This window comes from Protopterus annectens, chromosome 2.part1, assembly GCF_019279795.1.
Source record: "Protopterus annectens isolate FY-2018-M chromosome 2.part1, PAN1.0, whole genome shotgun sequence".
NCBI lineage: Eukaryota > Metazoa > Chordata > Ceratodontiformes > Protopteridae > Protopterus > Protopterus annectens.
Window position 1 is genome coordinate 1,578,295,564 of NC_056729.1, and position 72,089 is coordinate 1,578,367,652.

Below are 72,089 nucleotides of genomic sequence, written 5' to 3' on the forward strand. Positions count from 1 at the left end.
TTATAATGACTCCCATGTGGCCCAGGCAACTGTGGTTCTCCCGTTATTTGGAGTTAGCCAGGGGCAATTACTACAAGCTTCCTCACAGACTGAATATATTCACACCCTAACATCAATTATCTTCAATTGATTGCCTGGATGATAGGGTCTAAATTTCTTTTAGACACCTGTTTTCTCAGGATGTGCAGCAGGTACTAATGGAGGCAAGGAAGCCTGCTACTAGAAAATAAATAAGTTATGTCCTCACCATAAGATTCCATGTGTGTTGTCCATTTCACCCTCATTCTTTACTGGTTGAGTTGCCTGTTCCTTTTGATTGGGTGGAATATCTGGGATGTTTTTTATGTTTGAGACAGGGAAAGGTAAGGGTATGGAGTAACATCTGGATACAATGCTTTGTACCCACTTGTCTTTTGTTATTTTTAGCCAGTCTTCTGGGTACAAAGATAAGCAATCCCCAACTGCCTCCAGAGATGGACAAACACGCCTCCTTTCAGGAGTGCTGAAAGGGCTTACCAAGGAAAGATTCCCTGTCACCCTGATTTCGCGGACCCCCTCTGTGGTGTGGCTGGCATCTTCTATTACTGCTTCTCCCTCTGCCTCTGGGAGAAGAATCACCATGTGTGACCTGAAAAGCTCTCTGGGATTTTTGGAACCACATTTTTCCTCCCATTTGACCTTTTGGATAAGGTCTAGAAGGTAGGGAAAAACGGACACCTATGGCAAAGAGAGTCTTTCCTCCTTGTTCACACCTGGTTAGTGTGTCTTTGAATTTTGGCCCGAACAAGGATGAGCCATTGAAGGGGATGTTAACAAAGGAAGATTTAAAGGGCTCCGCAAAATCACACAAGTGCATCTAGGAATGTCTCCTTAGGGAAAGTCCTGAACCCGCTGCCCTACTTGCTCTATCGGTTGTATAAGAAATGAGTCTCATGGAGGAGTTTACCACTGAATTTAAGGTGGAGAGCTGAGAAGAAACTTTTTCTGCTACCCCTTCAGCTACTGAACCCTGGAGAGTATCTCCTAGCTCCTTCAGGAGATCTTTCTGAAGTCTGGTAAAGTGGGTGAGATAATTCAGCGATCTGAGTGTAAAAGTCACTGAAGAAAAGCTGCACTTTCCATATCTGTCCATCGTACAAGACTCTTTGTTCAGCAGATGGACAGAAGAGGACATTTATGATAGTTACTTTTTGGTGGCCACCGCCACCACCATAGCATCTATTGGGACACCCTTTGTAAGGAAGTTTTTATCAGTAGGGGATGTTATGAACTTATTTGGCCCCAGAGAACAGTCTCCACTGAGTTTGGAGACTCCCACTCCTTTTGACAAACTAGGTCCATCAGTTCATCGAAAGATGGAGACATCCAAGTGGTGGAAGGGCGAGACCCAAAAGCCTTCAGGTATGCAGACTCCTCCTCAGAAGGGTTGAAAGCCTTCCAATCTCCTCTCTACTTAAGTATTTCCAGGATGTCTGTGAAGGAGGCATCCTTAGAGGGTGACTGTGGGGGCCCTTCTGACTCCTCAAGGTCTGCATCGGATGTGATGGACTCCTCTGGGGAGTCTAAATGCTTCCTCTTGCATAGTCTCGTACAAAGGACCTCTTCAGAATGGTATTCTGGAAAGGTTTTAGAAGAGAGGAGTTCACCCAATGGGGCATTCTGAGGCCCAGGGTCTCTGCGTCCCTGTGGATGCAGTGGTGCCGAGACAGACACTAGTGCCTTTGGGGGAAGGATGACTGTACCTGAGAGTGGAGCTGCCTGTGGAGACAGCACTCTCCTCATCACCTTGAAGGTCCCCTGCCCTTGATGCGAGGAAGCTCCCGGTTTCAACAAATCGGAAGACATTCCCAGAACCAAGAGGGGTGGCTCCGAGGTCAATATAGGAGCCAAGCTCACCTTCACCAAAGCCCCGTGAGGCAAGTTTGGATCCAACAACTGTCCGATCCAACTATCCTCCCCAGACCCAACTTGAGAGCATCAGCTCCTAGACTCCTCGAGTTCAGATGGAACCAAGGGTGTCAAAGCAGTAGTTGGCCGCAAAGATCCTGGAATAGGTCTCAGTTCCGACATTTCCACTACGACCGGTTCCAGACATTCCGGCTCCAAAGTCCCAAGTTGGATTGGAGGAGGAATTAATGGTGACAGGGTAGGCTTGGTCAGTTCTGAAACCCTCTGGGTTGGATCCGACAAAAGTTTGGCAAGTGCCGGTGTCTTCAATAGCCTCCACACCATACGATCCACATCATCATCAGAAAGGCTCCTGGAGAATCGAGTGGAGGGAGCAGGGGATCTAGATGCTTGAAGTAAAGGGGATCTCAAATTAGGAGAAACCAGTTCCAGTTCTGGGACCGGCTCCATACATGAAACACCAATGTCTCCGAAACTGAAGAAGCCGGGGTGGAAGGCTTGTTGGGCCTGACAGTTTTTGGGTAAGAAGATGAAATTTTTGGTAATTTTTTTTGTCTGCTCTGAGTGAGCCTCCAGTGAAGAAGATCTTTTCCTCAATTTATCAGATTTGGATGAAGGGGAATGGCTAGATTTAGAAGGACCTTGACCTTTTCCAATGGCATCTGAAAATGGGGTCTTTAGTAATCCCTTAAGGATTAATTTGTTCTTCCTTTCTAGTAAAACTCTATGGCTGAAAGAGTGGCATATAGCACACGATTCTTGAACCGCTCTGAGGCAGTACACACATACAGTATGCCCATCTGTAAGGGACATTTTTTGGCTGCACTTTATGCATTTTTTAAAACATGAGGGTTTAGTATCCTTAGCTTGTCTGGACATGTCTACAGTCTACAACAACAAAGACTAGCAGAAAAAGGCACAGCAAATATCAAACACTACAACAATATATATATAAATATATATATATATATATATATATATATATATATATATATATATATTTTTTTTTTTTTAACACAGTATAAGGGAAAAAAAGCCCTCTAATTTAAAGGGGCAAGCAGCCCTCTAACTTAAATGAGCAAGCCTAATCCAAAAGGCAGGATAACCAGAGATAAATAACTCAAATTAACAGCTCTCTAATTTAAACGAGCTTGACTAAACAAATAAAAGCCAGGATAGGGTATGGAAAAAACACCTTGAGGATAAAAACAATGGCCAACAGCAAAAAACAAGAGCAGTGAACACACCAAAATTGCTTAAAGAGTTAACTAACTGTATAAACTACAAACTATCCTAAAACAACATAATATAACACTATCAGAAAAAAGAAATAATTTCACTTAGCCAGAGTCAGTGCAAAACACTTGATCTTGTTTCAGCAGCAAACAAGATCTGGGGAGCTTTCCTAAGGCATGATGGGATAGGGTTTTCAGCCACGAGCTAGTAGAAGACCTCAAGCTTTTGGTATAAGGCCGAGTTGGAACTGAGGGTCGGTTCTGAACCCAACTAGTAAAAAATGAAGGTGAGATAGGACAACATCACAGCATATATTAGCAAATGGAAAATGTTTTCTAGTTGGAGATGACAACATAACCAGCACTCATTCAGGGCTAGTTGTTCTCTGGTTTTACAATATGTGTGTGAGTTATTATCCTATGGCCTTTCTTATTCCACTATCAAGGTGCATTTATCAGCCATTTCAGTATGTCTGCTCATGGATCCTCCTCTTTCAAAGCAGTCTCATGTCAAAATGTTCTTGAAAGGCATTTGTATAAGAGGTCTCTTAGAAAACCAGTGTCCCCTCTATAAGATCTTAACTTTGTGTTACAGAAGCTAACACTTGCCCCATCTGAACCAGTTAATCTGGCTGACTTGAAGTTCCTAACATGGAAAACAGTTTTAATGATTGCTCTGACCTCTGCAAGAAGGGTATCAGAGTTGCATGCTCTTAATGTGAGCCAACTCTACCTCATGTTCAACAGGGTGAGGGTTTCTTTGAGAACTAATCATCCTTTTATGCCTAAAATGGTGTCCACGTTTACTTTAAGGCAAACTATCCATCTCCCCATTTTCTTTCCTGAATCTAAAAATGAGGGAGAAAGGACACTCCATACCTTGGATGTCCACAGACAACTCAGGTACTATCTTGACAGAGCTAAATCATTCAGGTCTTTGGATCAATTTGTTTATTTCTTGTAAAGCTAAGAAGGGAAACCTGTGTCAAAACAGACTATTTCCAAATGGTTGTCTAAGGCTATTACCTTCTTTTACACTCACCATAACAAATTTATTCTAGACAGGGTCACGCCCCACTCTACCAGGGCCTTGGCTTCATCTATGGCTTTTTGGAAAGGGTTGGATTCTAGAAGTATTCCAGAAGCTGCTACTTGGTCCACTGTACATACTTTTACAAAGTAGTATAAGCTTGATTACTTCTCTAGGTCTAGAGTAAACGTTGCTAGGACCATTCTCCAGGTGCTCCTGGGCCCTTTTCCTTCTACCTCCTAAATGTAGTACGCTATGATAATCTACCCATATAGCTAAGGCTACTGCAGGAGATCAATATCAAGAACATAGTACAGTTTAACTTACAATAACAGTAGATGTTTGAGTAATCACTACTGCAGTAGCCACTTCTACCCTCTACCTCCTTTGTTTTTTGGTGTGTTTTTTTATACCAGGGTGTGGACATTCATTTTTTTTGTTGTTCCTCGCATTGTCTTTTCAGGACTCAGCCTCCCTCCCTCTCTCTACTGGCAGGAAAGCTCTATTGGGCTTCCCACCCAAAATTATCTTCTGGTCAGCTCAGCTTGAGCTGCATGACAGTTTGGGCATGTGAAGGGTGCCCTGAAGCTTTGGTAGCTGACCTATTATATCCTTGACAGGATATAACCCAAAAGAGCTAAGGCTACTGCAGCAGTGATCATTTGAAGCTGTACACTTTATCTTCCCAAATAAAATTTACTCAAGTCACTAAATGTAAACATTTTAGGTTGGGGAGTCAGTTGCCAGCACATAATCAGATGCAGCAGTGTACACAGGCAGTTGTTAGAAAAAAAATAATAACAAAATGTTCCTTAAGTACACTAGATGTGTATGTAGAGTGATGTATTAAAGAAGATGTTGTCCTACTATATATATAACATTTAGACATTTAGAAATTTTCCAAATGCTCCAGCGAAGCGATGTATTGACACCTACAACCAAATTATAGTTTGGTTTTCTCAAGTCTAGAAAACAGAAGTACCATTGTTAAATTCTACATTTTTGTAATGAAACCAGTCACTGCAACTTACATTGTAGTTCTGGAATGTCACACCTCTAGCAACCTAAAAAGATTCCTAGATTCCTAAGTATTTTCAGAAGACCAAGTTATGACAGAAGCTAAACAAACATGAATATCTTGTGAACAGTAAATGCTATTTAAATATGCAAAAAGCAGTACTGTTCAGTAAAGGTTCTAGTCAATACAAAGAATGTCTTGCTTCAAAAAACTGCAATGTAATGAAAAAATGTGTAGGCTTACATTTTTTTCCCTGAAGTTTCTAAATGTTTCATACAACTTAAACACGGATGATCAGTAGCACTTTTTAGACAGACTTGAGCAGTTCCTTTCCAGGTGCCTGCTTTGAAATGTACACAGAAACATAAAACAATTATGGCTAGATTGTATGATTAATGATACAAACAATCAGTATCCCATAAACTATAAACCTGCAGAGAAAGACTACTTTCTTTAGAATTATATAAGCTTTCAGTTGATACCATGCAACAGATTGTAAATCATTTGATCTTGGCAGTATTTCAAAGCACATGTCAACAATACCCATATAATATTTAAAGTGCAATAAATATAAGCATAAAAATAAAATAAAAACAAACTTAACAAACTACACCCAGATGAAGCACTGTATGTAGATAATTCTATGAGAAAAGTTAAGACACAGTTACTTAAATTTTATAGATACTTGATGTATCTTTCGGCTTTTCCCGGTTAGGGGTCGCCACAGCGGAACTCCGGTCCGCTAATGATTGGCAGTAGATTTTTATGTACCAAGTTGCCAGCCCTGATGCACAACCTTCAATGAAGGTACGCCCATTCACACATGTCTCCACACAGAAGACGCTTTAGCTGAGAATCAAACAGGACAGCATCTTACTGTGAGGCGACAACGCTACCGCAGCACCACCACCGCAGTCTAAATTTTATAGATACTGATTTTTTGTAATCACCCTTATTACTCTCCTTCATATGCCTCCCCCATATTAAATTTTTCATACATCTACAATAACTTCTATAATATATACTCATGAACCAGTGCATGCAGGCAGTTCTGGTAGAAAAAAATGAAGACACAATTTTTCTTAAACTTATTAGATGCACAAGTTTTTGTAATTCCCTCCTCCCATTAACTTCTTCCTTGTCCTGTCCCATATTAAATCTCTGTTCTATATCCACATTAACCTCCACAGTCTATACACTGACATACACAACCACTCTAAGGACACTATTGTTCTTTTACACAGAATCTGATTTGTTTACTTATTGGCATTTGTTTACTGGGAAAGTCTGACTGAGCAGTGCCCCTTTTCAGCAGAAGTAAGGTTACATTACACAGCCATCATGGATATCATTTGCATTGTTTCATCATTTATAATCATTTTCATTCATATATTCATAGATTGTTACTAGGCTAACGACACAGAGGGCCTTTCTAAGCCTAGCCAAGTTTTCTCAAAAGAATAATGATGTCCTGTATCCAAATAGGACATTGAGGGTCAGGCATTTATAAGCTACCTCCATCCATAAGGGACATGGGTGCCAGGCCCACTGTAAATTTCCTATTACCCATCCACTAGTCCAGATTGCACTTAAACTGGGTAACAGACAAACTCAGCTTCACATAGATGAGAAGCCTGTTCCACAGGAGGGGCAGTCTTTGTGACACATATCTGTCTCTCCATCATGTTCTGTTTAAATCACAGACAAAATTCAGGTCCCTAGACTTTGTATTTCTGGTAATGCTTGACTTATGAATATGCAGGAGATTCATAAGTGTGGAGTTTGTAGATGCCTTTTAAGCCAGTCATAGATCACCCCTCAGCAATCTATAGGAGACTGAATACAGAAAAAGGGCCTTAAGGCAAACTCCATAGAGCAGATTTGTTCCGCCTTGTATTCTTTTTGTAAGGAACCTCTGAAGTCACTCTAGTTGCTGCATATACCAGTTGTTGCATATGCCTGGTCAGGTACATACTGAAGGGAGCATTGTACTCTATGATTGATCTGATAAGGGTGGAGTACAGTGGGATAATAACCTCACTGGACCTAGACACCATGCACTTACTTACAAGATGCACAACATAAAAGGATTTCCTCACCACTGTGGCCACATGGTAGTCAAAGGTAAGGCTACTGTCTATGTGCGTACCCAGATCCCTGACCACTGGATTGAGTCTTAGGGGCATATTATCAACATGGTAATTAGCTAGAATGGTTGACTTCATAAAAGGTACAATAATGCATTTCTTAGCATTGAGTTTAAAACCACGGCTTTGGCACCATTTGTAACTCAGAGATGGGCCTTCTTGAAGATTGCTAGTATCTGCATGGGAGTCGATGATAACCCCCAGCCAGTATGTATGGCATTGTTCCACCTACACTTGGCCATGATTTTTTTTCTTCTTTTGTTGTATAACCAATAGATATTGTGATTTCACTAGGGTGGCTTGTCTTTTGAGTTTGTTTAATTCTTAATATGAGTTGGCATAGCTCATTCTATGTACTGTACAGAGATATTGTAAATAGCTCAGCATATGTTATGGTGTTTACTGGGTTTGCTGGTGCTTAGAATTTAGCCAAAGTGTTGCTTAGTAGAGAGAAGTTTGCCTTGGAAGAGTTCCTAAAAGTTTTTGGTTTCGCTGGTAGGAGAATGGACCAACTGTTCCAGGACATTGGTGTTAACAAAGTTTAGGAATCACTGGGCTTGTGTATTAGGGGGTGGAAAAGGTCTTTCCCAATATCAGAAAGCCTAAAGGGAGTAAGTGCAGACCATCCCTGGCAAAGCAGCATGGTCTGTCAACCATATCCTCTGAGGCTGTCACATATTATACCTCCTTGGATTAACATCAGAAGCTAAGCCAATTGTTAAAATCTATTTTCTGTTGGTAACATGGCATCATCCATGGAGAAGATAGCATGTTGCTCAGTGCTAGGCTCATGCCTGCCTGAGACACATAATCAGCAAGCTCGATCATATCTCATTTCATGTAGTCAAGGAAGTTACAGCTCAGGTTATTAACACCCACATGGACTATGACAGAGTCATACTGGTACCTGTGCTTTAATGACCTGAGTGCCTGTGTGACTTGACAGATCCTAACCTCAGAAAGGCAGCTAACCATGAAACTCTCCTTACTTAGTCTCGTGAGGGGGACATTGGTGTGAATTACTATATAGAATCACCAGTGACCAGCAAATTTGGCTGTGCACTGGTTTGCCTTAAGGGCTTAGCAGTAGAGGCACTGGATACAGTGTTACTATGTGTATCTGGGTGGTGTTTTAATCGAGTGTTTATGTGATGGCTGAGGACCCTATTTTTGATTGTGATGTGCAGGAGGTCTTAGTGTTTTAGCAAGGTTACCTGTAAGTGCATCGGCATGAGTACTTTTATGTGTAGGGTCTTTACTCTGTGCAGTAAGCATGGTGCAAGTATCATCGACAACCTCTATAACCTCTCTATAGGATTAGTTTTGGTTGAATGAGAGAGTATTGACTCCAGCATTAAAGTATATTTACACTTCTTGCATACTTTATCTATTTTATTATGAATAAGTGGATTGTCAGTGTACATCAGGCAATTGCTACAATGTCTCAGAATGCACATCTCGACCAACATCACAGAGACAGTCAGGAAGTGCACATTCATAGCTACTGATCAAGCAGAGAGGAGTGAGGGAAACTTAAATATTGAATAGGTCAATAAGACAAGGAACTTGATGAGCAATGCTCAGCTATCCTCAAACTAGATGCTCTAGTAGTTAAAATCCAGAACTAAGACACTTTTAGAATAACAAACAGAATAAGCTTTCAACTAGCAATGCCCAGCTCAGAAGGATGTGGGCTATCCTCTCCACCCACAACAGTGTAGACCAAAAACCTTCCTAATGTAAAATAACTGGGTTGGAACCCAAGTGCGTTAACCAAAACAAAGACACTTAGAACAACAGGCACACTACACCTTCACCAGCAATTCCCAGCTCAGAATGGTGGGGGCTACTCTCTACTCTAACAAGGGGGTAGACCGCAAACGTTAAAATAAAATAACTGGTTTAGATCCCAGGTACTTAAACCAGAACTAAGACACTGTTAGAATAACAGACACAATAAGCCTTCAACCAGCAATTCCCATCTAAGAAGAGTTTAGGATATTCTTTCCTGCCACAAGAGTGTAGATCACAAACTCTCCTAATGTAAAATAATTGGTTTGGAGCCCAAGTGTGTAAACCAGAACAAAGGCACTTAGAATAACAGGCAGAATAAGCCTTTGCCAGCAATTCCCAGCTCAGAAGAGTGGGGGCTACCCTCTCCTACCCTAAGAGTGTAGGCCACAAACCTTCTTAATGCAAAATAACTGGTTTGGAGCCCAAGCACTTAAACCAGAATGAAGACACTTTTAGAATAACAGACATAATAAGCTTTAAACCAGCAATTTTTAACTCAGAAGGGTGTAAGCTACCTCTCCTGCCACAATAGTGTAGACCACAATTCTTCCTTATGTATGATAACTAGTTTGGAGCCCAAGTGCTTAAATCAGAACTAGGAGGCTTAGAATAACAGTTACAATGTAATCAGGCTACTGGCAAGCATTAATAAATGCAGCACATTAAATGCAACTGAACAGTTTAAGAACACAAATACAGTACAATCAGCTAAATAAAGTGCAATTTTTTTATTAAGTGGGAAGTTATGAAACAGAAAAGAATTCAAGTTTAAGAGACTATGGAGGAGGGCCTTCCCAGCTGATCTCAATTCTCAGTAGAATAAGGTGATGAGATAAGACTGGGAGGAGTGTCCAAAATCAGATTTATAGTAGGGGCGGGCAACTCAAAAGCCACCAAGTTTAAAAGCACAATAGCAACAGGATGGCTGAGTAGAAAAAAATCAAATGCAGACAGAGATCAGTAATATTCAGGCAAAGAACAACAAGTCAAACAAGCTCTACAGCTAAATAAAGATGCCACTAAATATTTATAGTTAAATGAGGAAAGCTATCTCTCAGTTCTTCCCACTAATTAGATGGATATTATTCACTGTCTGCAAAACAATTATTTTCTAACTGACCCTTGAAACTCCAAAAAGCACAAAAAACTTAAAACAAAACAAAATGCAATATAGGAGAAAGATAAAAAAAAAATGAAGTAATTAAATCATAGTTTCAACCTCTTAGAGCAAGAAATCTGGACAAAACCTAAAATAGTCAAGGGGAGAACAAAGGCTCAAAGTAGGGATAGATTTTAAATATTGATCTTATAAACTTAGAAAGTTGCAAGAATAACATATGTATTAGCATGCATTTTCAGGGAGATATAAAGTCTGAAACTCAAATGTGTGTCATTATTTAGTGACTTCAGTCCTCAGTGATTTGCCAGAAATCCATACATTTTACAAGGAATGGACCAAAAATATGAGGCAAAAATTCTGGACAGTTGAGAGGTATAAACCAAACCATAAATCAATAACTCCAATCCAAAATCAAATGTAGACAGAGATCAGCAATAGTCAGGCAGAGAACAAGTCAAACAAGCAGTTATGAGAAACACTTCCATTACTCAGACATTCTTGACATCAGTTATATAGTTTACAATGTTGATTGAAAATAAGTTCTATTGGCTGTATATGACTATTTTAATACCGGAAGGTATATGCAGTGCAATATCATCAGTATGCATAGATTATCAGGTTTTACCTAAGGATATTTGTTACTATAAAAAATTGTTCAAAATCTAGGGGGTGGGAGGCTGGCATAATGGTTATGATACTTACCTTAGAAACGCAAGGTGCAGGGTTTGATTCTCACATGGGGTAATTGGCTAGGCTTAAAATGGCCCACAAGGACAGTTAGCCTAATACTAATCTATGAATCTATAACATAGGAAGATAAGATAAAGAGTTACAGCAGCCCAAGGAAAGAGAGGAGCAGGCCCAAGAAAGATAAAGGAGATACAATGATAGAGGAGAGTATAGTTGTGATAATAGTACATTAAATTTTGTGTCAGATAGTTATGGTTCAAATTCATATAGCTTTATTAGTACCAGTTTAACCATGGGAGGTGCAGAGCCATTTATCTATCAGGTGTTGCTTCAGTTGACATTTGAAGTCTTTTATGTCTGCTTGCTCTCTCCATTTCATCTCACGTTTTATATAAATATGATTATAACTCTCATCCAGAAGAATTGTTGAAAGGTGTGATGTCGATACATTGTGCGCATGGCATGCTTTCATTAATAGTATTATATACGTCTAACTGTTATTTTCTTCACTGGCATGTCTCCCAGGCTGACAATCAATAGATCCGAACAGATCACTGTTCTACCCTGGTTAACAAACTTAAACAAATAAATAAGCAAAACTGATTATTAATGAATTTATGGAAATACTGCATAACTTCATACTGATTAGCAAACGGGCAATGTCTTTAGCTTAGTCCATTACAGATGGGCAGTGAAAGTGTAGGTTTTAGTCTCCTACTAAGATATTCCGCAGCATGCCACTTGGTAACATGTAGATCACAAAGTTATTAAAATATGAATATGAATATGAAAATAGGCATACATGCAAAATGATGCTTCATATGAAAGTATATGAAATTTCAAAAAGTGCAACACAGGCAGCAGCTCACCAGCTTACCTTTATATCACCCCCCACACACACACACACACAAATGTTTTTCTAGACACACATGCCTAAACCACAGGTTAGTATTAAGGACATTAAAACAGTTGAACTTCCAAGAATGCTGTTAGCTATATAAGGCAAAACAAATGTTGGATTCTGCACCTAAATACATCTGCTGCAAACAATCCAGACTAATAACACTGGGAATATTAATGACTATTATTAAAAAAACTAATAAACGTTATACAAGTTGGTAGAATCAGCAAAACCTCTCACAGCAAAAACAATCAGGGTATTAGCAGCAGCGCATTGGTATGCCTCTGTTGTCCTTCCCACCCTAATACCAAGCCCTTTAAGCAGCTTACTGCTGGCCAAAGTTCTTAGCATGTTTTCTTGGCTTAAAATATACATGTTTTACAAACATCATGTATTAACTCAGCAAAACTATAATTAGAAAACATTGAACTATTTACATATTCCAACATCCTGGAATCCTATACCAAAAATGTGTAGTGCTTTTTCAGAATTTTAAGACTCATCAGTGCAAGTTAAGAAACTCTGATAAAGTAGAATACTCAGAACATAGCAGCAAAATCTGAAACTTGCTGTTGCACCTTAAAAAAAGCAATTTTTTTGAAGTGGCATGCTCCAACTGCACCCCCACACCTCTGCTACTTTTACTACTTATATATTAACTTTGAGATTGCTACACCTCGAAGGGCATACTCCAAGACACAGCTATTTGGAATTAGTATATACCTCTCTGTAATGATACTTAAAATTTCTATCACTGTTCTGAAGATCCCACTTAGAGTTCTAGAAAATGCAAAATTAATCCAGCACTAATAAGCTCTATAATAAAAGAAAAAAGCTAATTAAGTTGTAAAATAAATTAAAATCTGCTCACATTACTCTATCAAAAGTTCAGTAAAAAAATCTAAACGTTACCAAAAGGAAGATCAAGTGGAACAAGAATTAAAATCAGCATTTGAAGCCAAGAATAATCATAAATCCTTGACTAACTACATCAGACAATTAAGGAATAACACATAGAAATGTACTAAATTAATTATTAACCATTTGACCTTAATGATATTGTTGATAAACTTGCGGATAAATTTAGTGCCAACTTCACATATTCTAACTACCCTCTCTAAAACTAAAAATATAACCTCTACAATACCCAACAATATACCTGGTTGCTTAATTAACAACACTTTCCTAAAACTGTTCAATATAAGCATAGCCAGAAGGTATGTTCTTGAGCTATGAAAAAACAGTTATTGTTATACCATTCCTTAAAAGGAACCCCATCTCAGATCCCTGAAAACAAGCCTAATTTGAAAAGGCATGGAACATATGTCTTATTTATATATCCTTTGTTAAGTAGGTTTTTCCCACTAGGCTAATGTCTTCTTTTCAGAGGCGACACAAGGTGATATCTGTACCACTAGCGTAAATTTGGCCAGGACACTGGAGAACATCTCTTACTCTTCTTGACAGGTACCATGGGATCTTTTATTTTTCACTTGAGCTACCACCAACTCAAGCAGACAGGACTTCAATTTAATGTCTCATCTGAAGGATGGCAGAGCAGTGCAGCACCCCACCCCACCCCCAACTCTGAAGTGCAGTGTCAGCAACTTGAAAATGAATCTAATAATCTGGAATGACAATAAAACCCAAAGCCTTCTGATCTTCCAGCATGGAAGGCCAAACATGCTACTTGCTGAGTCACTGGCAGTATCTGATTTTGTAAGCTCCAGTATAAAAATTGTATTACTTGTGGCATGCAACAATATAATTTGACCACAACCACTTAATTTAGAAACTTTGTTGTGGAAAATCATTAAAGCTGTAGAGATTGGTCATGCAGTTCATACAGCATACCTGGATTTGGTCAAGACCTTTGAACTTATCATCAGTGCTGGAATTGCAAATAAGTTTAAAGGCCCAAATGTAGACCTATGTTGTATGATGGATAGCAGACAGAACCCACAAAGTTAAAATGGCAGGTGTCACCATAGAAAGAAAAAAGGTGACATGGCCTTTTTCAGTTCTCAGTACTGGGACCCCTTTCTGTTTGGCATCTGCTTCTTAGATCTCAAAACCACTAACCCACATATATAGCTAATTACATTTTCAAATGACTGCAAGTTAGGTGTTCTCATTCAGCTGGCATTCAAAGCTGTATTATTACAACAAGGGTTAAATAATACAGATCAGTTGTATATTAGAAACTGGATTAAATTAAATGCAAATACATGGCTGCAGAAGTCATAGCCTTTACTGTGTCCATAATAATTAATAAGTCTATAGCAGAATACGTCCCATCACTGTGGAAAAAATCCTGCATTATACCACTGGCAAAGACAGCACATCTACAGAGTTTAATAACTACAGACTGATAGCGATTCTCTACCCCCTCTGCAAAATATTATAGAAATGCCTTCATATGCAGCTGATGCAATACTAACCTCAAATAACCTGCTCTCAGAAACAAAACATGGCTTTAGATCCCAGCACAGCACCACTACCGCTCTACTACATTTTACCAATACAATAAACCAACATAGAAACAATGGTCTGCTTATGTTCACCATGTTCTTAGACTTGTCAAAGGCATCTGACACTGTCTCACACCAGCAACTACTCGTTTGACTCTTCTCAATAGGACTTTCACAATATTTCTTGTTGTGGTTTCTTAGTTACCTATCTGGAAGGCAACAAGCCATTAAAAGGCAACAAATCTACTCATCCTTTCAACCAGTTACTACAGGTGTCCCTCAGGGCTCTGTCCTTGGTAATCTCCTATTTAATATATTTATCAATGACCTCCACACCTCCACTCACCATGCTACTTTAGTTCCGCATGCAGTTGACTCAACATTAATATGTGCAGCCTCAACAATAAATAAGCTCCAAGACATTACCCAGAAATCTTTCTCCTCTGTAGAAACCTGACTCAAAGAATCAAACCTCCTGCTCCACTCCAAGATAACTAAGTTAATGGTTTTTACTTCAAAAAGTTGCCAAAATCAAAGGCAATTTTTTTACCATAAAGTAAGCAAATAATACTTGTCATTGTAACTGTAACTCACAGTAAACTTCTAGGCATTATAATAGATGACAGTCTCAAATATGACCAGCATATACTGCACACCATTAAATCTACTGACCAGAAACTATGCTCCCTTTACAGGATCAATGGATTCCTTACAGATACTGCAAGAAAAACTCTAGCCACCACCTTCTTATTGACGACTCTCTTATACACCACTCTTATCTAACAAACTTAAACAATACTTAAAGAAAGAAACTTCCCTCCTGCCACAATAAAATAAATAAAAATGCCACCAATCTCCTCATGGCACACACTATTGTCTAAACTTAAAGCAATTAAACTGGCTTGAACTACACAACTACCTAACATATTCACAACTAACTACAGCACACAAACTCTTTCATCATCCAGAAAGATGCCATGCACTACATAACTTATTACTGCCCTACTGTCCAGCAAAGGACCTCTGCTCTAGTAACAGATTCTTATTACTTACAAATAAGTCAAATAATGTTGCAGGAGACTCGCTCTACTCCCAGTACATTGCTAAACTCTGGAATAGTATCCCCATACAAATAAAACTCTCCGACAAACTCAATAGTTTTAAACCACTGCTTAAACAACATCTTAACCAGTCCTGGTCCTACACATGCTCATCTCAAGGGTGAAACTTTGTGTCTTCGTACAATACTCTCCAAATACTCTCCTTAAACAGACTACACTCAACCTCTCACTGAAATGACTAAACATTTTTTATACATAACTGCTGCATGTACACTCCACTAAATTGCACATGGGTTTTCTCTTTAGTAACTTCCACCTCTGTAAAATCTTAGAATGTATAAATGTAACTACTGTTTGTATATAAATGTAAATTGAAATGTAACTAATCTGTGTTTACTGGAACTTAGTATAATGCAATGTAAGCAAATGGAGTTTTTTTTCCAGGGCATTCACTGAAAATGGTTATTATCCAATCAGAATCTACCAGTAAACAGAGATAAATAAATAAGACATATAGTATTGTCATCTTGGCGATAATGGAGAATACTGGATTGAGAGTAACTAGCATCTGTGAATAAGAACATTACGATTGGTCCAGAGTTCTCCATTTTCAAAGAATAATCATACCCATCTCAAGTATCCTTAATTTGGCAGCATGTTCCTAATTTGCCTCATAGTTTTGTCCTGAGCCTAATAAAATTATTTATGTTATGTTATATAGCTGAGGATTATAGTCAGAATTGATATGTACTAAAGTTTTGTGCATTTTATTGTTCAGGAAAAAGCACTGTGATACAAACCCAGTTGTTTTTTTCACTCGCTCTGCCATCAGTGGAAAGGTTTGATTTTCTGATAAATGTTTAAGGATTACAGTCAGTAGAGTTCTGTTTTTCTTATTCCTCAGAAAATGCATGTGGATATAAAATTATGTTATTTAATCACTTTAAATAAATAAATAAATGGGAAACTGACAAGTTTTACAATCAGTTAGTAATGTCAATCATTAGAGTTTTGTGCTTCTTTATGTTCAGAAAATGCATGCTGATGCAATACCTAAAGGTCCAAGCAGGCCAACCAAAGTACAGGGTTTGATTCTGACCTGGGATGCATGGCTAGGCTTAAATAGGCCCCTGTGGTTGCTAGCCTAGTATATACCTATAAACCTATAAATGCAGTCCAAGTGCACCAAGCAGAACCAAACACCATGAAGTAGTAAATGTTAATCATATTTTTATATGCATTTATTTATCTGAGTGCTTGATTGGGTTAAATGGGTCAGGTGATTAATTAGTGTTTTTATTTAAATGTTTTTCATTTGCTTGTTTATTGAATCTGAAGAAGTATTTGGCTATAACCAGACGAAAGTGCTTATTCTGTTTGTATTAAAACCTTTTTGCTACTACTTCATGGTGCTTGGTTCTGGTTGGCACTTGGACTGCATTTATTCGTTATATGGTTAGTAACTAAAGGTATTTCATCCAGGTCAAAAGGCATCATCATTCCTCTATATTCTACCCTGATCAGGCCAATTATATAATATGATGCTCCGTTTACTAGTTTCTATCCAAACACAATCCACAGTTATAAAGACTCCAGAGATTCCTAACTAAAAAAATATTACTGCACTAAAGACCCTCATCTAACAAGACAGGCTTGAAATTCTGTCCCTATACTCTCTTTTATAAACTCCTGGAGCTGAATTATTCCATGCTGTCAAGGATTCAACCATTCATGATCTATTACACTTCAAAGAACTCAAATTAAAGGCAAATTTAATATCCATAAACAAATAAATGTATGCTGGAGGGACAGTTTTATTACTCAGCACTTCTTCATCTCTGGAATAATCTTCCTTTACATGTAAAATTGCATGATACACTCAGTTTTTCTAAGGAAAGCTTCCAGACTCAGTTTTTCTAAGAAAAGCCTTGATGATTGGATGGATGACCACAAATTCATCCTATCTCTGACTTGTTCTGCCCTCCTGCATGTAGGAAGTACCTATGAGGAAGGATATTGGCAAGGTGATTATGGTCCATGGACTGACTCTGCCTTTTAAACTCTATGAAACTACAAATCTATGAAAAATCATCTGTACATCTTAGCAGTGGGTTATAACTTCACCATGGTTTTAAAATATCACAGACACAAGAGTCATCCTCTTGTACCCACTTAAATATGCCCATTCCCATAGGGTGGACCTATTTTGACTGCGAAGACCTGACATAAAACACTCACAAACAAAAGCCATAGTGTTAATTTGTTGACTCCCACACATTCAACACACAGACACACACAATGTCTCTACCTCTGCTAAGCCAAACCAATGACTGTTTAACTGTGGGCCTGATTCCGTGGTGTAGAAGGATAAAGCCCTGACTACAATCCAAGTGACTTGAGTCTGAATAGTAGCTCAAGCTCTGGATGAGACAAGAAGGGTTGGATGGGAATTGAACACCTTGTGCCATCTCTGGGGAGGGAGGCAGAGAGGTTGTTCCAGGCAACCAGTTTTCTCCCATGCAAACAGAGGCTTGCAAATAAACAGGAGCTGTAGACTGAGAGGTGTGAGCTTGGATCTACCAAGTTGGTGGCAGTAGTCCTTGGTATTGCATGCATTAAAGAATGCAAAGCATAGGGGGATGGCATATGCAGCTCTGCAGAGATGTGGGTGCTCATACCAGCCAACAGGGGTGGAGTTAGGGCCATAACTCCAACAGGGGTGGAGTTAGGGCCATAACAAAATGCCATAATCTGCACTTGATATACTTTAATATGCTGCCAGGAGATGCTATGCAGTTCTGGATCTTGGGCAAAAGTGATGGTCTCTAGTGGGTCATAGTCTGGGAATAAACCAGACTCCCTCAGATCAGGGAATGAGGGTGCCTGACCAGCAGAGGGATCAACAGATGGCAGAGCACAGACAGAGGCAAAAACACCCCTCATGGTAGGCAGGATGATGGTCCCACTGGATGGCTCTCACCCTGATACTGAGATTCCCTGATCTGAGTACAGGGAATCAAATGAGTTAAAGTCCAGCTAAGTAGACTTGATGGCTGACAGGAATGACAGATAAAAGTAACAAGAAAAAATTACTCTTTAACTATGATCAAGTGAAATTACTGGTCAGTCACTTTCATCCATAGACTGCCTCAGTACCCATCAATTATAGCCACTTTATTGACTGTGTACCTTATCAGATATCTGATAAAATGGCTATAGTAATGTATTTTAACCTGGTCTACACACACTAGCCCTGCCAAGCTAGTCAATGTCTAACAACAGCAGGGGCTGATCACTTATATACATAGATTACATTCATATCCACCAATTTTAGTCAGTTTATTGACTGTGTCAACCACAGATTTTGATTGGAATTACATAAAAATAATGGCCATACTAATGTATTTTAACTTATTTTACAAAACAAAACACATTAGTCTTTTAAGCTGGGTCAATGACTGTCTAACTAAGATCAAACAACTGCGGTTTTAGTTACTTTCATCCATATACTGCCTTTGTACTCAGCAATTTTAGCTACATTATCGACATATACATCTCAGATGTTTGATTGCAATCAAATAAAACTGGCCACAGTAATATATTTTTGATATTTTTTCACACAGTCTTACATTAGCCCTGCCAAATCAGGTCAGTGACTGTCTTATCCTCGTCATCTTCACCATCATCAACCCCCTTTTTCCCATGAGGTCGGGGTGTCATGTCAACTTTCACCATTTCTTTCTGTTCATCACCACTGTCCTGCCTTCTTCAACACTCATGCCTGACTGTCTCAAGTCTTCTCTCACACAATCCATCCACCTCTTTGCTGAGACACTCTTGTTTCCTTTTGCCTTCATCCTGTCTGCCCCAAATCTTTGTCACCAGATTGTCTTCTGCTTTTCTGCACATGTGCCTGAATGACTATAATCTGTTCTCTTTGATCTTTTCTGAAATTGGAATGACTTTGGCTTCTGCTCTTATGTCCTCATTTCTTTGTCTGGCCCACAGTGTGCACCCTATGACTCATCTCAGGCACTTCATCTCCATCACCTCCAGCTTCCTCAACTGCTCTGCTTTTACTGCCCAGGTTTCCATACCATACAGTAGTACTCATCACACCACTGTTTTGTACACTTTACTTTTCAGCTTCTTTGGAATTCTTCTGTTGTATACTACACCTGACAGTCTGTGTCAGTTGGCTACAGCCCCTCTGATTCATGCTTTGATCTCCTCATTTAGACTTCCATTTTTCTTAACAACCCCTTACAGATAGAAGCTGTTAACACGTTCCACTTTTTTCCCTTCTGACACTCTTCTGAACTCCATTTATGACCATTACAACAGCCTTATCTGTAGTCAGTTTCATCCCATGGCCTTCAGTTTTGTATTCCATTCTCCTATCTTTTTCTGAAGTTTTTGCTCAGAGTCTACCTGGAATGCCACATTGTCTGCATACAGCAATTTTGTTGATTTGTCCTCATCTACCTTTTTTTGCTAATGTAGTCCATCACCAGTATTAACAGAAGTGGGCTCAAAACTGAACCCTAATGCACATCCACTCCCACTGGGAGCCCCTCTGTGAGATGGAACACTGCTTGTACATGAGTCATGGGGTCCTTGTACATAGCTTGCACTAATTCTGCCAATGTTTCTGAGATTTCAAACCACCACAGGACTGCCCAAATCAGCTTTCTTGGGACATTGTAACATGTTTTCGCCAATGTCTAGGAATGTCCAGTTGGACTTTTTCCTCATCTCTAGCTTCTTCTCAAATATCCGTCTCACTGCAGACATCAGGTTAGTGGTGCTGCATCCTGATCTGAATCTGAGCTGCTTATCTCCCATCTTACTATCCACTACTCTGTGTATTTGTTTATCAGTCATCAATGTGACAGGAGTGTGATGCCTGTGTGCTGCTCACAGCTGTGAATGTCTCCTTTGTTCTTGAACACTGGCATTAGTATGCTTATTCTACAGTCATCTGGGATACACCTTTCTCTCCACACTACTATGAATAGCATCAAGAGTCATTTCTCCCCTAACTCACCCAGCATCATTATATCTTTCATTATATCTTCTGTGACCTCATCTGAGCCTGCCGCTTTCCCTGTCTTTATTTTCCTTAGTGCTGTTCTTACTTATATGGTGGACTCCCCCTCTTCTCTCATCATAGGCTGTGTCTGGGGCAATACAGCTTCTGTGGAGTTTTCTTCATTCAGAAGCTGCTGGAAGTACTCCTCGCACCTGCCTTTGATGTCCTGTGAACTGGTGAACATGAACATGTATGACTTGTATGAACCTTAATCCTTGTACTCTTTAGTTGAAATATAACTGGCATTATGCCATTAAAACCACCCATATCATGTAAACTGCACTTCCTTTGAACTGTAACTAATAGTGCATATCTAATTTGTAAGATGTTTTATTGTGGTATAATTACTCTTCATCTTTGTATAGTGTTTATTCTACTGTCTACTTCTATTTGCGTTTTCATTGTTAGACTTTGAGGAGTTTTTCTCCCCGGGCCTCCGACTAAAATGGGTTTCTGACACATTTGGACTTTCCTGGTCAACAAATGTTAAATAAATAAGTAAATCCTTTATGGTGTCTATCTTCTTTATCTTTCTGTGTTTACCTTGCAACCTGATCTACTTCTATTTGTATTTTCATTGTTAGACTTTGTGGAGTTTTTCTCCCTGGACCTCCGCTGAAAATGGGTTTCTGACACAGTCGGACTTTCCCAGTCAACAAATGTCAAATAAATAAATAAATCCCTTATGGTGTCTGACTATCTTCTTTATCTTTCTGTGTTTACTTTGCAACCCGATAGATTTGTTTTTGCCATCTACTAACTTACTTTACAGAAGCTGGTATAGTGGCTCTGATGCCTTGTTCTTTTCCATTGCAACTCCTTTCTTAGCATCTTTGTTAGTCCACCAGTAATTCTTACTAGCCTGGTTTGTCTGTTCTATTTCCCACTTCTTTATGCATGCATTCTTTCTTTTGATGACTTCCTGTACTTCTGCATTCCACCATCAGCTTTCTTTATGTACCTTATTTCCATACCTTGCTTCACTGCATATCTGTTCTATAGTCTCCACAAATGGTGTTTTGAAGTGCTGCCATTAATTTTCAACCACCTATTTCCTCTTCTTCTTGAGGAGCTAATGTCCTGAGTAATTCCTTGAACTGTCATGCTCTATCTCCATTTAACGTCCAGGTTACCAGCCTGGTCTCTGTTGGCATTAGAGCCTTCTCTGACCACTACTTGTAGATGATCATGGCAACCAGTGCTTTATGTTGTGGGTCGACTGTTTCACTGGGGCTGACTTTACAATCACTGATTCTACCCCAGTGCCATTTCCTTAATAGCAGGAAGTCTACCCGAGATGCATGTTGGCCACTTTTGTATATGAACTTGTGACGGTCTCTCTTTGTGAACCATGTGTTGGCTGCTATCAAACTATTTGTCAGACAGAAGTCTAGAATGGCCTTTTCTTCTTTATTCCTGTTGCCCCATCCATGTGGACCCAGGCAGTCCTCATATCCTGTTCTGTTTGTCCTGATATGTGCATTGAAGTCACCCATTATTAACACCAATTCATCCTGCTTTATCTGGTAGGTCCTGCAACTACTACTGTCTGAATGGATATTGTACACCACTGTGTGATCCATGCACCAGTCAGTGAGCTGAATGTACTTCTCATAAAAGGACATATTAGCTTGTAAGTAGTACCCTTTCCTGCAGTCTCTATAGGATAACTGAGAAGAGTAATATGTTCAGCAGTGTGGGAAAAAATATTTTTGTTTCACATTTAATGATTGCTCTGCAAAAACAGAAACTATTGCTGTCAAAGAATTTATATTATTAGACAGTACACTCCTAGTAAAATCCAGCAGTTATAGTAAAGAAAGATGCAAAGCTATGATGGATGCTCTCATTAAAGTAGTGGCATGTTGTCTGCATGTGTTAATCAATATTCAGTGCTGGAGGTACATCAGTCTTACACAATCTGCAGGAAGAGCTCAAGAAGATGTCACAAAAATGGAAGAATTTGCAGTCAACAAATGAAATAAATTTACAACCCTGCTTAAAAACAAGACAGTTACTAAAGAAGACATGGGAGCCCTACTGTTTCTTACTGGCAAGTAGACTGACACTCAGAATATCAAATCTAAAAGGTCATCAATGTCTTTTCACTGTGACTAGACAGCATTCCACATTCATGGATAAAAGAGGGTTTAAAATGTATAAGATACACCCTACACTGATCTATTACATTATGGTGACCATGAAACAGTGGCAAACCACTCTGCAGTTAAGCCATAATAAAGGACAAATTGTTATTCCTGGGATAAAAAATTCAAAGGGGGATATTCCAGGGTGACTCTCTGTCACTGCTGCTCGTTTGTCTTTCCTTTAACCCATTAAGCTATCTACTTAACAGATTAGGTCATGGCTATAATTTGGCTCTCAGAAAACAACAAATTGTAAAGACAAGTGGCCAAAACATTTTCAGATGATATAAGAATGCCATCTGGTCTTGATAAATGCGCAAAAGCAACCTATAAAGCAGGAAAGCTGCAGCACTGAGAAAATGTCAGTTTGGGACAGGAATGTGATATATAAAAAAAAAACTTCTTCAAGAGGGAGTGTATAAATATTTGGGAACTGATGAAGGATCAACAATAAAATGTGAACAAATGTGAATAAAACTCAGTAAGGAATATTTTAGAAGGCTTAAGTTAATACTAAAAAGAAAGTCCAAGCTGTAAAGCAATTTACTCTTCCTGTTCTAACTTACAGTTTTGGAGTGATTGACTGGTCCCAAAAAGGTGTTGGATAGTTTGGACAGGAAAAAAAAGAAGGATGCTTCATGAAATGATTTATAAAAATCAGTGCATACCAAGACCCTGTTCTGAAAGAGGTATGGGCCTCCTCAAAATTCATAACATGTATAGATCTGCGATAGTGGGACTGCATACATATCTATTGACTTCACAAAGCCCAAATGTAGTGAAAGTTTTGAAACATGAGGGAAACAAGTCTAAGATGACTTCCCTGCTTAGTGTATCAGAAGCATATCAGAGTCAAGCAGGAATGGAAATCAAACCACAAGCTGATAAAAATCAGGCAGCAACTAAATGTGCCAAAAAACAAAAGAAAGAATATAAGGTGAAGGATCAGATGAGAAGGCAAGAAATGTGGAAAATGGATAAATATAGTTGCAAGTATAGAAAACTCCTGGAACAACCTCATGCAGATCAGGATCGAATGCAGGAATGGTTAATGAGAGGTGAATTCAAACCAAAAGATGAAGGGTTAATATTAGTAGCCCAGGATAGTGGACTACATGTACATTGGTTTACAAAGTTTATCGAACATGGGGGAGAACCAGATAAATGTAGGTTTGTAAAACAGACTTGGAAACAGTTGCACACCTTGTTACTGGTTGTGACATACTGATGGCAGAAGGACTGTATACTAAAAGGCATAATAACGTGGCAAGACTTTTGCACTGGGGATTGTGCAAACATTATAATACTGAAGTAGCTGAAAAACAATGGAAACATAAGCCACAGAGCATCATAGAAAATGAGAGGTTGGCATAATGGTTAAGGTGTTTACCTTACAAACACAAGGTGCAGGGTTTGATTCTCACATGGGGTAATTGGCTAGGCTTAAAATTGTCCACAAAGGTAGCTAGCCTAGTACCAGTCTATGAATCAGAACTACTGGATCTAAGGATTCAAATTTTCCTGTAAAGAGTGGTGTACCCCAAGGATTGGTCTTGGTGACTCTATTGTTTGGGATATACTTTTCTGAGGTGCAAGCCAAAACCAGTGGTCTGTGGCTGACCAGCTTTGCAGATGACGGCAAGTTGGGCACTGTCTTAAATTCCCCTAGTGATGTGAACATCCTCCAAGAGGGCCTTACCCAAACTAATGACTGGTGCCAGAAGCATGGCCTCAAACTGAATGGCCAGAAATGCATCATTTGGCCACACTAATTATCATATTAATAACAACATACTAAGCATGCAATCAGTCGTGAGGGACTTAGGCACCCAGGTTAATAGCAACCTGACTTTTGACCACCATGTTTCCTCCATTGTATGAAAGGCTTTCTACATGGCCTATCTTAAAAGTAAGGGTGTTTCATCCAGGGACAAGGAGGTCATAACATCCTTGTACTCCTCCCTTTTCAGACCCATTATCGAGTACAATGCCACCCTTCAGCATGTACCTTGCCAAGCACATGCTGCAGGTGGACAGACCACAGAGGTTCCTGACCAGGAAAATCCAGGGTCTCAAACACCTATCCTATACAGATAGGCTAAAACCCTGTCCCTCTACTCAGTCTCGTACAGACTGCTCAGAGGTGACCTGTGTCTGGTATACAATGCCACCTCAGACCCAGCCTTGATGGAGTCGCTGCATATCTGTAAGTCAAACTCCACTCATGCAACCTGCAAGCAACCTGCACCCAAGGCCTCAACTTGGTCTGTGACATTAATAGAACTTGTTGGCAAGATAGATTTTGATCCTAAGACTCCCCCATCTGTGGAATAGACTCCCTCCTCATGTCAAGCAGAGTATGTCAATAGACCTCTTTAAGAGGAACCTGGATGACTGGATGGGAAACAGAAAATAAACCCCTGAGATCCCACCTGTGTCCCTTCTGATCAGGGGAAACAGATGTTTACTTTGTGGGAACATGGGCAAAATTCTTGGCTAGGCTTATAAGGGCCTCCAGGCCAATAGCCTAGTATCATCCTATGAACCTATGCACCTAAGATGAAGTCCACATCACATGGGATCACCCATTACCAACAGTTCAAAAGATAGATGCAAGAAAAACAGATACAACTGCCCATGAAAATAAGACAAAAGTAGCACTGATCACTGAAATCTCTACAGAAAGTGACTACAGTGTCTTGCATACAGAGAGAGACAAAGTCATAAAATATCAGGATTTGCAGGCAGAAATGAGTGCAATGTGGAAGAAAGATACCCAGACAGTTCCAGTAGTAGTAGGTGCAATGGGTTTTATAAAAAAGAATCTACAATCGTATTTAGACATGTTACCAATGCATGTAACTCCATATGGATTGCAGGAGGAGTCATTACTGGGCACATTGTGGGTGCTGCGAAGAGCACTTCTGGCTAATGTTAAATATTGAAATAATACTAATTTCATGAACTTTAATCATACTTTGACTTAGGAATAGGGTCCATTCCCGTCATGGTATTAGAAACCCAAAATACTTGGAGAAATTAAAAATGTGACTAGACATGGAGAACAGCAAGAAGAAGAGCATTGCATTGTCCTCCCCTTCTCTCCCGCTTAATCGAGAGTGTGCAGTCCTACAGTTGTCATATATTTCATCATCATTATCATCAACCCAATTTTTCAATCTCTACATGGGGTTAGAGTGTCGCATCAACTGTCACCACATCACTTGAGTCGGAGTCATTCTCCTACCTTCTTTGACAGTCTGCTTGCCTGTCACAGGTCTTCTCTCACATGATCCATCCTTCTCTCAGATGGACATCTTTGTCTGTTCTTGCCTTCTTCCTGTTCTCCCAAATCATCTTTAACAAATAGTCTTCTGCTTTCCTGCACATGTGATCAGACCATAGTAATCTGTTATCCTTGACTTTGTCTACAACTGGGCCTACTTTGGCTTCTGCTCTGAAATCCTCATTTCTGCCTCTATCCCACAATGAGCACCTTACTACCTGTCTTAGACACTTCATCTCCATTACTGCAAGCTTCCTCAACTACTGCTCTGCCTTCACTCTGATCACACCACCATTCTATACATCTTATCTTATAGCTTCTTTGGCATTCTTCTGTCATACCCTCCCTCTGATACTTAGTGCCAGCTGGTTGCAGCGCATCTGATTCTAGCTTTGATTTCCTCATTCAGACTTCCCATTTCCTCACCTGCATCTCCCCTATACTTGACGAGGTTTACATGTTCCACTATTTTCCCTTCTTTCTTAATTTTCAGCTTCTTCTGATTTCTGCCATTTGCTGCTATGACCACTATCTTACCTGTAGTCATTTTCATCCCTTGTATCTTCAGTTTTGCTTCCAGCCTCCAATCATTTGCTGAAGTTCTAGCTCATCTGCTTGTAGTGCCACATCATCTACATATATCGGCTTTGTTGAACTGTTCCCTTCAATATGTTTGCTAATGTACTCCATCACTAGTATGAACAGGAGTGGTCTCAAAGCTGAACCCTGATGCACACCTACTCCCCACGGGAACCCCCTCTGTGAGTCAGAACACTGTCTATACATGTCTTATTGAGTTCTTGTACATACTATGCACTCATTTTATCAATGTTTCTGGGACATTGGACCATTGCAATACTATCCAAATCGACGTTTGTGGGACTTTATCATATGCTATTTCTATGTCTAGGGATGCCCAGTTGGACTCTTTATTAATTTCTAACTTCTCCTCTAGCCAGCTGTCTGCAAACATTGTGTTAGGTGTACTGCATGCTGACCTGAACCCAAACTGCTCATCTCCTGTCTTATTTTTTCTACTCTGCACATTTATCACTCTCACAAGTATTTTCATGTAGTGTGACAGAAGTTTGATAACTCTCTAGTGTCCAGAGTTGTGCATGTCCCCATTGTTCTTGTACGCTGGCAGTAGAATGCTTATTGTCCAGTCATTTGGGATGTGCCCGTCTCTACATACTATGATAAATACCCTTAGGAGCCATTCCTACCCAAATGCACCCAACATCTTGATCATATCTGCTGTGACTTCAACTAAGTCTGCTGCTTTTTCTGACTTCACTTTCCTTACAGTTCTTACTTCTTCTGTAGTGAGTTCTTTTTCCTCTTTCACCTTAGGTTGTACACAGATCAGTACAGCTGCAGCATTTTCTTTACTCAGAAGCTTCTTTAAGTACTCCTTCCATCTGTCTATGACTCTCTCTGGATGGATAAACACATTGATGCTGGCATCCCTCATGAAGTGTATCTGGTGACTGTCATCTTTATCTTTCAGCTTTTGTCTTGCAACCTGATAGAACTTCCTCTTGCCATCTGCTGAGGCACTTTCCAGAAGCTGGCAAGGTTTCTCTGACACCTTGTTCTTTGTATTATGACTGCTCTATTAGCCTTTTTGTTAGTCAGCTACTATTCCTTCTTGGCCTAGTCCAGCTTTTTTTCCTCCTACTTCTTTCTGTATTCCTTCTTTCTTCTAATAACTTCCAGGACTTCTGTATTCCACCACCAGATTTCCTTATGTTCCTTATTTCCATACCTAGCTTGACTACATATTTGTACTTTGGTCTTCAGACAATGTTGTAATCTGTATTTGGCTCCACCTATCTCCACCTCTTTTTGAGATGCTAGAGCACTGAGCATTCCTTGATCTCTTATGCTTTCATTCCAGTAACATTCCAGATCTTCAGCCTAGTCACTATTGTTCTTAAAGCCTTCTCACAGATGATTATGGCAACCAGTTATTTATGCTGGGGGCCAACTGTTTCACTGAGGATAAATTTGCAATCTCTGTTTTTTCCCTAGTGCCATTTCCTTACTAGGAGGAACTCTTATCAGAGCTGCATACTAACCACTCTTTTATGTGACCTAGTGTCTCTATTGGCAAACCATGTATTGTCCACCATTAAACCATTTGCCAGAGAAAAGTCTACAATGGCCTCTCCTTCATTATTCTTGTTGCTCTACCCATATAGTTGAGGCAGTCCTCATATACTTTTCTTACTGTTTTGGTATGAGTATATAGTTCCCCCATTATCAACACCACCAACAACACCATCAGGTGGGAGGTTGGCTTAGTGGTTAAGCTGTTTACCTTACAGCTAAAAGGTGCAGAGTTTGATTCTCACAGGGGATAATTGGCTAGGCTTAAAATGGTCCACAAGGGCAGCTAGCATAGTACTAATTTATGAACCAAGTCATTTTGCTCTGCTTTTTCTAGGAGATTTTGCAATTGCTGCCTAAAATCACTCTTCTTTTTGCTATTGCATCCTTGCTGTGGGGCAAAAACTGAAATTATGAAAACCACCCTATCTTTATATTGCAGTCTGATTGCCGTAAGTCTGTCACTGATTCTGTTGACATCCCTCAGTGCCTTCAGAAGTCTCTCCCTCAGCACGCTTACTACACCATTTCTAGTCTGTTCTTCCCTGGGAAATAGATTCTGGATCCCAAGGCAACTAACTTTGTTGCACTACCCTTTTACCTTGTCTCCTGGATAAACAGGATATTCAGTCACCTCCTTACCATCATTTCATCCACTTTCAAGCTATGAAATTATATTAAGTGCAGCATTCTTTAGTTCATTTTTAGCAGGTTGACTGGTGTTATATCCAGCTTTCATTCAGCTATTCCGGATAACTGGACAGTGGTCAGCTAACAGCTTATTTACCCAGACCTGCTGGGCTTTATTGCAGGCACACATTGGCCGATAGGGGCACACAGACCCCTCCCAACAATAGCATTGATCCTTGGTGTAGGTCAGAGTAGGTCAGGTCCTCAACTCACTTAGCACCGGAAAATACTCATGTCCCTTTTGGCAACATTAATTGACTTGACCAAATCACCTAGAGACAGTTTTTAGTGCCTATCCCTGATACACCGTGCAGTCTGTGGTTCATGTTCTATTCAGAGCGTACTGTAGCCATAGTCAATGCCTAAAGTGGTTGGTCTACTCAGTGCCATTTTTGCAACCTTAGTGATTTCACTTTGTTTGTCAAGCAATCTCCCAAGATTTTAGATGTTTTTGGTTTGAATAACTAACTGAGTGTTAAGTAAACAAGATGTGATTATTCATAGTGGACAGGGATGAGTATGAGAGAATAGGAGTAATATTTTCAACAAGCATGGGAATCCCAGACAGAGACATTAGATGAGTGTTAGAATCTGGGCAGGAGTTTCCCGATCCATGTGGTGAAGAAGCATGTAATCTGGATTAGCAAAATGGGGAGCACATCTGCAGTGGCTCCCAGGATTATGAGTACACAAAATTATGTATGAATTTGAGATGAAAACACTGACATGACTGAAGGATTTGGTTCATGAAATCAGTCAACAGGAAGAGATGACGTATAACAACAGAGATTAAAGTGAATGTCCCACTGTGGATGGTAGAGGTAAAACAGAACCACAGCTTCTGTGCTATCTGATTGTCTCAAGGTTTGGCTTTGGAAGTGTCTTTTATCTTGCTGGTATAAAAATATTACCTTTGTGTGAATTTCTGCTTATCTTGCTAGAAGCTCCATTGTGCCTGATGGAGAGTGTTTCTTAATCTTGAATTACAGAGCTGACATAAGTATATTTTTGCACTTTATCTAACTGTTCAGTGTTTCCTATCAGTATTGCACTGTTTTTATTTATTTGCTTAACAGTACTGCACTGGTTTTATTTATTTAACAGTAACCCCCTTAGTTCCTTAACCTTGAATTAACTTCTGTTCCTCCTGTTTCCATTTCCACTTTACTAACAAACAAACAAGAAAAAAAACACACTATTCAGCTGCTTTTACTGTAGTTGTGTTTCCTCCTCCTACTCTATTACTTCATCTTGTGTTTTCTGCTACTTGCTGCTGCTTGTTCTCTAAACTGTTCAATTGCATATTTTCTGTTGCATTTATTACTGCTTGTTTATAGCCTGTTGAAATTGTAAGTGTTATTCTAAGCCTCTTAGTTTTGGTTTAAGCACTTGGGCTTTAGGCCTACTCCTTAGGTCTCCCTGGCCTTTCTCCCTCAGATTCTGACAAATATGGATGGAAAATTTCCTACAGGTTCTCCTGCCAGTCTGGTTGATATGGGCATCCTGAGACAGTGTAGCAACTGCCTCATGTACACAGACAACCATCTACTACTACCACCTAGGAATACAATTTGCGAGAGATGCAGTTACATCGAAGTCCGCTCTGGATATAAAAATAATGCACTAGCCAAACACCTTGCTCTTCATAAAAGACACACAAGTTTTAAGTTCCAGATATTTGGATCACATAGACATGGGTGACCTTGAAGGAGGCATCCCGAATATGTTGGAGAAATGTGAACTCATGTGACAATTAAAGCTGAACTCTTTTAGGAAGCCTGGACTAAACTATTACTGTTCACTTAAAAGTGTACTGGAACTTAGAAAATTGCCACATTGTTTACATGACTAATTTTATTTTATTTTATTCTTCCAGTTGGTTTTAATACCATGTTAAATCAGATTTAATTTGTGTATATTTAGTTTCCTTTATCATACACTTTTTTCTTGTTCTTTTTTCCACTTTATTCAAAATGATATGTAATAACAATACTAACTAATTTTACAATATTTTTGTAGATAGTTTTTATGGTTCATGTACACAGACCTGAAGAAGTCTAGAATGACAAAAGCAATCTTTATTAACAATAAGTTATGGAAATATAGAATATGATTTTTACAATGGATTTTTTGCATGCAAAGTGTATATGTATATATTTATATATATTTTTAGATTGCCAAATGGTCTAAGGTTTATATATTTACAGCCATGTAGTATATTGTCTTGGATAAAATCACAGACTTAATAATCTGGATAAATAAGAGGTGCCACATCATTATTAATTTTATTTAAAGTACATAAAAGTTTTATTATGACAGCTACTAAGTAGGGTAGGACCAACTTGAATGTCACACTGATGGGGGAAGGGATGTGAATTTAACATGTATACCAATAACATTTTGTTTTACAGCAAAATAAACCTCTCCCTTACCTGATAAAAAGTATACATAGTTAGAAAGCTTGTGAGGAAACTATTACTCTGTTATTTTTGTTTTACTTGGCTCGCTTGTCTGTGTACTTAATAAAGGATTTTCGACTGGAAACAGACTGCCTACCCTGCTTGGATTACTTTCGAATACTTGGTAATTCTGTATAATATTTCAAATTATATATTTTTTATTATTTTTTTTACTTAGGATGAGTTTAAGTTCGTTACCTCTACTACCATTATCTGATCTGATTAATATACAGTGATTAACTAGATATATATGGATTGAAAATCTTCCACACAGAGAAGTTTCTTACACTGTTTTGGTTTTGGACCCACTATACTTGTTTAGTGGGTTGTTTGAGACTTCGGGGATACCACAGTAATTACTTGTATTTTGGTTGCAACAAAAACATACCCAAACAAAGGAGACCTCCGAGGCAAAAACTCATGCAATCTCTGCAGTCCTCCATATCACATACCATGCATAGTTCACACACCTGTGTCTCACAGCCACTAAGACTTAACCATAAACCCAACATATTAGTCATAGGAAGCTCCATTGTGAGACACACAGATGTGCCTCTCACCAGGCTGGATAAAGAGAAAGTCACAGTTAGTTATCTGTCAGGGGCAAGAATCCGCCATATCACATACACACTAAAGTCTCTCAACAACAGGTACTGTTATGACTCTGTCATAGTCCATGTTGGCATGAATGACTTGAGACATACCTCCCTGGACTATATGAAGAGAGACATGATTAAACTTGCTGAATATATGTCTCAGGCAGGTATGCTCCTAGCCTTAAGCAGCATTCTACCATCACCCAGAATGATGACTCAATACAAACAGAAAATTATTGACTTTAACAATTGGCTTAGTTTCTGGTGTCATTTCTGGGGGATCCAGTACCTGACAGCCTGGGAAGATATGATCAATAGACCCCGATGCTTTGCCAGAGATGGCCTACTTCTGTCTCACTTGGGCTTCAGGCTTCTAGCAAAGGCTCTTGCCTCCCCCATAGTCCCTTTTTTAGGAAAAGTGATGAGGTTAAAACTACCAACATAAAAAAAAAAAAAAAACGCAAATTAAAGGTCATGCTGCTAAACGCTAGAAGTCTAAACATGAAACTGCACTCATTGCAAGCATTCTTAACCCTGGAAAATTCTGACATCTGTGCAGTCACACAATTCTGGTTCAAAGCTGCAGAGAGCACCCCAGCCTTACCTGATTACTCATCCTATCATACATTCAGACCCCAAACTGTGGGAAATAAAGCCAAAGGAAGTGGAGTTTTAATATATATATATTAAAGACATACACACCTCCAGGCTGGTCAGACAGTATGATGCACAGTTAAAACTCCAGGTGCACTTAACCATTGACAAGACACCTATACAAATCATAGCTCGCTACCGGCCCCAAATCTGACTAGAGATGCCCAATCTGCCTATCTCGACCTCTTCGAATCTATCTAGATTCAACCCTTTACCCTGATCCTGGGTCAATTTAACTACCCAACATAGACTGGAATAACTACTCATGCCAGAACACAAATGCCCAGAGATTCCTCGATTTTGTCAATGCAAATGCTTTGGAACAGCTAGTTGATACCCCCACAAGAGGTGATAATATCTTGGACTTGGTATTAACCAACATGAGTAACCACTGCAACATCCCTGCAGTATCATCCTCCCTGGTAAGATCTGACCATAAAGTAACCACTGTTGAAGTCACCATCTCCCCCAACCCCCTCCCCCCAAGCTAGGATCAAACAAAAAAACTTCTCCAAAGCTGATTACAGCCTCCTGAGGGATGGTATAAACAGCTTCACAACCCCTTCCCTCTCTCTAGGAACTGGCACCAGTATCCAAAACTATACCAGAGCACTATACAAACATTTATATAGATGCATGGACTCAGGAATACCCGACAGGACTAAATCATCCTCCACAAGGAAGAGTAAACCTGTCTGGTGGACATCTGCAATAAATAAACTCTATAAGAAAAGGAAAAAATTGCTGTCCAGGGCCAAGAGGGAGCAGGTGCCCAATTGGAAGCAATCTCTCCTTAGCCTGATCAAGCAAATAAGAGCACTAGTAAAATCCTCCAAAGTAAACTTCGAGTCCAAATTGGTCACATCTACTGGAGACAATCATAAGCCCTTCTTCATATGTGTCTACAATCTCAAAGGAAGCATCCAGATCTGTTCAGAGCTGGTGGTCAAGGACACCACATATACAAATAACATAGATATAGCAAACTTGCTGGCTGACAGATTCAGTGAAAACTTCACCCCTCTGTCCTCCCATCAGTAAATCAGGACATTCCCAGTACCTGCCTCCTTCCCCTTATATCTAGGGAACAGGTCATCACTGATCTCTCAAAGGCGAAAAATACAGCCTCCATGGGACCCGATAACATCCCAGTCTGCATCCTACATGAACTCCTTCAGAAACTTGCAGCATCATTAGGCACCCTATTCAACCAAAGCCTGAGTACCAGCTTTGTCCCAGCTGAGTGGAGGACAGCCACTGTCATCCGTCTGGACAAAGGTGGAGCATCCACCGATCAAAGAAATTATAGACCAATCAGCCTAACTAGCCTGATCTGCAAGGGCACAGAATGGATTATGATGGACCACATTAGCAAGGACTTTGGCAAACTCCAAACACTCGATCCCACAGAGTTTGGCTTCATTAAGGGGATGTCATGTCTGTTAAATTTGGTTGACTTCTTTGAGACAGTCACCAAAGCCATGGATGAGGGGAAGATGGTGTACACTGCCTACCTTGGCCTGGCCAAAGCCTTTGACACTATACCCAACTCAGGCATAATAGATAAACTCTCAACTAGGCATCAATCTGTATGTTACTAGATGGGTAGCTAATTGGCACATTGATAGAACTCACCAAATCAAAATAGGGGAAGCCACCTCAAGCAGTAGACCTATAACAAGCAGCGTACCCCAGGGTTTGGTTTTGGAGCCTCTGTTATTTTGTTTAAACTTTTCTGAGGTGCAGGCCAAATCCAGCAGACTATGGTTGACCAAATTTGCAGATGACTGCAAGATGGACGCTGTTATCAATTCCCCTAGTGATGTGCACATCCTCCAATAGGGTCTCACCCAAACAAATGGGTGGTTCCAGAAACATGGCCTCAAGCTGAATAACAAAAAATGCATCATCATCCCCTTTGGGGAGAGTGATGTCCCCACAAATTATCACATTAATAACAATGTCCTAAGTATGCTATCAATCATAGGTTCATAGGTCGATACTAGGCTATCTGCCCTAGGGCATTTATAAGCCTAGCCAGAGTGTGTTTGGCTTTTGCCACCCTTTTAGATTAGTTGAATGTGCCTCTGTATAGTAGGTCACAGAAGATAGCCCTTTTGAGGTTAGTTTACTGTGCCTCTGTCTAGTAGGGACACAGAAGAGATCCCAGGGGTAAACCTACGATCTCCCATCCACTCGTCAAGATTTCTCTTGAAGAGGGTCATTGAGGGACTCTGCCTAACATGGATTGGGATTTTGTTCCAGAGTGAGGGCAGCCTCTGGGATATGAATCTGTCCCTACAGCATGTCCTACTTATTTCTGTGTTGAGGTTTAAGTCCCTGGAGCGTGTAGCTCTAAGGGATATGGATTTCCTGAGGTGGAGCATGTCCATTAATTCTGGGTTGGACATGGCTTTATACATCAGGCACAGATCGCCTCTGAGTAGGTGGTAAACAACTGAGTAGAGCTGGAGTTTCTTTAGCCTGACTGAGTAGGGCATCTGTTTGAGTCCCTTGATCCTCTTGGTGAGGTACTTTTGGGGTCTTTCCAGTTGCTGCAGGTGTCGGGTAAGGTACATCCCAAATGAGGCATTGTATTCAATTATGGGCCTGATGAGTGATGAGTAGAGGGGCACAATGAAATCTCTTGATCTAGATGTGAACCCTTTCGTGATAAGGTGGGCTATATAGAAGGTCTTTCTAACCACTTTGGCAATGTGATTGTCAAAGGAGAGATAGCTATCTACTTGGGTCCCCAAATCTCTAATTACTTCTTCTGTACTTAATGGATTACCACCTATGTGGTAATTTGTGGGCACTTTGTTTTTCCCAAAGGGGATGACTATGCACTTTTTGGCATTTAGCTTTAGGCCATGGCTCTGGCACCAGTTATCAGTCTCTGTGAGACCCTTTTGGAGGATGCTTGTGTCAGTCGGCAAGTCGATTATGGCACCCAGTTTGCAGTCATCTGCGAACTTGGTCAGCCATAGTCCTCCCATGTTAGCCTGTACCTCAGAGAAATATATACCGAACAAGAGAGGTCCCAGGACTGAGCCTTGTGGGATGCCACTTGTAACTGGTTTAGAGTCTGACATGGCACCTGCAATTCTGACCATGTGGGTTCTATCCCTGAGCCAGTTTGCAACCCATCTTGTGACATAGGGGTTGATATTTAAGCTGGTGAGCTTATTTATGATGCCCAAGTGGGGTACTGTGTCGAAGGCTTTTGTGAGGTTCAGGTAGGCTGTGTGGACTACCTTCCCTTCATCTATGGCCTTGGTGACTGTTTCAAAGAAGTCAACCAGGATCAAGAGGCAAGATCTGCCCTTAACAAAGCCGAATTGGGTAGGATCCAGTGTTTGGAGGTTCCCAATGTCTTTGTTTATGAGTTTCATGATGATACGCTCCATAGCTTTGCAGACCAGGCTAGTCAGGCTTATAGGGCAATAGTTTTCAGGGTCCATTGTGGCACCACCTTTGTGGAGTGGGACCACTGTTGCTGTACGCCATTCCTTGGGTACATATCCTGTAGTAAGGCTGAGATTGAACAGTGACTTTATGTGAGGGTTCAGTTCTTCTCGGAGTTTGTGTAAGACGCAGCCCGGGACACCGTCCGTTCCCATTGATGCTGTGTTTTTTTGCTTTGGAGAGGGCAGCTCCCACCTGTGCATCTGTGATGTCAGGGAGGCTACACTCTGTTGGGATGGACATTTGCTCTTTTGGGGGGGGGGGGGGAGAAGTTTGCACTGAATCTGTCTGCCAGGATGTTGGCAATGTCTGTGGGTTCAGTGTATTTTTTGTCATTTTGAACTAACTCAGAGCATATCTGGGAGTTGTCACCCAGGTTCCTAACATAACTAAAGAAGGCCTTGTGATTATCTTTAGCATCTTGTGCAATTTTTCTTTCGAAGATGGCCTTAGATGATTTTATGAGGGATCATAAGTTCTTGCTAGTACTGACCAGAGATGCCTTCCCTTTTTGGGATTTTGCTCTATCATGTAGAGATCTCATGAGAGATTTGGGCACCCAGGTTGATAGCAACCTGACTTTTGACCACCATGTTGCTTCCATTGTGCGGAAAACTTTCTACATGGCCCACCTCATAAGTAAGGGTATCTCATCCAGGGACAAGGAGATCATAACATCCCTGTATTCTTCCCTTATAAGGCCCATTATTGAGTACAACACCCCGTTCGGCATGTACATTGCAAAGCATATTCAGCAGCTGGAAAGACCACAGAAGTTCCTCACCAGGTGACTCCAGGGCCTCAAACATCTGCCATACATAGAGAGGCTAAAAGTCGTATCGCTCTACTCAGTTTCATACAGTCTCCTCAGCGGTGACCTCTGTCTGGCATACAAGGTGATCACAAACCCCACCTTGATGGGACTGCTGCATGTCCCACACGTGGCCTCAACCTAGTCTGTGACATCAATAGGACTTGTTGGCAAGACAGATTTACATCCCAGAGACTCCCCCATCTGTGGAGTAGACTCCCTCACCATGTCAAGCAGAGTACCTCTTTACCCCTTTTGAAATGCAACCTGGATAACTGGATGGGAAACAGAAAATACATCCCTGTGATTCCACCCATGTCCCTGCTAGACAAGGGCATCGGTTGCTGACTAGTCTAAACATGGGCTAAACTCTTGGCTAGGCTTATAAGAGCCTCAGGGCCAATAGTCTAGTAACTTCCTATGATCCTATGATCCTATGGTGTTGAAAGTCCACTGTTACAGTAGGACTTTTGCTGGTTGATGTGATTTCCTTGAATGAAAACAAGTCATATTTCACTGCTGCACGAATGGTTGCTATCATATTAGTGGTCTGTGTTGTCAATTTTTTTTTTTTTTTTTTTTTACAGAAAGTAAAAAAAATGGGTACTTGCGTATTATCACAACCAGATGTTTGCGGTTGTGAATTTCGCTTAGTTGAAAACAGACGAGTGCATGAAACACTGTAAAGTGTTGTGCAGACTCCTTTTGGCTGTTGAAAAACCAGTGGATTATCTTGAGGGACAGAAAAACGTTCAGAAATACTCTTCCCTTTTTGCGTGCTTGCTGTCTTACTGATGAATGGAATTTTTGAACTGTCAGGAATGAAGCCCTCAAACAAGGAAAACACACACAGGAATGTTTTGGGTTGTAAAGTAATCCTTTCTTAAAAAAAACTGTTACCATACTGCATAATAACCTTCGCAATGGGAAAATGACATACAGTAATGCTTGTAAAAATGCAGGGTGGATGATGTTGATAGGTGATTGCGAGTACACATAGTAAGAACAATACAAATAAAGTGTTTCTGTCTGATGATGTGCTTCTTCCTGTCGTTAGTGGAATATAGCAGGTTTTTCATTTGAACCTGAACCCATGTTAACAAATTGTTAAAAACTAAAAGTGGAGCAAAACCATTACTCCTGTGTCTGTGCCTTTTTATGTGGGGAAAAGAAATCAGCAATTGCAGTAAGTCAGACAGCAGCCTTGACAGTTGAAGTCTGTATGCACTTTACTGCCAGCGACATGACATGCCGGCGGCAAAGTGCATACCGAAACAACAGCATTCGGTTTGTCATTTGTTACTGATAACCCTGCCTAAAATCACATTCATTGTGAAAGAGAACCCTTTCTCTGACATTGTCACACCTTTAACACTTACATGTAAACATCAGGAAGCAACAGTAATTATCGCAAAAATCTGGTTGCGATAATACGTAAGTACCAAAAAATGTATTCGTTAAGCAGACTAGTGTTCATTCGTAAGGAGATGCCATTTTTTCTTCAGAAGTTCCAAAATCACTGGTGGGAATTAAAGTGCCACAATATGGACTAACAGAGAGAGAAAAGCCAGTAAGTATGAGGTATTATTAACATTAAATAAAACTGAAATGGCTAGTAGTAAAACCAGTGGCATACCTATCATATTTGACACCCAGAGCAGAATTTTTTTTAAACCCCCAAGCCACAGAGATTTTCTTCTAACACTTCTTCCTCCATGGCAATTAGTTTTAGTAATAATTATGGAATGAAACAAAATAATGGCCGGCAAGGCACAAGATAGGAGCAGCGATCATGTCCTCAAAAGACTTAGCCATCCTACAGGAATGCTTGTCTTAAACAAATACCTATTGTCAGAATCATGGACTAAAGCTAAACGTCAAAAATGCACTATTGTCTCCTTTGGAAAGTTAGTACGACATTGACAACACACCCAAAAGAGCTGACCCAGTAGCTCAGGATTTGGTAACTTATGTGGACAGTTGACCTCAACACATTCTATTAGGAACATATCAAGATGAAGTGAACTTAGGGACATTCTGCATAATCAAGAACAGTTGCAACTTGGTTTTACAAATACAGCACCCACAGAGAGAGAGAGAGAGAGTAAAGATTACAGCGTATTTCATGTAAATGCAAACTAGTCTGTAAAGGCAGGCTATAACCTAAGCAAACAATATTAGAGTAATTCGCAGACCAAACATATTAGGCAAGTGCAAGAGCATTCTGTAAAACTGGGGAAAGCTCAAATGTGTTTCATACAATATTCCAATTTATTTTACACAAATGCACACTAGCCATTAAGGGTAGATTTTAAATTGAGCACCAGTTATTTCAATGTCACACAAATGCACACTAGCTAGTCTTTAAAATAATATGAAAAGGACAAAGTTACTGCCAATCCCTCCCCTCAAAAAAGCATAAATATTCATATTTATTCACACAAATATACCTTAAGGGTGGAACTTAAACCAACCAAGGAAAAGGACAAATTACATTCATCTACAGCACAGCTGACCAACCCTCCTCCAAATTTATTAACACAAATATTTACTTGCTAGCCTTAATGACAGATTTTAAGCTGAGCAAGTGAAAGGGCAAGTTACTTTAATCTACAGCCCAGCTGGCTATCCTCCACTCCACCAAAACAAAAACAGGGCAATAGAGTGCAATGAAAAAAAAACATAAATATCCAGTTTCAAAATATTTAAACAAATACGTATATATATATATATATATATATATATATATATATATATATATGTATATATATATATATATATATATATATATATATATATATATATATATATATATATATATATATATATATACATATATACACACACACACACACACACACACATACACACACACACACACACACACACACACACACACACACACACACACACACACACACACACACACTAGCCAAACTTTCAAATATTTAAACAAATGCACACACACACACACACACACACACACACACACACACACACACACACACACACACACACACACACACGCACACATGCACACACGCACACATGCACGTGCACATACACACACACACACACACACACACACACACACACACACACACACACATACACACACACATTAGCCTAGCCACCATTCCCCTCTCCAAAAATAAGAAAATCTGGTTATATTCACATTACTGCTCTGATTAATCCAGTTCGCCGGGTTCAGTTAAACAAAAAACATCTTTTCCATTGCAAAACTCTCTACTGTGTTGTACTTCTGTGCAACTAGAAGCTGCTGTTAATTTTAAAAATAACCGCAGATCTCACCGGTATCTTTTCTGTAGCTCCTTCTGAGTTTCCTCCAATCTGTACCATTTTTCATGCATGGACAAACGAATGCATGCAAGAGGAAGAAAGAAAGGATTTGCAACAGAGAAGGATCATGGTCAAATGGGGTCCTAGGCAGGGTATTGAATTGCCCACTCAAAACACATATGCACGTGTGCACACACACACACACACACACACACACACACACACACACACACACACACACACACACACACACACACACACACACACACACACACACACACACACACACACACACAGCATCCCCACATTACTTGGCCCCAGTTACCATAAACACTGTTCAAACCTCTCAGTGCACATACTGTTTTCTTCTTTACTTTTACAATGATTACAGATATTTGGATTTAAACTAAAACTTTTATTTCAAATTTTATAGTACAAACACTACTAGACATTTGCTAAAAAAAAACAATAGAGTCTTACTGGAAACAGGCTCAGCATTAAAAGTAAATTTCTCTACCCTTGAAACTTACATTCATTGAAATGGCATTGAAACCGAAATTCAAAGAAAATGCATCTGACCCAAGGTGGATAAAGTTTACCTTTAAGCTCTTTTCAAATTAGAGACTTCTTGTACACATTTTTAGGACCATGCACATATTCTTTGATTCATCTTCCTGACTGTATTAAAATATATTTCTTGTATAATACAGTACCTCTTGTTAGAGTGTTTTAAATTTGTGGTGTTGAACACTTTTACAGTAAGCAATGAAACAAAATGTATGATCCAATAATGACAAAACTTCCCATTTCAAAACATTTCAACCAAAAAGGCCACTCAAACTTCTGCCATTACAATCCACCAATTTCAGTCAATATGCACAGTCTCTGCAGAAGTAAAACTCATCTGAATTATTCTACATTAAAGAACAGCAACTAATGAAGAGGTTTCTGCTAGCAAACAACTTTATATTTCAGCGTTTCATCTACAAATTCAGTGTCTGCTGCCCTTGAAGAATAAATTGCCTGTGTTAGATAAAAAAAAAAAAAAAATTGGTAAGCTGGTAATATTACAAAAAGAGAATGGATGGCAAACTGACATGTCACAGGTTCATAGTCATCTCATTCAAAGGAAGAGGCAATCAGGACTGCAGCACCCCCTCCTTTAAAGTACAATACAGTATCAGCAATACAGTAGAACCCACAGCCTTCTGCATCAAAAGCAAGCATGCTACCTGCTGCACTATAACCATTTGCCAAGCAAAACAGTTAAACATTGAAAACAGACTTAGCATGAATAGCGGTAAACTTCTCTTCCCTTGAAGCTCACAGTTCCTTGAAAATGCACTGAAGCTATGCATTGAAGCTCACAATTCACTTGAAAATGCACTGAAGCTTACAATTCATTGAAAATACACCAAAACTCAGTTTGGTAGTTGAGGTAGAGGATTCGGGCTTTTGTTTCCTGTAACCATGCTACAGGGTTTGAGCCTAAGAAAATTAACTAACCATCCCTAACTAGGGAATTTCACACACACACACACACACACACACACACACACACACACACACACACACACACACACACACACACACACACACACACACACACACACACACACACACACACACACACACACACACACACACACACACAGAGTAACAGAGTAGCAGTGGACAATTCTAGGCACAGTGGAGACATTACCTTAATATCAATTCTAGGCTCCATGGAGTTATTGGAGTCGCTGCACAGTGGCAAGTGTTGTATTTAAATTCCGTGTGCATAACATCGAATAAGAGTAAGCAACAGGGTGCTTGTGTTGATGTATGTAGGGATGCACATATGCAGAGGATGTTAAGAACTCCCTTCCTTAAAGGATCCAGCTCTGATTTACATGTGAAGGTTGCACACCCTTATTGTTTACACCCTGGCCGGACAGCCCCCTCCATCCCCACATTAATATGGCTCTGAGTAAAACAATGGAATTAGCCTCCCTGAGTTTGTTTTTTTTTAAGAAAACTTCAGGTATTACTCCAAAGATTATAGCAAATATATGCTTTATATAAACATTTCCAAATCAGTATATATAAATGGACATGGCATACTGTTAGTAGTAGCAAGTAGATTAAAAGCAGGAACAGCTAAAGCAAAAAAAAAAAGAGGCCTGTACAGTGTACATTCATGAAGTAATAATTGGCCCTTACCTGCCCCTCTTGAAAGAAACCTGTATATGCATTACTGCACAAAGGAGTTTTTTTTCTAATATTGTTTATATCTGTCATCTCACAATTTTCTTCTGTGTTGCTGTTTTATACTGTAAGCCTCAGTGGCATGGGAACAAGCAGCAAGTCTATCAGTTAGAACACAGGATTAAAGGTTATGAGCTGTTAATGAGCTACTTCCTATAGTACGGGGTTTGAGTCCCTCAGCCTCCATTGCCTACTGAGTGACCTTGAGCAAGCCACTTAAACAGACAGTGCTTTGGGGACATTGGATAAGGGTCTTCAATGGTATTCTGTATCGCCTATGAAATGTTGATTGGCTAATTTTCTACTTATTACTTCAGCACTTGCTGTGTTAACAAGTACTGATGGGTCACAAATATAATAAGCATTACACGGAAATTCAAATTGATTTAGATGTTTGTTAAGCAAGCTTCTTAACAATTAAACAATGTAGAAAAAGAATAGACAATAACACAACACTGAAAACAAAGGAATAAGTTGCAATCTAGAAAAAGTAGACTTCAGCAAAATATACTCATAGGTAAAAATAGTATCTACAACCATAACAGTGTTAAATAAAAACTAATAAGTAGCTAAATTAGCAGGTTGATAAAAATGTGATAAATAAGACTGATAAAATATAGTGCTATAAATTATCAAAGCTGAAAGCAATGAAAATGCTGTGTAATTCATGGTGGTGAGACATGTGGTATGAACAGCATGACAAACTCTAAGCAGACTAAATCTGGGGAACATAGATTTATAGGTTCATAGGATGATCCAAGGCTATTGGCCTGGAGGTCCTTATAAGCCTATCCAAGAATTTTGCCCATGTTCCCTCAAAGTCAACACCTGTTTCCCCTGTTCAGCAGGGACACAGGTGGGATCCCAGGGGTATATTTTCTGTTTCCCATCCAGTTGTCCAGGTTCCTCTGGGACAGGGAATATGGACCTGTACTCTTACTCATTGAAGCTGTTAATAGGCAGATCACTGTTTTTGTTCAGAATGCTGTAAGTAAATCAGTACAGTAATATATATATTCATCAGCGCCTTCCTCAAGTTATGTCACAGTCACCATGAATCCAATTTTTTATACAGTCAGCATATGTTGTAAGAGTAATAGCAAACAATTTAAAGATATATAAAAATATTAACTTAAAAATTATTAAATGTTGAAATGATACCCCCACCTTTGAAAATAATGGTGCCCTAGGCTGCCTCACCTTATGGTTGGCCCTGAATTAGTTTATAAATTATATAACCAAAAAAGAAAGAGGAAAAAAACCACACTGGAAACAACACACTTAAAAGTTAGCGCTTTCGTTTACTTGAATGGTAGAAGGAGTTTCACTTCTAAAATCTTTAGAAAATCAACATACTCTAATGCCTTCTTACACTTCTCCAGTTGCCATCCACAACATCAGAAGAGAGGGGTTGTCAAGGGACAATTAGTTAGAGCCTCAAGCATGACAACTTTGGATGATGATTTTTTTCAAGAATGTGAAATTCTGAAGAACATGTTTGTGAAACGTGGTTACCCCAACAGATTGGTTAACAATTTGATTAGGGAAGTTTCAAATAAAAGGACCAGTGGTAGTTTCAAGCCAATCTTAAACATCAGGGAACTGAATACAATGCTAGAACAAGTCATAGAGAGAACTGATGTAGGAACACAGATGGATTTGGGGTACCCACATTTAGATAATTGTCCCCAAATTCATTTGAGGACCGATGGGTCGACCAGTTTGAATTTCATCACTACATTTTCCTCAGATGCAGACTTGTTAAAATCTATTTTTTGTAAAAACTGGTGTTTTTTGTCTGAAGATCAAAGTGTCAATAAATACATCACCGAATACCCCCAGTTTACCTTTAGGAGGGGAATGAATTTGAAAAGCATATTAGAACACAGTAAACCTTACTGCCACAAACCACACTGTGGTATGTACAAATGGTGTAAATACATCAAAGTGACTAGTTCATTAACAGTGGGTAGAATTAAAATTTACATCAATGACAAATTCAATTGTAACACCAGAGGAGTAGTTTATTTAGGGTTATGTTCCCAATGCTCTTCTTTTTATGTGGGCAAAACGGATAGATCACTGAAAAATAGAATTTATGAGCATTGTTATGCTATTAGGAAGAACAATTTCAATAATGCACTAGCGAGACATGTGTTTAGCTTTTCAGGACATGAATTTCAGTTTTTAATAATGATAAGGTCTCAGATAGTGGTAAGGGTGGACCTATTTGTTTAAAACTAGAGGAGAAAGAAGTGTTGTGGCAACTAAAATTGAATGCTGCAACACCACCAGGGCTAAATGATGTTATTTCCATCAAAAGCATTTTAAAATTAAAAGCTTTAATAAGATGAGAGATTTCTCTCATTAGGTATACGTTATGTGTCTTTTACGACAGTAAATGGAACATTTCATGCTATCTAGTACTATTTATTGCATTTTATACCATGCTTTATTATGCTTGATATTTGTTTCTTTAAAATGAGGTGGGTCGTTTTTTCAATTGATGACATCACTAATTTAATTGTATTTAAGGTTTGTGAATTGAATTTTGATTGTCTGAAGAAGTTTACAACATTCAAGTAAATGAAAGAGCTAACTTTTAAGTGTGTTGTTTCCAGTGTGTTTTTTTTCCTCTTTCTTTTTTGGTTATACAGTTTTTTATACATTTGTGTTTATTAGTTTATAAATTACACATTTCCATTGCTCTGCTCACTCTTAATACCAGGATTTATTATTTTCATTCGGATGACATATTTTTCTTTTTTGATTTATGTATTAATTTTTACTGTCTTTGCTGTTGTATAAATTTGTACTTCTGTAGTCATTAGATGTGCAATACAGGAAGCCACTGAAGAGCTTAGCCCGATTTCCCAAAGCACCACCTAGTTAAGGGACTTGAGTCACAAGTAGGTAAATGGAGGCTGAAAGAATCAATCCATAGACTACAGGAAGAAGCTTGTTAATAGTTCATATCCTTAAAGATCATGTGAAAAGGTTGATTAACACTTGTTTTATATGTAATTATGTGCTAACCTTGTAAGGCAGGCTTTTGATTCTAAATTATGCAGCTTTTGGTTTAGTTATATCAGTGCAGCTGCATTTATTAAGTTTTAAAAACGTTGTGTTTGTATGTGTTGAATGCTGAGCTGCTGTCCAATTACTTCCTGAGCCTGTGTCATCTGACTGCACCTTCTGATGATGTCATCGGGGGAAAAAGTTCCACTGCATAAGTCCTAATTACACACAACAGTGGATGTTTGAATTTCACAGTGCTTCAGTGCCATATGGGTTCTGTGCTTGAACAAACCCACACTTGCAGCTTTCCAGACACCAGAATCCCTTCCTCTGACTCTCTGTGACAGGAGATTGGCTAAGTCCCCATCAAGGGAAGCCTAACTCCTATCACAGAAAGTCAGTTATTCAGGCTTATAGTGCTAAGTAGAAACAACCAAGAAGGACCATTTGAAAGAATTGCCTGAAACTGACCAATTCACAGACAAAAAAAAAAAAAAACACTAACACAAATAACCAAAGCCAACGAACAACACAACAAGGTTGGATACCATTGAACTATACACATAATAAGGAGGAGGATGGGTGGCTGCTGCCACTGAGGTGGTGTGAAATTCAAACATCTATTGTTACAGGTAAGTAGGACTTAAGCAGCTATACTATGTTTATCATTCACACTGCCTCAGTGGCATATGGGTAGATACTCAAAGCTTACACTACCTGTGAGGAAGAAGGACAAGAATCCTGGAGTTCCTGGAAAATAATCCTGGCAAAGCCTGCTTGATACTTGAGAAAGATTCCAGTTTATAGAGTTTTGTAAAGGTACGAACAGAGGACAGGTTGCTCCCTCTAGAATGTTGGTAGAGTCCAGTATGTCAGCGAAGAGGATAAGGCACTGGTGGAATGTGCCTTAACCTTGCCTGGAACAGATTTACCATGGTTTTGGTAACAAAAATACAAACAGCACAAGACAACCAATGAGCAATTGTTTGCTTAGAAACAGGTTGACCCTTCTTAGCTCAAAAATAGGAAATAAACAGCTGCTCAGTTTTCCTGAAGGGCTTAGTTCTGTCAAGGTAGTACCTGAGCTGCCTGTGCGCATCAAAGTTATGAAGAATCTTCTTTTCCTTGTGCTTAGGTTCTGGAAAGAAAACTGGGAGATTGATGGCTTGATTCAGGGCAAATTCAGAAACAAGTTTTGACATGAAAAAAGGATTAGTGAAGAAAACAACCCTGTCCTGTGGAAAATCAGATAAGGTTGGCCTTCCATGAGAGTTTGCAGCTTGGAGACTTGCCTTGCAGATGACAGAGTAATAAGTAAAACAATTTTCCAAGTGATGAACTTCAATCAACCTGAAAGGCAGGTTCAAAAGGAGGCAAAGTCAATTTTTCAAGAACAAAGCTGAGATCTCAGGAAGGAAGACTTTGCTTTTGATGGGGTCTCACATTCATCAATCCTATCATAAACCGTCTGACCACAAAAAGAAACAAAAGAGGAGAATATATGGTCAGACAAGCTGAGATATCAGCAAGATGCACCTGACAGATGTATAAGATAAACCACTGTTGAGTAGTTGAGTAGCTCACAGAAATATTTCAAAACCAGAGTTGTTGAAATCCTTTTGGAACCTTTGTTAATGGTTAGGCACCAACTAGAAAACCTCTTCCACTTGTAAACATAAGATTTTCTAGTTGTAGGTTTTCTTGCCTACTTAAATACATGCTGTACTTTCTCACAAAACAAGTACCTAAAAGGAATCAGAAAAGAATCATCCAGGCTGTCAGCTGAGATTGCTCTAAGTTGGGGTGTAGCATTTGCCCCTCAGGCTGTGTGAGCAGATCCAGTCTGTGAATTCCATTAAAAGGGAGAACCAACTTGTATGGACCAAAACAGGATTACCACAATGATCTTTGAATCATTAGCCGTACCCTGGGAATCAATGGAGAGGGTATAAATGTATACAGGAACATTCCCGACCATGGGAATGAGAACATTCCTGACCATGGGAATGATATAGCATCTGTCTTCCAAGTATGGCTGGAATGATGTCATGAACAGAAGTTTTCAGATGCCTGTTTAAAAAGAATGTGAACAGATCTACTTGAGGTGTTCCCCACATCTAGATCAAGTCCTGGAAGACCTCTACAAGGAATTTCACTCATAAGGGTCTGTCTAAGATGTGCTTAGTCTGTCTCCCACTGTGTTTTGCTCTTATGGGCCATCAATGCCAACTAGCAAAGAGGGTATGACCTTGTACTCCCTTGCTTGCTCAGGTACCACCTCATAGTAGTGTTGTCTGTAACCATTAAAAGAGGCCCTGGAGTCTATAAGTGGTAAAGAACTTTTAAAGCATGAATCACTGCCAATATCTCTCTTACATTTATGTGCTTTAGCTTGTCCTGAGCACTCAGTAAGCCTTGCATTTGAACTCCCATGGACACTGCTCCCAACACAAAATCTGAATAGTCTGTATAGACAGATTGGACTGGGGTCTGAAGAGAGAAAGAGATAACTGGATTCAGAAACAGTTAATCCCGTCATCACTGCAGTTCTTGTTCCATAAATCCCAGTACTGGTACCCAGAAACCCAAGGGATGAAGGTGCTTGGTACAACAATTCTTCAAGTACCACTGAATTTTGTCTCATGTGTAGGCCAGTGTGTAATATCATGAGGATCATTGATGCCATGAGGCCTAAATTTTGAGGAAGTCTTTCACTGAAGCCACTTCTAGGAGAGAGAAATCCAAGAAAATGCCCTGATAAATCAGAACTTTATCTTCTGTCAGGAAGACCATTCTTTTTACTGAGTCTGTCAAACACCCTAGGGAAAGCAATTTGTTGAGAAGGTGTGAGGAAGGACTTTTGAAGGTTCAATTTGAAGCCCATGTGAGAAAGGAGTTTTTAACCTTGTCTAGGGATACCAAGCACCTGGATGCAGAATTTGCACAAATCAGCAAGTCACCTAAATAAAAAAAATGGATGCTTAAGGTTCTACAATAGGGAACCACTGGAGCCAGACACTATGTAAACACTCGAGATGTAGTAGATAGTCCAAAGTATAGTTCAGAAAACTGAAAATGTAAGCCAGACACAGCAAATCTCAAAAATTTCTTGAAACAATGAGCAATAGGAGTATAATTATAGGTATCCTTGAGATCTACAATCATCATGAAACAATGGTCTGGAAACAACGCTAGGACCGACTATAAGGGGGAGCATTTTGAATTTTGGAACTTTTGTAAAGGTGTTTATAAAGGGCGAATCAAGGACAGGTCTCCAGTATTGCTCCTTTTTTGTAAGAAAAAGATTCCGGAGTACAATCCTTTGCATTAGTGTATCACAGGCAACGGTTCTATGACCCCTGCTTCTACCATGTGATTGAGCACTGCTGTAAAACTTCTATGTCTGGTCTGGTGGGTGTGGGGGAATTCCCCTGAAAGGGGGTGGATTTTCTATCTACTCTGAGTGTCTCCTCTCCAAATGATTTTCCGAACCCATTTGTCTGGGACTACTTGTGGCCAGGCTACAGGGTTGGCGAACGAGGAAAAAAAGTAATAGCAGCAGAAGAGTAAAGGTCATCTGTGACTCAGCATAGTTATTCCTTTGGGGGGGCTGATTCTTTTTTTGGAAAGAAACCTCTCTTGTTTGGTTTTGAAGACTTATATCCTCCTGCCATTTCCTTTTGGATCCTTGACTTTTGTTTGGCTGGGATTTTTGCTTGTTCTGTTCCTTGTAGGAAGACACCTCGTTTGGGGAGAACTTGGGTACATGAAACATCCTAGATACCCCATGCATTAGTTTGCCGCTGTTATTGCACTTTCTGAGAATCTGTGTAGCAGAGGGCCCAAACATCAGTTCAGAACTTAAAGGTGCATAAACATTTTACCTTTTAAATCAGCACATAAGTTCTGGTTACATAACCAAGGATAATGTTTTAATACCACAGAAGAAACAGCATTTCTTGAGACTGTATCTGTGCATTCAGGCACACCTCTCAAAGAATGTTTTGAAACCTGAGTCAAATTAGTAACAGTTTCATTCATTTAAGACTTGCTGTGTAGGTAAGGGTGCAGCAAAATTCTTCAAACTGTATGTACACTGTAAAATAAATGTCCACAGATACCTTGATAATTTAATATTGTAAAGGCTAGATGAGCTAAATGACAAAAGTTACCTTTCATATCCTAGGAGATCTGATATTTTCTCTGAGCCTTTTTTTGGAAATGATTGAATAGGTATTGATGTATTGCAGGCAGCTTTATAAACATCTTCCAAGGCCAGTAAGACAGAAGGATAGCCAAAAAACTAGGCATCTCATCATACATAAGTTCATATACCCTGTCTAGCTCTGTGGTAATTCCCAACTGCTCCCAAGCAAAAACATAACTAATTCTACTGATCATCCGAGGAAAAGTGACCACTTGTTTGGACCTAAGTTCAAGATTACCTTGCAAAGAACCAGAATGATTGTACTCGGTCAGCAAGTGAATCACCATTGTCCTCATCGCCTTCCTCATCATTCTCTGAGACAACAAAACGTCACTACACAAACTAGTATTAGAGCCATGCACAGGCTCATAAGCACCAAAATTAGCACAACACTCTTAGCCAAGGAAACAACATCAGCCTTATAAACAGCTATAATCTGATTATCACATGTATGATGAAGGTTCTGTTTCTTTTTCTTGTGAACATCACCACTAGGTAAAATATCTAAGGACAGAGTATTATGTCTAGTCAGGTTCATAGAAGATTACTAGGCTAATTGCTTGGGAGCCCTTACAAGTCCAGCCAACATAACCCGATTTTACCCAATATATGGCCCCTAGGGGCAAGAGGATGGCATGGATTTATGTCTGTGCCTTCAGTATCATACAGATTGCTCCCATCCATAAGGGACACAGGCAATAAGCCAAGTGAGAATTTGCAGTTCCTCATCCAATGATCCAAGCTACATTTGAAGAGGGCAAAGGAAGGGTTTTGCTTAATGTGAATAGGAAGCCTGTTCCAAAGAATGGGCAGTCTCTGAGACACATAATTGTCTTTCCAGCATAACATGTTTGAGTCATTAAGTTTAGATCCCTAGATCATGCAACTGTTATGTTATTTGACTTGTGGATGTATAGTAGCTCCATGAAGGCTAAATTTGTGAGTGCCTTGTAGGTCAGGCATAAGTCATCCCTTAATAGTTAATAGCAGACAGAGTAAAGGGATAGGGCTTTTAGTCTATCTGAATGGGACATGTTATTTACACCCTGTATTTTCTTTGTGATGAACCTCAGAGAATGCTCCAGCTGCCTAGTCAAGTACATGCCAAATGGTATATTGTACTCAATTATTAGTCGAATGAGGGCATAGTACAATAGGAGTAAAATTTCAATGGATCTGGATGCCATACCTTATTTATACTTTGTGCCACATAGAAGGATGTCTTCACCACTGTGGACACATGACGTTCAAAGTTCAGAATACCATCTATCTGTGTTCCCAGATGTCTCACCTTTGAGTCTACTCTTAGGTGTGTACTACTGATGTTGTAATTTGCAAGGGTATTTCACTTTCCAAAGCATATCATAATGCATTTTTTTCACATTTTGTTTTAGGCCGTGGTTCTGGCACCAGTCATTTGTCTGATTTAGACCCCCCTGAAAGATATCTACATTGCTGGGGGATTCAGTGATTTCCCCCATCCTGCAGTCCTCGGCAAACTGAGCCAGCCAAAGGCCATCTACATTTGCTTTGACATCTGAGAAGTACAGCCCTAACAGGAAGGTGCCCAGCACAGATCCCTGTGGTACTCCACTATTGACTGACCTCTTGCTAGATGTGGATTCCCCCACTCTAATAATATGTACCCTATCCATGAGCCATTTGGCTATCCATCTGGTAACATAGAGGTTTATGCCCAATTTTGTAAGTTTATAATATCTCAGTGGGGTATTGTGTCAAATGCCTTGGCCAGGTCAGGGTAGACAGTATGCAATGACTTACCTGCATCCATGGCTTTGTTAATCTTCTCAAAGAAGTCCACCAGACTAAGCAGGTAGGATCTGCCTTTGAGGAAGCCAAACTGGGTTGGGTCTAAGAGTCTGGAGATTTCCTATGCTGTTGCTAATCAGATCCATTATCATCCTTTCCATAACATTTCATATGAGGCTAGTCATACTTATGGGTCAGTGGTTTCCTGTGTCTGCTGATGGTTCCCCTTGTGCAGAGGGATAGGGATGACTGTTGCTGTCCTCCATTCTACTGGGACAAAGCTTGTCTGAAGACTGTGGTTAAAACAGATCTGAATGGGTGTGCTAAGTCATGTTTCAAGTTATTTAATAGGCACCCTGGAATTCTGTCAGGACCCACTGATGCAGTGTTTCTAGCTTTAGAGAGTGCAGTGATGATCTGTTATTCTGTGATAGCATGCAAAGGAATAGTATGGGGTATTTCATGGGGAGTGACCGGAGATGATGAGGGGATAAAATTTCAGCTGAAGTTATCATCTATTTCTTCTGTCTGAATATAAGTAGTGCCATCTACAGCCAACTCAGCACATTGAGTGTTTCTCTTAAGATTTCGGACATAACTAGAAAATGCTTTGAGGTTATCCTTTTCTTGAGAGGCTATTTTAGTCTTGTATTTAGCTTTTGAAGACTTGACTAGTTCCCTGATTTGCCTGTTGAGACTAATAAGGGATTTTTTCTCTGTTGTGCACCCTTCTTCTTAATTCTAGGCAGGAATTTCTTCCTTCTGTTTTACAGTCTATTTATGCCAGGGGTCCACCAGGGTAACTGCTTTTTTTTTTCTGGCTAGACCTGAGTTTAGTTCAGTTAGGTACTGCCATTGCTATGCAGGTTATTTAAATGGTTGTACTGGGTACTTGTGTATACTTCTGCATAGACCTCCGTGTTTCTGGGGTTAGGGGGATCTTTAAAATTTCCTATGCTATCACTTAATAGAAGGCAATATGCAAGGAGAAAAATGTTTAGGGTTTCAGGGTTTGATGGAGGTTCTACCATCACATTTATTTCAAAGAAGACTGATTTATGATCTGATCTTACCAGTGAGAACATTATTCTGGGGTGGGGCAGTGCAATGCTCCCCCATATTTGTTAGTACTATATCAATGATTTTTGATCCCCAAATGGGAATGCAGACCAGCTTTTCCTGACCATTTGTACTGACAAAGTTCAAGAATCTCTGAGTCTACATGTTAGTGGTTATGTATATTTCCCAGTTTATGGAGGGGTAGTTAAAATCACGAATGAGTAGTGTGTTGGACTGAATGGTAAGTGATTCTAGTAACTTCAGGTATGAGGAGTGGTTTTCATGGTTCATGGTTGGGGACCTGTAGCTAGTGATGATATTGTGGTGGATTTTGCTTATGGTCAGCTGGACATGGAGTACTTCAAGCGAGTCATCCTGCTTAATCAATTGCGAGGTGTGATTGTTTTTTATGTAAATGGAAACAACTCCTCCTTTCATTTTTTCCTTTTTAGAGGGTGGACTGAATGTGTGATATGTACTGTAGCCTTGCACTGCTGAGGTGCTTTCCGCAGCCTTGAATCACATCTCTGTAACTACTCAGATTTCAGCATTCTCCAGTATGAGGAGAACCTCCTGGGAATGCAATTTCTTGTTAAGACTCCTAGCACTGAGAAATAGTACCTTCAGCTTGACATTAGAAGAATTTCTTACACTGGTAGGGCTGTTCATAGGTTCATAGGTGTGTACTAGGCTAATGGCCCTAGAGCCTTTACAAGCCTAGCCCATAGACGTGCCCTGGCATCATGCCACCAGACGTTAGCTCCCAGTGCCTCTATCAAGTACAGCCATTGGAGTGATCCCCGGGGTGAACTTTCTATTTCTCATCCACTCATCAAGATTTCTCTTGAAGAGGCCAGTGAGGTGCTCTGCTTGACATGTATGGGAAGTCTATTCCAGAGCATGGGCAGTCTCTGGGTTATGAACCTGTCCCTCCAGCATGTTCTGTTGATTGTGGTAATGAGGTTGAGGTCTCTGGAGCATGTGGTGTTGAGGGATTGGGATTTCTTTAGATGTAGCATTTTTGACAGAGCTGGGTCAGACATGGCTTTGTAAGTTAAGCAGAGATTGCCTTTTAATTGACGATATGAGACAGAGAATAGCTGGAGTTTTTTGAGTCTGTCCATGTATGACATGTGTTTAAGGCCTAGGATCCTCTTCATGAGGTACTTTTGTGGCCTTTCCAGCTGTTGCATGTGTCTAGTTAGGTACATAGAGAAAAATAAATTCAAGCCAAAGAACGGTAAACTCACTTTAACTTTAATAAAACAACAAAATAAGCAAAGCTTTCAGGCTCAGCCCTTCCTCAGTGCAACATGCAAAATAAGCATTTTGACATCATTTAAATAGTAACATTAAGTCACATGACCACAACCAAATCATATGATTACCATATATATATATATATATATATATATATATATATATATATATATACAATAAAATTATATTAAAGTAAAAACCTTCAGATCTATCATTTACAAAATTACATACAAGGTATAAAAATAAGGTATAAAAACTTAAGTTATATTGCATTTGTTTTTTCACCAACACTGGTTTTAAACTTACAGTTGCATTAATTCCAGGAATTTTATCTGCAGCTAGCCTTATTATCCAATAAGCTTACAAAATGTAGTTTTTGATAGATTTGCAACCTGTAATACTGAAAATGTAATATATCATGCTACCTGCACAGAATGTAATGCCTTCTATGTAGGTAAATCAGTAAGAAGGTTAAAGGATAGAATCATAGAGCACCGTTCTGATATATGATGAAAGATTTCTACAAATGCATTGGCTAAACACTGTTTAGATTTTAATATGACACATGATTTTAAGTATAGAGTAATTGATGTAATTGATAAGAATATTAGAGGGGGAAATATTAATAATGTAGGTGAAACAAGAGAATATGAATGGATAATAAGGCTAGCCACAGATAAAATTCCTGGAATTAATGCAACTGTAAGTTTAAAACCAGTGTTGGTTGTTGCTGTGTTGTTGTGTCTTTCGGCTTTTCCCGGTTAGGGGTCGCCACAGCGGAACTCCGGTCCGCTAATGATTGGCAGTAGATTTTTATGTGCCGAGTTGCCAGCTCTGACGCACAACCTTCAACGAAGGTACGCCCATTCATGCATGTCTCCAGACAGAAGACGCTCTAACTGAGAATCGAACGGGACAAGGTCTTACTGTCAGGCGACAGCACTACCGCAGCACCACCATCGCAGTTACTGGTGAAAAAACAAATGCAATATAAATAAGTTTTTATACCTTATTTTTATACCTTGTATGTAATTTTGTAAATGACAGATCTGAAGGTTTTTACTTCAATATAATTTTATTGTATATATATATATATATATATATATATATATATATATATATATATATATATGGTAATCATGTGATTTGGTTGTAGTCATATGATTTAATTTTACTATTTAAATGATGTCAGAATGGTTATTTTGTATGTTGGACTGAAGAAGGGCTGAGCCCAAAAGCTTTGCTTATTTTGTTGTTTTATTAAAGTTAAAGTGAGTTTGACATTCTTTGGCTTGAATTTATTGTTCTCTTTGGTTTTAACTTTGTTTCAAGCCAAAGTTTACCACTGCTTTATTATTTTCTAGTGAGGTACATGCCAAATGAGGCATTATACTTGATGATTGGGCTAATGAGGAAAGAGTAGAGAGAGAGGTGATATCCTCTTTCTTCCTAGATGCAAAATACTTGGTAATGAGATGTGCCACATAGAAGGACTTTCTGACCACAGTGGCAGTGTGGTGGTGGTCGAAGGAGAAGTTGCTGTTAACCTGTGTCCCTAGACCTCTTATAATGCCTTCAGTGTTCAGTGGGCTACCATCAATATGGTAATTAGTGGAAACTGAGTTTTTCCCAAAGGGGACGACGATGTATTTTTGGCATTAAGCTTGAGGCCATGGTTTCGACACCAGTCATTGGTCTCACTGACTTCTTTCTTTTGGATGTGTACATCACTTGGGGAGTTAATAATGGCTCCCAGCTTGCAGTCAACTATGAACTTGGTCAGCCAGAGTCCCTCCGTGCTGGCCTGGACTTCTGAGAAGTAGATGCCAAACAGGGGAGGACCCAGGACCGATCCCTGTGGGACTCCACTCGTGATTGGTCATCAATCTGAATTGGAGTCTGCTTGTTGGTTTGACACTGCCTAAATAGGCACTATGGGGGTGGTTAATACCCTGGCCAGTATTTAAAAGCCTAGCAATGACACATGCAGACCATCTCTGGCAAAGCAATATGGTCTTTCAATAATATCATCCCAGGCAGACAAATACTGGATCCCCTTGGAATGACACCAGTAGCTAAGCCAATTATTGAAGTAAATTATTTTCTGTTTGTATTGTGGTACCATTATTGGTGAGGGTAGAAAGCTGCTCAATGCAAGGCTGATACCCACCTATGACATGTATTCAGAGAGGTCCATCATGTCTCTCTTCATATCATCCAAGGAGGTACATCTCACTTCATTCACACCAACATGGATTATGGCTAAGTCATACTGGTACTTGTGGTTGAGTGACCTGTGTGCCTTAGAGATGATCTGGTGAATCCTGGCCCCTGACAGGCAAATGACTGAACCCTCTCTTTATCTAACCTGGTGAGGGGGGCATCTGTGTGTCTCATATTGGAGTCTCCTGTGACCAAGATGTTTGGATGTGTGGTGTTTTGCCATAAGGGCTTGCTTGTGGAGATATTGTGACGTGTATTTTTATGTGTAGTGGTTGATGTTGACTTGGTCTTATTTGCATGTGATTTCTGAAAGCAGCATACAGGAGGCCTCTGATGTTTTGGTAAGTTAGTTGTGATACCTCTGCATATGTGGGTTTATGTGTCAAGATCTTATTTAGTGAGGGAAATTATGTGCATGTGCTGACAACATGTTTGTCATTTGATTGTTCAGTATGTGAGAGTCATGTCTCAATTTTCATTATGTAACCACATTTCTTACATACTGTGTTGGTTTGTTTCAGGATTAAGTGGCTGTCAGTATACATGAGACGATTGCTACATTGACTCAGGATGCCCATGTCCACCAGGCTGACCACTGAGACAGAAGAAAAGTGCCTAAACATGGTTAAAGGTTTTTTACTATGGTTTTAACCTGTGAGAAGAGTGGGGAGATTTAACTGGACTGGGATGATAGCATACAGATGATATACTCAGTGTGAGCTGCAACTATCCTGCAAAGCGATGCTGCTCTGTGTGCAATTCAGATGCTACTAGAGAAGCAGAGGGACTGGGAAAGGTTGTAGAGATAGGAGAATTTCAACCTGAAAGCATCTGTAGCTATACAAGGCACTGCTTCCCCCTAATGTGCAGAGAGCAGCCTAGCAGAAACACTGGGCTTATATAGAATCAGAAAAAAACAAGTTTTACAACTGCAAGACGTACAGACCAATCAGAAAAACACACAATAAGATTTCAGCCAGCAGCTCCAAACCCAGATACATTTGCTACAGCACACTTCTGCCACAGGAATACCAACAAAATCCCCTCTTAATGTAGAAATGATGGTTTTAGAGCTCAAGTGCAGGGAAACCACACACTCTAGGTACTACAGTCCTGTAAATCTAGCAGACACAATGTAATTAAGTAATACTGCAGCAGTGGAAACAGTTCAGCTTTAAAACTCTACTAAAGTGTGAGAAATGTAACAAATAATACTGGATTATTATGAAATACAGTAAAAATAATCAGCAAAAGTGCAAAATAAAACTATGTCAATTCTTTTAGCAGCAGATGGCATTAGATGCAGCAGATTCTCTATAACTCTCAAGCGAAATAGTCAAACCAAGAACAGCGGTGAGGAATTGAGCTGGCTTATATATAATCAGAAAAAATACATTTTACAACAATGAGGCCTACAACCCATTCAGTAAAACACGCAATAAGCTTTCAGCCACCAGCCCCCAACTCAGATAGGTTTGCTACAGCAGACTTCTACCACAAGACTGCAATCAGAAAACCCTCTTAATGTAAAAATACTGGTTTTAGAGCTAAAGTGCTGGGAAAACACACAATCTAGTTATGACAGTCCTGTAAAACAGGCAGACACAATGTAATTAAATACTAGAGCAGCAGTATTGGAAATGGTTCAGCTTTGAAAATGTACTAAAGTGAGAGAACTATAACAAATAATACTGGATTCTTATGAAATACAGAAAATAATCAGCAGAAGTGCAAAATTATACTTATTTTCATTCTTTTAGCAGCAAATGGCTTTAGATGCAGCAGATTCTCTGTAACTATCAGGCAAAGTAGCCAAACCAAGAGCAGCTCTGAGGAATTGAGCACAAACCAACACAAACACTAGGCGTATATAGAATCAGAAAAACAAGTTTTACAACAGGAAGGCCTATAGTCCAATCAATAAAACACACAATAAGCTTTTAGCCAGCAGCCCTCAACTTAAATAGGTTTGCTACAGCATACTTCCGCCGCAAGAATGCAGCCAGAAAGCCTTCTTAGTGTATCAATGGTGGTTTTAGAACACAGATGCAGAGAAACTACACAGTCTAGATACTAGGAGACACAATGGAATTATGTACTACAGCAGCAGTGGATACAGTTCAGCTTTGAAACACTATTAAAGTGTGGAAATGTGAACTTAATACAGTTGTTTAAGTAAACTTACCATAACAGTAAATGTTTGAATGATCACTGCTTCAGTAGCCACTTCCTCATCCTTTCCCCTTATTTTTTTTATTTATTTTTTCCCCTGGGTGTGGATGTGTATCTTTTTTTCCCTTCTCCTAACATGGTTTTATCATGTCTTTAGCCTCTCCTTTCTCTTTGGCAAGAAAGCTCTGAAAAGCTTGGTGAACTAACCTGATTTTTAGTCAGCTCAGCTCAAGCTAACACGCTGTATAAGTGGAAGGTGCCCTGAAGTGTTGGAATACATATATAGACATAATGTAAACTAGTACACTGGGTTAAAAGAAATAATACACAGTAAAGCAATCTTGGGCTTAGTCCATATAAAGATCAGTTTTGGACATTTCTTCTCACTGTTGCTGAACCCACAATGTAGCCAGGCAAACCTCCTCAAAACAGTTTCAGTGTCAGAAGCCCTGGAAATGCCATCCACAGCATCATAGGCACATTTTAAACAATGAGCAGTGATTCGGGAAACAGAACAAAACAGATTATAAAAAGCAGATTTCTCCTCACAGGAAAAAACTCATGCCAAAACATTCATCATACTTCATGATTAGCCAGGATAAACTTCAATATATGGCCCTAACAAGTGAGAATTCTAAAAATTAAAGTTGCAGAAGCATGCACTTTTTTGCCAAACTTTTAAAAAGCCTTCCCATCCTCATCAGAAAGAAAAGGATTAGTATTTCCCAGCAGCAGCCGGAATCACTAAAGCAATTTATGGGTCCCCTCAAATTATATATGGTACAATACCAGATATTCTCATCAGGTGTAATATATATAATTATTGACCACTGGATGGGTAAGGACAGTTTCTACCAAATGGGATAGGATAATTTGAGCACAAAAAGGGAAACTGGCTAGGCTTAAAATGGCCCTCAAGGGTAGGTAGCATAGTACTTACCTATGAACCTATAATAGCTGTTGGATCAGGTCTGAGAATATAGTATAAACACTTAAAAGACTAAAGAACTTTATATAATCTATCTGTTTTTAGGGGCAGTTGACTGGCAGTCAGGAAAATTGCAGGCTGTATTGAAAACATCTTCCAAGGCAAACAGACGTGGAGGAAAAGGTTAAAGTTCTGGAAATTTCGGCTGTAACAATTCATAATATTTTCTGTGGAATGAAGAAACCTCATTGGTTCCCCACTGAAAGAATTGATAAATCCTGGAAGTAGTCTCAGAGAAAGAGAATCATTCAGAGGGACTACACTCTCCCCAGAATCTGAATCAGAAATCTGTGGAGATAAAACTGCATCTGTCCCTTAACATCTCCCCCAACAGGTTTAATCTTTTGAACTTCTTTAGGAAAGAAAAATCCCTTTTACTCTTACCAGAAACAGCTTTAAAAAGAATGGTCAAAAACCTGTATCAGACCCTGAGCTAAGCCTAATACATTACTCCTGTCCAGAGTAAAGGCTACAATAGAGGGTATATGTTTAGTTTTCTGTTTCGTTTTGACAGGAATTTCTGAAGAAACAGATTCAGTATTACCAGTAACAGCTACCCCCAAGGATGGACACAATATTGTGGCTAAGCAGAGGCACTTACCATGTCCCTTCTCCCAGGACATACAAGAGTGGGTCTCCCTTACTCGGTAAGGGGACTCCAACAACCACAGGGTGTGTGTCTAACCCTTGATCCATGGTGGAAATAGGGACTACACCAGAGGGATCCGAAGAAAAAGATGAGTGGTCTGAAGAACAAGTTTTGGATACAGCAGAGTCACCCACCTGTGGATCGCAAACTAGCAGTCTGCTGTGTGGCAAAGGTTGCTTATTAATCTTTTTCTTTTTGTGGCTGGAAGAAGACCCAACCAAGGAACCAGTATGGTATTCCACGGTAAAGCTAAAAATGGTGCTTGATTGCCAGGGAAACTTAGCAGCAATAGTTGGTAAAACAGATAAGATGTAAAAAAAGTAACTTTTCCCAGAAAACAAAACACTGTGAAAAACACTTTAAACACTTACCCCAGGAGAAAAAAAATAAATTAACATTTTTCCACAGAAAAATAGTTTCAAACAACTTTTAACAACATTTTACCACAAAAGTAAAAAAAAAGTGACATTCCAGTTTAGAAATACACAAAAGCCACAACAGAGTCAACCTAAACACTTTTCCTAACTTAAAAGTGGTTCTTATACAGAAAATGTAAGTTTTTCTGAGACAAAAGTTAAATGGAAATCCCCCCAGATCATTAGACAACCATCGATCATTGAAATCCTGCAAAGGAGTGCTCTTGTTGGTGGCAGGAGATCTCTGAATGACTTGCCACTCAAAGCTAAACTTCCATCAGCTTTCCTCGAGCTGACTAATGGCTTGGGAGTGTGGATAGTGCCCTGATGGAGGATATATTCATATGGCTTAGACTGCAGCAGCGGTGATCATAATGCTGAACATTAATGAGTTTCATTGCTGTTCTCCTTTATGTTTGCTATGTTTTTTCTTAATTTCAAGAGTTCTCAAAATTACAACAGATATCCATGCTTTGCAGATTCTCCACTTAGTTGTGGGTGGGATGCTAGAGGGATGTGTCATACTTACAATTGTTACTTCTTGGCAAGTCTGTGTACCTATGCATATTTGTGTGTCAGTGTACTGGAGCACTTATCAGAGTATCCTTTAAAGCGATTTTGCTATCATGCATTTTTTATCCAATTGAAAGGTAGTTACTGTATTACTTAAAAACAAGACAGAATGTATTTTATATCAGGTGTACCTGCTCAACTCACATTGTTGCCTTGTTTCCAGATGTAAAGTTCTGCTGCTTCCAAGTAAGGTTTGACATTCATAAATTCTTCATAAATTCATAAAGGCTTCAAGACCTATATATATATATATATATATATATATATATATATATATATATATATATATATCTGGATCTATTTGACATGATCGAACTTTCAAATGCTCGACTTTCATATGGCCGAGACCATATGATCAAACTTTTAAAAGTTCGAACATGTTAAAAAAAAAATAAAACAACAAAAAAAAAAAACTAAATATTTCTAGCAGGGGGACAAGCCCCCTGCATCCCCCAACTTGTGGGGCTGCTCCCCTCACATCCGTTGTTATTTAAATATACCAACTCCGAGATTGCACTACATTGTGGAAAAGGGAAATCTTCCTGTTCTGTGTTGTAAGGAGATCAACATTCAGACCACTCGAACTTTTAAAAGTTTGATCATATGGTCTCGACCATATGAAAGCTGAGCTTTTAAAAGTTCGATCACCTGAAGGGGACCCATATATATATATATATATATATATATATATATATATATATACACACACACACACACACACACACACACACACACACACACACACACACACACACACACACGAGTGTGTATAAGAAATACATACTAGTTGTCGAAAAGTTATCTAGTTGAATAGAAAACAAACTGCCACAGCTGATTGAAAGTCAGCTTATCACACATACCAGCTTTTTGTCTGTGCAGGATCACAGTACAGTATAGATCAGGGACTTTGCCCTTTCTCCAATGTAGTGCCATCTCAGACTTGATATATATAGTTACCAGGGTTTTGTTTTGCAATGATCAATGGACTGCATTTTATCACCTGCCGTTTGATATTTTACGAGCACATACACACACACACACACACATATATATATATATATATATAGGTACTGAAGCATTGATCACATGTACATTTGTTTGATCATGCAAAATGGAGTGTGTTTGTGCAAATGTTCCATTCAGTAAATATGTGTTTTTATGAATGGACTTTTTTTTGAAACTTGTGAGTTTTAATGAAGGATGTGAGTGTGTGTGTAAGTGTATGTGGGTTAGAGTAAGAGGGATAGCCTTAGTATGTCTGTGTGTGTGTGTGTGTGTGTGTGTGTGTGTGTGTGTGCGCGCGAGCATGTGGGTGAACCAGTCTATGGAGATTATGATTAGGTAAGGGGTCAGAAGCAGTGTTTCAAATGTGTGTTAGTGCATGTTTGTGTATCTGAGCCTGTCCTATGTACTGGTATTGTTACCGAAATAATTTTTTAAGGTAAGGTGTGAAATTATGGTTAGCATGTGTTACTGAGGTTGTTGTCCACCTTGGTACTGCATGCTGTCCCTAACCCTGCCCTTGCTCCAAATGTTCTGTAATGCTACCACTCACTATTCAGACAAGCTAGGGTTTAGTGTTACAGAGGAGTTTTAGTGCAAAGATTAGATAAGGATTTGTTTTCCTTTTTTCAATCTTCTGTAGGTTAGTCATTAAGAGTTTTCGGTAATATGAATATTCAATCCGGATTTTTTGCCAGTGTCAATGTTTGGCATTTAAACAGTTCAGTCATTCATATATAGCTTAGCACCACTTTTAAGATTTATTAGCTTTATTATCTTTTATACATAGACTTTTAGCTTGTATTGTTCCAGTTCCTGTATGTCAGTTATAAAAAATAAAAGCTGTACTTTCTTTCATTATTGTAAAACTGTGTGAAGCTTAGCACTGATGCCTCAGGACACTTGATTGTCTAGTCTGGCTCCCAAATGTGGTGCGTTCTGTATGGATTTTGCACACCCTTCTTACATCTATGTAGGGTTTCTACTGAGGCACTTTTTCATCTCTCATCCCAAAGGCACAGGCATATGAACCGGATATGCTCAAAATTTCCGCTAGGTGTATTGTGCTCTGTGTGTGTGTGTGTGTGTGTGTGTGTGTGTGTGTGTGTGTGTGTTTATGTATGTATGTGTGCGTGTGTGTGCGTGTGTGTGTGTGTAAACATGCATATGTATATTTTAGTATGTGTGTCTGAGTGGGGTGTCCATGTGCATGTGTATGTCAGTGTCTTTGTGGGTATTTGTTGAGATGAACTGCCATCCTGTCCAGGCGTGTTTCATTCCACAATAGGCTCTGGCTCCTTTTTCCTGAAGTCATGAACTGGATACTGAATAAACTGACTGAATGCAAATAATGATGATGTAACTAAAGTCTTGCTTACATGTGTTTTCAGTGAGAAATTAAAGGAAGCAGTGAGACTTGGTTAGTTATCAATAAGCAAATATATGATTTAGCCTTGCTTTCACATAAATATGAAAACTAAGAAATGAAAATTGCGAGTCATCCAGCATATTCTGATTCATTATACCAAAATCCTGTTGTTGGTGAGTCTGATTTTTTTTATTTGTCTTCAACTGGCAAAATAATGAAACAAGAAGCTAAAGGTTGCATTATAAGTAAAAGTATTTGACCTTGTTTTGAAATATGTGTGATGCACAGACATTCATTGACTAGTTCCAGTGTGAAAGCTCTATACATTTTAAAACATTGTAAGGGAAAAGTTGTTTTTGTGTTGTTGTTGTAACCATGGACATTACTAAGTGAACTATCTGTGCCATGCAAAAACAAACTATAGAACTGACTTCATACTGCAGTACAAATTAATAGAATGTAAATGATCAAAAAAGTTTCCACTTGCACACTGCTTTGTAAACTTTATTGTATTTATGGTTTGTATGGTGACACACAAGCTGATTTCATCAGTAATTTATAAACTTGTAGAGAGCTTTTTGTATGAAAACAGCAGTGGGAAGGAATTTTAATCAGTAGGGCAGCTTGCATTAATGTCAACTGGTTCTTTTCTAAAGAAATATTAATTAAATACCAACAGTGCTAGGGAATTTGCTTTTTTAATCAGGCCCAAAATGCCAAACATCAAGTCTGGCTGTTTTCCCAGTGCCTGCACCAGTATCAGTGTTTTTAAGTTGCGAGCGTCCATATATTTAAGATAGAAAAGTACAATATCCATTACTTTATTTTTTGTCTGCTGTCCTGACTTAACTTTTTCATTCCACCCCTCTTCTTGAACACATGGTGAAAGGGAATGGCAGGGGATTTATCGCTTATTTCAATCCTTTGTGGGGCTTTTGCTGTGGGAGCTACCATCAGTGCATTGTGCACAAATTGCTGGCAGGTACGGTACATTTTATTTTAGGTTTCAGTAGACGCAATATATTTCAAAAAATATTTTATTATTTTTTCTAAGGAAAATGTATCTGCTGATCTCTGCTTGTGACTATGTATGGTTAACTGACAAAAAAAAAAACAAAAAACAGATCATCCTGTAGAATGAGTTTTGGTACGATAACCTGTTGAGATCATCTGAGCATCTGAATGACCGACAGACTGAAAACAGAAACAGCATATGTTTCAGTAATATATAAATATACAATACTTCATAAGACAAACCAGATATACATCATTATATATTGACAATAAAGCAAAAACTGTAAGAATTCATATCAGCTTGACTTTGACAGACTGTGTCTAGAACTAGACCTCCTTATTTGGAATCACCAAGAGAGTAATATCATCTTCGTTTTTATAGTGTGCACTAACTTTATCCACACCACTTTATTTCAGTTACTACTTAATGTAGGTCGACTGAACATGTGGGCTCATTTTCAAATTTCACCTTGTTACATATAGAACAGCGCATTGTACACTGGAGTATATACATGGGATGTCAAAATGAAAATTAATGATTCATACTTTATGTTTAATGTTAACTTACTTTAATAGTGTATGGCAAGCAACAGATGCACTATATAAATGTTCTGAAGTCATTAATTTGTTCTGTTAGCTGGACTATTACACTACAGTGGTTTTATTTACTCAAAATGTGAGAAAAGCAAGACCCTCTACTACGCAAATTTATACTTTTCCCTTTTTAGACTAAATAAAGATATTTCTGCCTTATTAATTTGGCATCATGAAAGCTCAACTATTTGCTCTCTATAAAACCAGAAATGAGTTTATTTAATTTCATCACAGCATGGAAGTCAAAGAAAAAACATTCCATCACAAAGCAGTAAATGGGGTACTCATAGTAGCAATTGGGATAAATATAAGCAATCTTGTTCACATTTTTATTATTACATTAGTAGTGTTAGATACTGTTAGACATAAAAACTTCATACAGCCCATTATTGGAAGCTGAGGTAAAACAAAAAGTGTATAAAAGTCTATGTAGTAGAACATATTCCAAAATAAGCACCAAAAGTAAAGCTGGACTAACCCAGAATGTTGTTTCTTTTAAAAATGTGTTCACTTCAGCTAGGGAGCAGAATAAACTGAAAATGTATATCAACAGTTTGTTTAATAAACCTGATTTTCTGCACCTATAAATCTGTTTGAAAAGTAATGGCTTTCAATATTTTAGTGTTAGTTTTTATGTTTAAACTTACTCTTTTGCTGCACAATGTTGAGAGAAGTGAAAAAAATTCAAGAAGACTGCATCTGAAACAGGTTTGTTTTGCAGAAATCTAGTTCTAGATGCATCTTTAAAAAACAGATAATTTCTATCCAGATTTATTTGCACCTTATCAGTTTACATCTCCCCATCATTTTATAGAACTGCTGAAGTAAGACAATTAACTCTAGCAATTACAACAAATGAGAATGGAAGAATCATAACAATTTCATATTTTGATATTCTTCCCTGTTGAATAGCTAAGAAAAATCATCAGTTGCATTAATGTGTTCATGCATTGTAGCATATTTCAGATGTGCATTTAGATTTTTCATTAATCTGTTTCCACAGACATTATTTTATAGTTTATGTATACTTAGGTATAGCACATATATCTTGCATTGATCTAATCTGTTTTTCACTGGTTACATTCAAAGCAGGCTGGCAGTCCTATTTACAAAAAAACATGTGCACATTTCAGTTTAATGTTTAATGCATGTTGTATATTCTTTTTTTGAACATCTTTATCAAATTATCACTTAAGACATTGGCAGATATACAGTAAAAGAAAACAAAACATATTAACATTTTTACATAAATTATACATCACATAGCCTTTCTTTCTTTTCAACTACCACCAGTCCCACATTACATAATTTGTTCAATTTCTGCCTTTTCTTGAATATCACTCCTCATGAACGTTATTCTTCATGTATTGTTCCCACAGTTTCTGTTTATTTCTATGTAATTTGCTCCTCCCCTTTTCCAATGATCCCTTTCTAATATTCAGTATTACAAATATAGCCAGTTTAGAATTTGATTTCCTTTTTCTAATAACAGCTTTTTTGGCATGCAACAGAATTAACTTAACAAGGCCCTACTACGTCTAGACAATTCAGATCCCATGTCTCAGTTCCAAAGTATAATTTCCTTGGTTACAACCATTTGCTTACTTGATATTTCTGATAGAGTACTCTGTAAGGAATTTTTAAAATCTGTCAACTCATTACACTCACAAAACATATGTTCCTAGATACCTCTTTTTTCCTCATCACACCTCCAACATTTGTTATCTACCTGAGGAAAAATTCTTTGAAGTCTGCTTGGGGTATAGAAATACCTATGCAAACACTTACAAGCAAAAATCGTATACTTTTTGGACTTTGTCACATATTTGGGAGCTATACATATGTCTTCCCTTTGTTCCCCTGTAAACTGCTTTTTTCAGTCTCTCTTCCCAATCATTTCTAACCTTCTCTGATTGATTCTTATATTTACCATGCATTATTTTATATGCCATACTAATTAGCCCTTTTTAAAAGCAACTTCTTTTCTTGATTCAACTAAAAGCTCTACCGGGACAGGCCTTTCACTCAGGATTCCTCCATCACTTTCTTTTTGCCTATACTGTGATAGTCCCTGATAGAGAAGACAGTCTCTAGCCTGCAGTCTAAATGTCTTCTTGGTCTCTACCCATTCTGTTACCTTTCTCTCTCTAGTTATTTGCTCTCAATACTTTAGTTTCTTTGCCAGTTTTCTCTATTAAATTCTAGCCCCCCCTTGCCTACTCTCTTAACCCCTAATAGCAATCATTGGTAGAATCTCCTTTTTCTTGAACGCCCCCCCCCACATTTCATCATCATCTACTTTCTAGTATGAACTATAACCTTCTGCTTGTGTTATGTATATGAACCTTAACTATGTAGCTCTAAAATATCCCTTCAAATCAGGTAATCCTAAACCACTTGTTCTACTGGAATAATAAAATTACCCCACTTAATTCTTTCTCTCTCCCCCTCCAAGATAAAGTCCTTTAACCCTTTAGTAATTGTTATCCATAACTTCTGTCCTAGTTGATATTAAATATGCCTGACCCAAGTATAAAACTATAAGGACTAAAAACATTTTCACTGCTTGTATCTTACTAATCATATCCATAGTTTGACAGGTTCACAAATTGTTACTAGGCTAACAACCACTAGGGCCCTTACAAGCCTAGCCACGTACTCCAAACCATTTGCTTCCCGAGTATCATAGGAGGGTCATATTAGTAGAGAGGTACCTAAGCCATAATCAAGAGCTTCCAGTTTTCCACTTTTTTGCATTATCTTTTCTTTAGTCTCATCCCACATATCCTTAGCTGCCTCAACAGAAGCCTTTTCAATCCAAGTCCCTAAATTCTTCATCTTATTGTGCCTTCATGAATATGTAGTGCTGAAACAATTTATGTATGGGTACATAATTTATGGCTATAGCCTTTGCTTTACCTTCATTCATTTTATATCCTGAAAAGACTCGAAACTGTCTCACAATGCTCCACAATATTGAAATGTCCTTTTCTGGATTTATAGGGTGCAAAATAATATCATCTGCAAATGATGCCAACTTATACACGCACACACATGGAGGGGGTAGACAGAGATGAAGAATGTAACAGAATTGCCTGTTGCAAGCTGTGGAGGTACAAATAAGGGATAACTGATAGTCACTGTCCGTTAGCCACACAGTATCACTGATATGATGTAGCCAGGCAACAGTTTGTCATCAAAATGTCATATGTCAGTAATGCGACCTTGGAAAGGTGAAAGGCACTTTCCTGAGGTGTTGTAACATTGATTTTTAAAATGATGAATCCACAAGAGCAAATGCTAGTGTGCATTCGGTCTTGTGGAGTCATTATTTTGCATGGAGATCATACTATAGTGGGGATCGGGAAATTTACCCTTTCCTTCACTGTAATGCGATCTCAGAGTTTGTATATATAAGTAGCGGGGGGTGCAGGGGGACTTGCCTCCCTGCAAAATATTCATAGCACATAACCGGAAGTGTAGGTGTTTTCAGTAAAGTCGACATTACTGAGTTGTCGACTTTCCTTAATTCCCACTTTCAGTTATGTGAACGATTGGTTATTGGATTTTACGATATTTCACACTAGTCAGTTGCAAGATTTTGATAGTAAACCCCAGGCAACTCTACATGTTCATGTGAGTTAAGCTAAAAAGTTGTTGTGTCTTTCGGCTTTTCCTGGTTAGGGGTCGCCACGTGGAACTCCGGTCTGCTAATGACTGGCAGTAGATTTTTACATGCCGAGTTGCCAGCCCTGATGCACAACCTTCAACGAAGGTACACCCATTCACATATGTCTCCACACAGAAGATGCTTTAGCTGAGAATCGAACAGGACAATGTCTTACTATGAGGTGACAACACTACCGCAGCACCACCACCGCAGTGTTGAGTTAAGCTAAAAAGGAATATTGAAAATGCAACAGACATAAATGGATACAATGTATGAGCCAAATACAATTTGTATTTTATTTTAATTAGAGTTTTAGTAAGAATGGGACACTGATCTCTAGCAGACACTTTTACAGGGGATATCCTGGGCCCAGGAATCATATCTACAGTGCAGACTTTGACAAGTATATAACATTTTCTAACACATGAGTTAGTAGATACATGTCACAATAAAATGTAAAAGCATAAACGAAAAAATACACATTAGAGAGTCCTTTTTGTAACAAACATGAGATACACCATCTTCATCGTTACTGCATCTAAACAGTGCTTGGCACTCTTTGCTCACACAGCCTTTTCTAAAACATTATACAATAAATACTGCCAGTGTAGGGTACATATTGTTAAACTGCAAACACTATAATGTGTATTACCTGATGAATGTGCATAAATATGTGTAATATACAGTGCAGAAATTGACCTTGGAACAGGGGAAATCAAGCTCTATAACTTTGCAGCTATTATACCATGTCTGCATTTTGAAAACAAACAAAAGCTTTCCTCTATATCATTTCAGCAATTACATGATTTTGTTTGCCTAGACATCGATGAAACTACCATGTGCGAAATACTTTATTTACTCACAGAGTAGGACACGTTGCCATGCTGCTTTTTTGTTTTATATATATATATATATATATATATATATATATATATATATATATGTATGGGTCTACCTGACAACACTGACACATCACAACACCGACAATGAAATCACCGACACCACATAACCGACAGTTCACAAACACGAAACCTCACATGCCCGACACACCATAATACAGACAATCAACAAACAAAACAAATCCCCTGTCCAAAAAGCACACACACAACACAAGCACACCAAAATCCTTACAAACCCACACTAAACCTCACATACACAACTATCTACAACCTTAACCCAAACCCTAACCCTAAGGTCCGTCACTATCGCACACTCACCTAAGCCGCACCCTAATCCTAACTCACTTAACCCGCCCCTAACCCAAAGACTATCACTACTGCACACTTACCTAACCCGCGCCCTAACCCTAACTCACTTAACCCACCCCTAACCCAAAGACTGTCACTATCGCACACTCATCTAACCCGCGCCCTAACCCTAACTCACTTAACTCGCCCCTAACCCAAAGACTATCACTACCGCACACTTACCTAACCCACGCCCTAACCCTAACTGACTTAACCCACCCCTATCCCTACAGACCGTCAATATCGCACACTTACCTTACTCGCACCCTAACACCCGTCACTACCGCATACTTACACAGCCTTTTCCCATGTCGGTGTTCTCAGCGTCTGTGTTTTCATCTGTCGGTCTTCTCAGTTGTCGATCTTCTGGCGTTGGTGTTCTCATTGTCAGCGTTCTAAGCTGTTGACGTTGTCAGGTAGACCCATATATATATATATATATATATATATACATATATATATATATATAAACACATATATATATATATATATATATATATATATATATATATATATATATATATATATATATATATATATATATATCGCTTCCTGCAGTATAGACAGTAATAAGTGTGAAGGATTTAACCATGTGTAGTTATGGTTCTCATAATTGCTGACTAGTCCTGTATGCTTGTCAAAGTCTGTGCTGTACATATGTCTCCATGAGTATCCCCTATAAAAGTGTCTGTTCTAGAGGGGTCTGCTACTCACCAAAACTCTGATGTAAAAAACAAATACATAAACATAAACAATGTTTGGTTTGTACAGTACATTCATCCATGTGTTGCGTTTGTTTAATCAGTGATGACAAGCATGGTGCAGTAGTTACAGTAATAACATCTAAATGGCAATGCATTATGGGCCCCTGGTTGCCAACATTTGAATTTCTGAGAGGAGATGCTCTCCTTAAGGGATGGAGGACCAGTTTTATCCCTTGTATCCTTTCATCTTTGAATCACTACCACTTACTCATTCCTGATGTACCATCAGTAGATGTGAGTAAGATACAGGAGGTGGGGTGAAGATAGTGACCAAGCAGCTGGCCAGGCTGACCATGATAGAATTCCAGAGTGCCTATTAAATAGCTTGAAACATAACCTAGTGGACCCACTTGGATCTCTGTTTAATCACAGTCTCCAAATAGGGTTTGCCCTAGTAGAGTGGAGGACAGTGCAGTCATCCCTCTGCACAAGGAGGGACCATCAACGGACCCAGGAAACTATTGCCCCATAAAAATGACAGGCCTCACATGCAAGGCTATAGAAAGGATAATCCTGGCTTGATTAACAATATAGAAATCTCCATACTCTAGATCAAACCCAGTTCAACTTCATCAAGAGCAGGTCCTGCCTGCTTAGTCAAGTGGACTTCTTTGAGAAGGTCATCAGGGCCATGGATGACTAAGACAGTGCATATCACCTAAGTGACCTGGCCAAGGCATTTGACACAATGCCCCACTAGGGTATTATAAATAAATTCACAAAACTGAGCATAAACCTCTAAATCATCAGATGGATAGCCAAATGGCTCATGGATAGGACACATGCTATTAGAGTGGGGGAATCCACATCCAACAAGAGGACAGTCACCAGTGGAGTACCATTGGGATCAGTGTTGGGCCCCCTCTTGGTTGGGATATACTTCCAACATGTCAAGGCAAATGTAGATGGCCTTTGGCTGATCAAGATTGCTGATGATTGCAAGATGAGGGCAATCATTGACTTCCCAAATGATGTTGATATCCTACAGAAATGATTGATGCAGACAAAAGACTGATGTTAGAGCCATGGCATCAAACTAAATGTGAAGAAATGCAAACTAATACCCTTTGGGAAATCAAATGCCCCTACAAATTACAATACTGATAGCACACCCTAAGAGTGGAGCAGTGGTGAAAGATCTGGGTGTTCAGATAGATAGTGATCTGAACTTTGACCAACATGTATCCACAGTGGTGAGGAAATCCTTCTATGTGGCTCAGCTTATAAATAAGGGCATGGCATCCAGATATAAGGATGTCATAGTACCACTGTACTTTGTCCTCATCAAACCAATAATAGAGTACAATGCATCCTTTGGCATGTACCTCGCAAGGCACCTGCAACAGTTGGGACATCCTCAGAGGTTTCTCACCAATAAATTCAAGGTAGAACCAACATGTCATATGCAAACTGATTAAAAACCCTATTACTGTACTCAGTTTCCTACCAATTACTGAGGGGTGATCTATGCCTAACCTACAAGGCAGTCTCTGGCCGAGCCCTGATGGAAATGTTGTATATTCACAAAACTAATTGCACAAGGGTTACCTTCTTCAAGGATCTAAACCTGATCTCTGACACAACTAGATCATGCTGAAGAGACAGATATGTGTCCAAGGGATTGGTCCTCCTCTGGAACAGGCTTCCTATTCATGTGAAGCAGAGCCCTTCACTGACCACCTTCAAATGCAATCTGGACCAATGGATGGGAATTTGTAAATTCACTCCTGGGGTGGTTCCTATGTCCCTTATAGACAGAGGCAGTCTGTAAAAATTGTCAGAACTACACTTGCTGATCCTTGCTATCTTTCCCCTAGGGATAGAAAATTGGGTAAAATCTAGTAAAACTGGCTTGGC

General features: G+C 39.1%; 1 protein-coding gene and 1 pseudogene across 3 annotated transcripts in view; both read left to right on the forward strand.

The window, feature by feature from the left end:
- The first annotated feature begins 7,402 nt into the window (after positions 1-7,402).
- Positions 7,403-29,556, forward strand: LOC122794991 (annotated as a pseudogene).
- A 34,051-nt stretch (positions 29,557-63,607) lies between these two features.
- Positions 63,608-72,089, forward strand: part of LOC122794543 (claudin-16-like) — a 536,954-nt gene continuing 528,472 nt past the window's right edge. The window contains exon 1 of one of the 3 annotated variants that reach the window (XM_044063025.1): positions 63,608-63,925. In XM_044063025.1, the coding sequence (XP_043918960.1) occupies positions 63,836-63,925 (90 nt within the window). In that variant the 5' untranslated portion in view covers positions 63,608-63,835. The remainder of the gene's footprint in view (positions 63,926-72,089) is intronic. The other 2 variants (XM_044063024.1, XM_044063023.1) reach the window with 2 other exon arrangements.